The sequence below is a fragment of the Plecotus auritus genome (genome assembly GCF_963455305.1).
Source record: "Plecotus auritus genome assembly, chromosome: 3".
Classification (NCBI taxonomy): Eukaryota; Metazoa; Chordata; class Mammalia; order Chiroptera; family Vespertilionidae; genus Plecotus; species Plecotus auritus.
Window position 1 is genome coordinate 171136305 of NC_137772.1, and position 56354 is coordinate 171192658.

Genomic DNA, 56354 nt, shown 5'->3' on the forward strand with positions numbered 1-56354 from the left:
AAATTTTACCTACTTGATAATTGTTTTTTCTGTCTTATTAACCACTTATACATTAAGTCATGAGGTCTTTGCATCATTTAAACTACTCTATCCAACATCACCACTAGCTTCCCTCTTGTTTCAATCACTAAGCAAACTTTGGACTTGATTTAACACAAGTTCTATTCTGCATATAAACCATGAACTTATGAAAGGCTTTACAGCTTAATTTTTACCATCTCACATGATCCTGAATTTCTTCCTATCATTTTGTCTATTTTTTTTCCCCATTCTCTTTCATAACTCCTTTTCCTTTTCTAATTAGTTGGTGCACCTGAACTATTTTTTCTAGGCAATATCTCTTTTACTCTGCCCTCTCTCTAGGTAGTTCTAATAAGTGAGGTTATTTCAAGTATGCTGGTGATCCCTGCATTAATATCTGCAGGAAAATGTTATTCTGACTTCAACTTATTCTTAGACATCTAGAACAGACTTAGATGGTTTGATCTTACACTTTTCCTTTTTCTATCCGATCGTCCTTGAGCAATTTGATTAATTTCTTTATCTTGTGTCTTTTATTTGTGTGTGTATGTGTGCAAACTTCAGATAAAATAATATGTACATCTTAGGGTTATAATAAAAAATTTAGATAATATAGATAAAATGTGTACAACTGCTTCTGGAATTAGGCGACCATTCATTACTATTCAGCATTGGGCATTCTAATTTATCTTATGATTTCCTATTGAGAGTCCTATAGATGTGCATATTTCAAGATTTTTCATGTCGCACTCATGACTGTGTTCCCTTCCTTGTCAACAATAAGTCTCATTTAAAAACATTGTTTATTGTTCTTTTTTTTGACTCCCATTTTCAGTTGTCGGTATGTCGTGCCATTTCTGTTTGCTTTTTAATTTGTTCCTTTTATTCTCTCACTCACAACACTACTTTTACTCTCGGTGTCTTTATCTCAGAGCTGAAATATTGCAGAAACATGTTAATATATGGTTAACATATATCTTTGCTTTTCCCATTCAGTATTTTAAAAATCAATGTGATCAGAATCATTTTTCTAAGCCCAGATATGATTTACTCTCCCCTATGTGTTGTGGATGATATTTTTGAATAGAAATTTACCCTATACTATGTTTTTCTTTGAAACTCTAGATCTACCTCTCAGTTAAATGGAAGTTAATTAATTTGGCTTTAGGTAAGAGTTGAGAAGAGGAGAAAGAGGAATGCATTAATGGGTTTGTGTTTCAATGCATCAATCATTTAGGTTAATAAACTATTCCAGTCAATAAATATTTTTTTCAGAGTTATGAGTAATAACTAAATTTCTCACCTTTAGAGAACTTATAAAATTTTTTTATCAATAGATAAGAGAGTTGAGGAATACGTTAGATGATGTAGTGGTTCTGAATAAGATCTCTATATTTGGGGACCTTTACTGTCTTCCACTAACATGGAGTGGGGACAGCAGAAAGAGAAAAATGAGATAGATTTCTGCAATTTCTTCTCCTTGTAGAGATCTAAGGAGAACAATAATGAAGTTGCTCCTTTAACTCAGGCAAAAAAGCCTTAGAAAGTCACATAGTCAAAGGGAAACCAAGATGGAGGCATAAGTAAACACCTAAACTGCTGCCTCGCAAAACAATATCAAAACTACAACTAAAAGACAAAACGGACACCATCTGGAACCACAGGAAAGCTGGCTGAGTGGAAATTCTACAACTAGAAGAAAAGAGGAAAGCACATTGAGACTCAGAAGAGCTACAAAAGGCTGAGGGACGAAGACTCGCACGCAGAGAGGACAGCAGCGTGTCCACTGTGGCTGAGTGAGTGGCTGGCTTTCTAAAGTGGGAGGGAGAAGGAAGCTCCCTACTGGACTGAACTCCAGTCCCAGGGTAGACGCTGGGAAACCAGACTCATTCGGGGGGTATCTGGACTGTCAGGAAAAAAGAAGCACACTGAGACTCGGGAGCTGCGGAAGGCAGATGTATGGAGGTGCACACATGCAGAGATGACTGACTGCTGAATGCACAGGAGACTGAGTGTGTGGCTGGCTTTCTAAAGTGGGAGGGAGACAGAAGCTCCTGACTGCGCTGAACTCCAGTTCTGGTCAAGTTTCTGGGAACCCCGACTTATTCGGGGAGAAACTGGACTGTCTGGCTGCAGGTGACACTTGAGGGTGGCTCTCTCTCAGAGGTGCTTGCAGTGATTAATGAAGGACACTGAAACTCAGGGGCCTCATAGGGCAAGGCTGACGGGAAACCAAGGATCTGCTCCTCCCTGAATCTCTGCCCCATCCAAGCTGAGCAAAGAGGCTTTTGCAATTTTGCAAGTGTTGTCTCATAAGGCTGTCTCCAGCACTGAAATTTTCCCAGCATAGACACAGCTGATCCTCACAGCCAATAGGCCTGGAGGTCAATTCCTCCCAGTGATACCAACAACAATCAAGGCTTAACAACAACAACGCTGAGCATGCAGTCCACAAAGGAGTGCACCAAGAGTGTCCACCTCAGGTAATTGGGGAGGCTGAGCCACTGTGCCCTAGAGGTCACCTAGCACACAAAGCTACTCTACCAACTCAGGGAAGCATCGAAAATGCAGAGACAAAGAAACAGATCACAAATGAAAGAAATGGAGGAAAGCAAATGACTGGATATAGAGTTCAAAATCACGGTTATAATGTTTTTCAAGAATTTCCTAGAAAAGGCCAATAAATTTAGCAAGACCTCGAGGATATGAAAAAGGACCAACTGGAAATTAAACATACAGTGACTGAAATAAAAAAATATTATACAGACACTTAACAGCAGACTAGAGGACCACAAGAATCAAGTCAAAGAGTTGAAATACAAAGAAGCAAAAAACACACAGCCGGGAAAGCAAAAAGAAAAAGAATCCAAAAATATGAAGATAGTGTAAGGAGCCTCTGGGACAACCTCAAGCGTACCAACATCTGAATTATGGGGGTGCCAGAAGAAGAGAGAGAGCAAGATATTGAAAACCTATTTGAAGAAATAATGACTGAAAACGTCCCCCACCTGGTGAAAAAAATAGACTTACAAGTCCAGGAAGTGCACAGAACCCCAAACAAAAGGAATCCAGAGAGGACCACACCAAGATACATCATAATTAAAATGCCAAGAGCAAAAGACAAAGAGAATATATTAAAAGCAGCAAGAGAAAAATAGTTAATTACCTATAAGGGAGCACCCATATGATTGTCAGCTAATTTCTCAACAGAAACTATGCAAACCGAAGGTAGTGGCAAGAAATATTCAAAGTGATGAAGAGCAAGAACCTACAACCCAGATTACTCTACCCAGCAAAGCTATCATTCAAAATTGAAGGGCAGATAAAGAGCTTCACAGATAAGGAAAAGCTAAAGGAGTTCATCACCACCAAACCAGTATTATATGAAATGCTGAAAGGTATTCTTTAAGAAGAGGAAGAAGAAGAAAATAGTAAAGATAAAAATTATGAACAACAAATACATATCTATCAACAAGTGAATCTAAAAATCAAGTGAAAAAAAATCTGATGAACAGAATAAACTGATGAATATAATAGAATCAGGGGCATAGAAAGGGAGTGGACTGACAATTCTCGGGGGAAAGGGGTGTGGGAGGTGCTGGAAGAGACTGGACAAAAAGCGTACACCTATGGATGAGGACAGTGGTGGGGAGGTAAGGGCAAAGGTTGGGGTGAGAACCGGGTGGAGGGGAGCTACTGGGACAAAAAAGAGGAACAATTGTAATAATCTGAACAATAAAGATTTTTTAAATTAAAAAAAAATTTGTAAATAAAAAAAAAGTCACATAGTCTTCCCATTGTAAAGATTGGTATAGAATTAGCAAAAGGGTGTTGTCCTGTCTAGTATGACGTGAAACTAAAGGCAAAGCTTAGATACTCGACAAATTTTCCTGCACTGCAATTTGCCACAGTAATACTATTGGTGTCTTATAACTTATATACAGAGGACTACTAGGTCATAAGAGTAATATGGGCAAGGGAAACAAAAGATCCAAGGCTGTGATGCACATGAATAGTTGTTTGAGGACCAGAACAGAGGATGGATACTGATATCTTTACTTTTTATCACATTGAAATGATGTAATTGTTCCAGAACCAAGCTGAACCTGGGTTGAGGGAGGCATGAAGATGATTCACTAGAGTGAGGTGGTGGAGTTTGGTAGGAAGGGAAGACTGATATTATGTTAATAAAAATATTTATTTTTTTAGAGTGAAATGGAGTTTTGTAACTGAAACATTAATTTTAATTCTTTCAATCACTCTTTTTTGCCCTCATTATAAAAATTAAGCTTCTTAGTTAGCATATGAAGAGCTTTCTAATATTTCTGCTATCAGTCCACAAAATTTCCCTCATTTCTTGTTTTTTTCCTACTAGGGTACTTGCATTGGCTCATACCATATACCGGCAAGAGACACTATATCATAGTGATTAAGAGTATGACATATAGAGTCGGGCTGCTGGTGTCATCTCTCCTGATTCAATTTGCTTCCCTAGACTTATCTACTAGCGGTTTCCATTAAAGGTGATGCTTAAAATTGCCTGTGGAGATTCTCAGATGCTGGTCCTTTTGTTTTTAAAGATCTCTATACTGGTAGTCTCTAAGTGCTCTATCCCTATTTTAAGTTTTAGGTTAGGCATTAATTCCACCAAGAATCTATAACTTTTTAAGAAAGATGTATCTTTTCTTCTTACTCTTCCTATTGTAGCCTATGATTATTATTTATTATCTCTGATGACTAAATTGTCAAACTGTATAAACATATCTTATTTTGACATTGTTTTGTCCCAAGCAGCCAGCTTATTTCCAGAGGCAAAATAAGAGTTCCTTAAAAGTTTGTGGAAATAAAGTAAGAATGACTATTATATTTGCTTTTTTTTCTTTAAAATGTGTTTTAAAGGTATTTTAGTCTCTGGAATTAGACTGTGGAGTTCTCATTTCCCTTTTCCTCTTCGGTTTTAGTTTCCTCCATAATATTTAGTTCATGGAATCCATGTGATTGTTGATTGCTATATTCCAGGCAAAGTCCCTGGCAGATAGGAAGTTAAAGCTCTCACTCCTTTGACTTCCTCCTCTGCCTACTTCCCCCCCATAACCTTCTGTAATGCTTATTGTAATGTGTGAGGGCACTAATCAGTGACAGTACACTATTGTTTTTTCTGCATCCTTTTGTTTGTTTGTTAATCCTCACCATAGAATATTTTCCCATTGATTTGTTGAGAGAGTGGAAGTGAGGGAGGGGTGGGAAGTGAGTGAGAGACACATGCATTGGTTGCCTCTGGCCTGTGCTCTGTCTCAGGCCTGGTATGAACCTGCAACCCAGATACCACCCTTCACCAGGATTCAAACCCCAGACTCTTCACTCTAACCGCTGAGCGACAATGACTAGGAGAGTTCCTGCATTCTTTATAAAGCTTGTGAATTTTGGTGCCTCTTATAACCTGTTCAATGTCCTGTGAAGAAATACTAAGGGCAGAGTTTAGAGACTGCAATTTTGAACATGAGCCAATAGGTACTTCACATTTCTTTCTCAACCCCCATTAACACTTAATCACATGGGCAGATATTTCCGTTTGTAAATAGCTGTAAAGAGTCTATGTCTTTGGTTTCTCTGCATTTCAAAGAGAAAGGAATTTTCCATGAGAAATTTAATTAGTTTGGTATATTAATGGCTTCACATATTTCTAGCAATCCTACCCCACATGAAAGCTACAGGTGTGTTTTCCTAATGTCAGTTGAATTGAGGCAAATGGTTTCAATCAAGGCAGTAACAAATAACAGCATTAGAGTGCTGGAGACAGAGAATTACCTATGGTTTACAGGCATCTCTGCAGAAAAGGAGCACTAATCTAGTCTGAGAGGGAGATATAATTAGCTGTTAGTCAGGTATCTTTTTAGATACTGTCATATAGGAATTGCCCTTTTGAACCAAACAGAAAATTCTTAAGCTCTCAATACTTCACTGTGGCATTTTAACTCAGAGCATTGTCCACATTCCAAACTCTTCTCCCTTTCCAATCACCAATACTTACCTCATGTGATAGCAATATTTAAGTGAATGTTCTGGTAGACCACTTTCATTCAGGTGAATTTTCTATTTCTTATATGTAAAGGAATATTTTCAAATATGATGAAATCATTGATCTCTACTAACAACATTTCTAATAATAATGTGTATAATGTTGCTATGAATACTCATGCATTCATTCAGAAGGTATTTATTGAGAATCTATGATATGACAGGTAGTGCTACAGATATTAAAGATAAAGAGTGAGCAGGTACTGACCCCTCTCTAATGATGCATGTAATAAATATTTCAAATAAGTATAATCCCTTCAGATTTCTTTTTTATAATACAAATTAGCATTAGAAATAACTATTTTATTTTTCAGAGATACCCAATATTGCCATCTCTGATTTTTAAGCAGATTAGTCATATTTTCTAGGACTAAGGAACTAGAACTTTGAATGATGAAAGAAACTGAATTGCCAAACAAAAACATACTTACTCTTATGGAAGGTAATCCTGGCTTCCGTTGAATGTGTAACCTGGTAATCCCGAAGGTGAAACTGAAACTATAAGTGGGGTCAGTTAATGTGCCCAAATGCTCCTCTCATGAAGAAATACACATTCACGGATAATTGTTTTCTCATAGAAAGTGCCAAAAGCCTCTTACTAAAGATTCTATTTCCCTTTAAACCTAGAGAACAATTTCTTATATTGGACAGCTGAAACAAAAAGTCATGTATTTTGAATGTCTGAGAAATATAAGGTAATTTTTAAAGAAGATTTTGAAAGAGGTGATTTCTGATTTCTCTGGGAAAGATTTTTACACAGTGAAGAAAGATTAAGATGACTTTTATAATCTCAGACTCTTATGGATGTACAGGGGCCCTCTGTGTGGATAAGTAAAGGGCCCTTCATGACCAAGTTCAAACATGACTAATGATTTTAACATGCACTGAATTTTGGCAAAATAACTAGAGGGAGCAGTGGGAATAATGTCCTTGGAGACAATAAGATGCAACAATTACAAGAGACACATTCCAAGTGCAGAACAATAATTGTATGGTGAAAAGATTTCTGGCTACTCTAACAAAGTGTTAACAAAAGACAACAAAATTGCTCTGTCTGCTTTTTCTATAAAAAAAAATATCTTGCCGAAACCGGTTTCGCTCAGTGGATAGAGCTTCGACCTGCGGACTGAAAGGTCCCGGGTTCGATTCCGGTCAAGGGCATGTACCTTGGTTGCAGGCACATCCCCAGTGGGAGGTGTGCCGGAGGCAGCTGATCGATGTTTCTCTCTCATCGATGTTTCTAGCTCTCTATCCCTCTCCCTTCCTCTCTGTAAAACATCAATAAAATATATGTAAAAAAAATCTTGAAAGTATTATAGACACAATTTCTAGTCCGACAACTGTACACACTTTCCCAGGGTAAAAATATAAGTTTGTATCATAATCTGTATTGTACTCTTTTTATGTGTAAGCCATTATCTAATAAAGCTTCCCAAATTTCATTATTAATATTTATATATTAAAAATCTCATTTTTAATAAACATCATTTTTTTCCTGTTTAAATGATCACAAGAGGAATTTCTGATGTAAAACCCACTTACCTACTAGAATTTTGAAGTGTATTGCCACATTTTGCTTCCAATGTATAATTCCGCATGATATACAACACCATGTTTGGGTCTCTCTGTGTCACTATTGGCACTGTGGGACCTGAAGGAATTTCACACTTCTCCTTGCTTGAGTTTTGAGTCAAGAAGAGAGCAAAAAGTAGACAAGTAAATGGAGATTAAAATACCAATTTTATTATAGCTAGAAATATTTAAAACGTGGCTTTGAACATCCTGATAAGAACCTCCCGAGTTAGCCATTATGTCTCAGATAGACAGTTCTAGAAACCCAACTCTACCCCACCACTGGGGCAGACTCTTGTTTCATGAATTTGAACAGTTAGACATCTGTCTATCTGTAGAAAACCCCCCAATATAAAACAGGAGTGGGAATATTGTAGTTCACAATCCACCTTTCGGGTAAGTCTGTTTTCAACCTCAGGGGAAGGATAGTAGGAGAGTGGCCAGGAGGTTACACAAATAAATTATTGATAAAAGTCTTCCAAATTTTAGAAATAAATCAGAAGAGTGACTTAATGAGTATAATAGCTGTAGAAAATAGCTATAAATAAATTATTTAATTATGCAGGAAAATGCACAGGCATTTGACTTGGCTATGTACTTTTGCCTAAACTCCAGACACTGTGAAGTGAAACAGTAGCTGTAGGTTTGTATTCAGTAGAAAACATACCCTAAAGATCATAGTTTTAGGGCATTATTGGATATTAGTCAGTTCAATATCTATCAGATACTGAATAGCAGTCCTCTTTTTTAAAAAATTTACCTTTATTATTGAAAGTATTATCGATGTCCTCCTCTTTTTCCCCATTGACCCTCTCTACTTCGCCCTGCCCACCCTCCAGACCTTCATCACACTATTGTCTGTGTCCATGGGTTATGCATATATGCATATAAGTTCTTTGGTTTATCACTCCTCTCTTCCCCCCAATAGCCCCTACCTTCTCTCTGAGAATCATCACTCTGTTCCATGCTTCTGTGTCTCTGGATCTATATGGTTCATCAGTTTATTGTGTTCACTAGATTCCACATATGAGTGAGATCATGTGACACTTGTCATTCTCTGACTGGCTTATTTCACTTAGCACAATATTCTCCAGGTCTATTCATGCTGTCTCAAAGTGTAAGAAATCCCTTTTTTCCAGCTGCATAATATTCCATGGTGTAAATGTACACCATTTTTAATCCACTTATCTACTGATGGGCACATGGGCTGTTTCTAGATTTTAGCTATTTTAAGTTGCACTGCTATAAACATAGGGGTGCATATATTCTTTCTGATTGTTGTTTTGGGTTTCTTAGGATATATTCCTAGAAGTGGGATCACTGGCTCAAATGGCAATTGCATTTTTAATTTTTTGAGGAAACTCCATACCATTTTCCATAATGGCTGCACCAGTCTGGATTCCCACCAGCAGTGTACTAGGGTTTGCTTTTCTCCATAACCTTGCCAGCACTTGTTATTTGTTGTCTTGTTGATGGTAGCCATTCTGACAAGTGTGAGGTGATACCTCATTGTTGTTTAAATTTGCATCTATGTGATGATTAGTGATTTGAGCATTTTTTCATATGTTTCCTTGCCATCTGTATGTCAACTTTGGAGAAGTGTCTATTTATGTCCTTTGCTCATTTTTAAATTAGAATGTTTGTCTTCCTGATGTTAAGTTGTATGAGTTCCTTACATACTTTGGAAATTAACCCCTTACCAGATATATCATTGGCAAATATGTTCTCCCATGCAGTGGGCTCCTTTTTCATTTTGTTGTGGTTTCTATTGCTGTGTGGGAGCTTTTTGTTTGGATGTAGTCCTGTTTATTTTTTCCTCTGTTTCTCTTGCCTTGGACATATATCTGGAAACCTATTGCTAGGGGAGATGTCTGAGATTTTGCTGCCTATGGTTTTTTCTAGGATTTTTATGGTTTCATATTAATATTTAAGTCTTTTATCCATTTTGAGTTCATTCTTTTTTATGGTGTAAGTCGCAGGTACCTGTCCAATTTTTCCAACACCATTTATTGAAGAGATTGTCTTTATTTTATGCTCTTTCCTCCTTTGTCAAATATTAGTTGAGCATAATGGCTTGTGTGGACTTCTGGGTTCTCTGCTCTGTTCCAATGATCTATATGCCAGTTTTTGTGCCAGTACCAGGCTATTTTGAGTATCATATTTTTATGGTATAACATGATATTTGTTATTGTGATCCCCCTAACTTTGTTCTTCTCTCTTAAGCAGGCTGCAGCTATTTGGGGTCTTTTTTGGTTCCATATACATATTTGGCGTATTTGTTACAGATCTGTCCAATATGCCATTGATATTTTAATGGGGATTGCACTGAATGTATAGATTGATTAGGGTATTATGGTCATTTTATTAATTAATTTGTTTGTTTAAAATATTACATATGTCTTCTTTTTTTAAAAATCTGTAAATTTTTATTTTATATTATTGATTAAGGTATTACATATGTGTCCTTATCTCCCTATTGCCCCCAATCCATCCACTCATGCCCTCATCCCCCGGTTGTCTGTGTCCATTGGTTAGGCTTATATGCATGCATACAAGTCCTTTGGTTGATCTCTCCCCCTTACTGCCACCCTCCCATACCTTCCCTGTGAGGTTTGATGGTCTAAAGATGCCTCTCTGTCTCTGGATCTGTTTTTGTTCATCAGTTTATGTTGTTCATTATATTACACAAATGAGTGAGATCATGTGATATTAACTTTCTCCAACTGACTTATTTTGCTTAGTATAATGATTTCTAGTTTCCTCCATGCTGTTGCAAATGTCAGGAGTTCCTTCCTTTTTACAGCAGTGTAGTATTCCATTGTGTAGATGTACCACTGTTTTCTAATCCACTCATCTGGGGTGGGCACTTAGGCTGTTTCCAAATCTTAGCTATTGTAAATTGTGCTGCTATGAACATAGGGTTGCATATATCTTTTCTGAGTGGTATTTCTGATTTCTTGGGATATATCCCTAGAAGTGGAAGCACTGGGTCAAATGGGAGTTCCATTTTTAGTTTTTTGAGGAAACTCCATACTGTTCCCACAGTGGCTGCACCAGTCTGCATTTTCACCAGCAGTTCACGAGGGTTCCTTTTTCTCCACATCTTCGCCAACGCTTGTCATTTGTACATTTGTTGATAATAGCCATTCTTACAGGTGTGAGAGGGTACCTCCTTGTTGTTTTGATTTGCAGCTCTCAGATGATTAGTGACTTTGAGCATATTTCATATGTCTCTTGGCCTTCTGTATGTCCTCCTTCTAATCTCTTTGAAAAGCAATGTACACAGAGGGAATTAACAACAATAATAACAACAATTATTTGTCTTAATTTATTAAGGAATTTTAAACAAAATATCACAACACCTTAGTTTTCAGAAGCAAAACATCATTGTATAATTTATGTAGATAATAAACAACAAAGACAATACTAACTCTTCTGACAATCATAGTCTTGATAGTCACTTAATCCCCAAATTCCTCAGGATGACAAAAACTGACCAGAATGTGTCAGTGGAGATAGGTAGGAGCACGGCCAGTCACATATTTTTTTGAAACCTTACTCAACCTCACAGGCAGGATTTCTCTATCTCTAAAATCTTTTACAGACTCTCTCAACAAGATCTTGATCTCACTTTAAATCTGAGCAATATTTTCTTGTACTCCCTTTAAGTAAAATGCTAAACAAAAAAGCAAAAAAAATAGTCCAATTATTAAATGGGCCGAGGACCTGACAGACACTTCTAAGAAGTCATACAAATGGCCAACAGATATATGAAAACATGCTCAACTTCACTAGTTATCAGGGAAATGCAAATCAAAACTACAATGAGATACCAGCTCACATAATAGCCATTTGTTAGATGTTTATTATCATCAAGGCAAGTAATAACAAGTGTTGGTGAGGTTGTGGAGAAAAAGGAACCTTTGCTCATTGCTGAATGTAAACTGGAATAGCCACAATGGAAAAACAGTGCATTTTCTAAAAAAATTAAGGGTAGAGTTACCATATGATCCAGAATTTCTTCTTCTGGATATCTACCCCAAAAACTTGAAAGCATTTGTTTGCAAAGACATATGCATCCCCCTGTTCATTGCAGCATTATTCACGATGGCCAAGACATGGAAACAACCAAAGTATTTTTTGACAGATGATTGGATAAAGATGATGTGGTACATATACACAATGGATTACTACTCAGGCATAGGGAAAGGTAAAATACTGCCATTTGTGACAACATGAATGGATCTTGAGAATATCATGTTAAGTATATTAAGTCAGATAGAGTCAAGTACCAAAATATTTCCCTCATATGTGTGATATAATACTGAAAGCAACAAGTGAACAAACCAGAGAAACAAACAAAAACTCACAGACACAGACAACAGTATGGTGGTTACTAGAGGAAAAGGAGGTGTGCGTGGGGTAGTAAAGGGACAAATATATGGTGATGGAAGATGATTTTGTTTTGGCTGGTGGGCACACAATGCAACATACAGATCACATTTTATAGAAATGTGCACTTGAAACCTATATAATCTTATTAATCACTGTCACCCCAATAAATTTAAATAAAAAATGAAAAGAAAAAAGGGGTAAAAAAGTTAGTGTGTGTAGGACCTCTTTTTGGTTTTTAGAGAATTTGAAGATATGGTGCCTTTGGCACATTGGCACATTTAAAAAAAATGTACTCAGTCCGTAAATAAGTAAATAAATACTCATATCCTTGGTGACTCTGATTGAAAACTCCCCAATAAATCTAATTTCTAAATAACTGTGGGCATAAGAAATGTCTTAAAGGCAGCAGTGGGGACTGTGTTCTTGGGGACAGATGTAGACATGAGCATCAGAAACAGAAGATATGCAATCAATATCACCATAGGTCTTTTAAAATTAATAGTGAGTTATTTTCCTTATTCATTAATTTTTATAAATACTTGGTTCTGATTGTAAAAAAATAAATCTGATAATAAAAAAGAAAACACTTGTAAAATCATACATAGTATAGAGATAGCTCTTGCTAGTATTTTGAATATGTACATCCACACATTTTGTATATCCATGAACATATTCATTAAGCATATTTAAAATCTAGGAGCAATTTATAAAAGTAAAACATAAAATTCTATATTTTAGCTTTATAAACACAGAGAACTAAACATAAGCTTTAGCATAAAAATTCCTGGGTATAGTTCTTAATTTATGAATGCTTCATTACTTTTAAAAATAATTTATGTGTTTGCATATATTAAAAACTCTTCTTTAAAATGGCTGCAAGGTATTTATTTGAAGTTTTGTATTTGAAAGACCTCCACAGAAACACACTTGTTCAGCATAATATGAAAATAGATTATTTATTAGGATGTCACCAAAGAATTAATAGTGAAATATCAATTGTTGGGTGTCAGAAAGCTACTTTTGCTCCACATACTCATTTTCAGATTTATTCCATTTATCCTAGCCTGTAAGAATTCAGATGTATTGGATATGGCGCTATAAAATAGCAAATTTGTGTACATGGGAGCTAAATTTACTCCCTGAGTTAAGCTCATGGAATCTGAAAGAGATTGACAGCAGGAACAATATTTTATGAACAAACCTTTGTGGGGAATCTTCAATATACTTCTTTTGATAAAGTCACATACTTTACTTCTACCAATGTACATAAAAGGTCAAGGAAAACCAAATATTACATAGCCATTCCCCTCCACCACCCCCATAATGTTCTCAAAGTGATAGACTCATCAGAAAGTGAAAAGGGTAATGTAAACACTGGTTATTTTGAACAGTGCTTAAAAAATATTAAATAGCTAGCCCTAGCTGGTTTGGCTCAGTGGATAGAGTATTGACCTGTTGATGGACAATCCCGGGTTTCATTCTGCTTAAGAACACATGCCTGGTTGTGGGCTAGATCCCAGTAGGGGGAGTGTTGGAGGCAGCCTATCAATGATTCTTTCTCATCATTGATGTTTCTATCTCCTCCTCTCTCTTCCTGACTAAAATCAATAAAAATATATTTAAGAAATATTAAATAGGTAAAATTTTGTTTAACTAATTTCTACCTCACAGTGCATATGAGAGGAAGTAACAGAGGAACTTCACTGGAAAGGTTTATAAGACAGGAGATTTGAAGAAGGGTTGGTTGTATTACAAACTTGTGTATATTATTTTTAATACAATTTTTCCTTATATGATTGTCCTGGGCCAGGTTTGAATTTATGGTTGCCTGAGTAGGAGTATGCCAATAGTCAAGATATAATATCTATACCATAAAATTTAACAATATGGCCTGAGTAGTGTGGCTAACGGTTGAGCATTGACCCATGAGCTAGGAGGTTACAGTTTCATTCCTGGTCAGGTCACATGCCAGTATTATGGGCTCCATCCCTAGTGGGAGGCGCGCAAGAGGCACCTGGTCAATGATTCTCTTTCATCATTGACGTTTCTCTCCCTGCATCTCCTTTCAGATATCTGAAATCAGTAATATTAAAAAATAAAAATAAAAGCATATTAAAAATGTTGACAGAATGTATTTCTAACAATACTTGAGGATGGGTCATAATTGTACTAGAACTAATTCTGAGTATTGCTCCTTAGTAAGTGGCAAGGATAGCCCTGTGATACTTTATCTATCAAGTCAGATGACAACTGACTGGAGTTGAAGTAGAGGAGAAGCTTTATCAGACTTGCTGTGATAGCCTGTCCTTTGGGTGAAGACTATACCAGAGATAGAAGATCAAGCTCATTCATTATCAACATGAAGCTTACAATGTCCAGTAGGTGGGGAAAAGGGATGGTGGATCAACTATTGAATATTTGCATAGTGCAAGTCTAGAAACAGTGCACAGCGCTTCCACACCCATCCTGTTACCTTTAATATAGGCTACATAGTCACATCTTACAATGTACAAATATGGCAGAAAAATGTGTTCTACTGTGTTTCAAGGGATAGCAACCAAAATGTTTGGCAAAACAGAAATTTCTGCCAGATAGTAAGCATAAATACTTTAGAATTTAGTTTTAATGGGGAGTAAAAATTTGAATAGTCAGGATTCACAGTAAACAAGTCTAACAACAAAGTGAGAATGCCCATATGACTGGAGAATAAGTCATGCAAAGACACATAATATTAGAAGCTTGGGGTTTTCGGCCTATTTATCTCTCCTTTTAATTGGATTCACTGACTCATTTTTTTCCTCTGCATCTATAAGAGGAATACCATCTTTTTAATTGAGTCATGGAAAGCTTGTTTTACTTGCTTGTTTCTCAGTGTGTAAATAAAGGGGTTCAACATGGGTGAAATGGAAGTAATAAGGAGTGTAACACGTTTATTTATAGCTACCTCATCCTTGGCTGAAGGTTTGACATAAATGAAGATGCAGCTTCCATAAGTAATGGAAACCACAATCATGTGGGAAGAACACGTGGAAAAGGCCTTTTTCCTTTGCTGGGCAGAGGGAAACCTTAGAATAGTCCTGACGATATAAATGTAGGAAAGAACCACACATATGAGGGTCATGATGAATGTCAACACAGCACACACGATTACCATCTGTTCTATCAACCAGGTATCTGAGCAAGAGATCTTCAGGAGAGGAGATGCATCACAGAGAAAATGATCAATGACGTTCGAATCACAGAATTCCACGCCCAAACCCAGACTGTATGGTGGGAGAATGATCATCAGTGCTGCTACCCAACAGGAGAAAATGATGTTCTTGCAGACTCTGCTGTTCATGATGGTGGTGTAATGCAGGGGTTTGCAGATGGCCACGTAGCGATCATAGGACATGGCAGCCAGAAGAAAAAATTCCGTTACTGCAAAGAGGTCTGTAAACAAGAGTTGACTGAAACAAGCATTATAGGTAATGGACTTGTCCCCAGATAATAGGCTATATAGGAATCTGGGAACACAGGCAGTTGTGAAAGAAATTTCTAAGAAGGAGAAATTTTGAAGGAACAGATACATAGGTGTTTTTAGGTGGGAATCAATCAGAGTGAGGGTGATGATGGTTAGGTTTCCAGATATACTCAACATGTAGGAAAGAAATAGAAAGATAGAAAGCAATATTTTCAGTGGAGTGTCATCGGTCAGTCCCAGCAAGATGAAGGTTGTTAGTGTAGTTTTGTTTCTCATCCTTGATTATCTTGCCCATTCTGCTTCAAATAATAAGACTTTATATGAGGAACTCCAGAGTCCTGGTCATCTTCTAACCTCAAAAGAAGTAAATCAGTGAGTGATTCCAAATCAGTGTGGAAATAAGCATATGATACATTCCAATGTTTGATTATCTCTTTGTGTCACATAAACTGACTGTTCATATTTAAATTACATATTTGCACTGTGGCTTGTAATTACAATTTAACTGTAATTGGTGTTGGTTTGACATATTATATTATTAACATCAATGAAAGCAAGTCCTAAAAATGGCTTTTGGATCTACTATTCTTACTTTCCCCTACTTTCTAGAAGTTGCTTTGGATCTACTATTTCACTTTCTCCTACATCCTAACTCCAGAAATGCTTCTAGCAGAAAAGTCCCTAAAAAAACTAACAATGGCTTTTTCTATAAAATCCTTGCACTAAAATTTACATGTGTATTAGCAATTAAACCAACAATGAATGCATATCACATAGTTTATTCTGTTTCAACTCATACATGGAGTTTCTCTGAAGTGTGTTTAAAATAGTTTTATTGGATACATGCTCTTAATGATTCAGTAAAATATGTTACAATCCAATGTTTTTGAGGTTTTCCTCACAGGAAATTTATTTTAAATATATGTATTTTATACTGTTAATATTACCCATGGCTATATTTTACTTCTGCTGTTAGAATACCTTTATTACACATTTTTATCCTATTTAGGATATCCTAGTGCTACAAAGAAAATTTCCTCCAGCTTACAAGCAGAAATCTGGAACTGTATACTCTGGCTAATTAATATCCTTTTAAATTCCTTTCCTGTGACAGTGAAAACCCTAATTCCCTTTAACTATCTGCTTTCTTTCCTCAGAAAATTAAATATGGAACTCCCATTTGACCCAGTAATCCCACTTCCAGAAATATATCCCAAGAAATCAGAAGCACCAACAAGAAACAGCACGACTTACAATAGCTAAGATTTGGAAACAGCCTAAGTGCCCATCAGCAGATGAGAGGATTAAAAAACTGTGGTACACATATAGTTTCATTATTCTCTAGATTTTGAGAGCCCTTTTCCCATCAAAGCATTAGAGTTAAGACCAGAGCTTTGATATTGATTTTTTTCTTATTTATGTTTTTCCATTATTTCTTTCTACACACATTTGACAATGACATATTTTTACTTCTCATTGTATATATTTACTTCAAAATTTGTGACAGACAAATAGGGGAACATTTGAAGAATATTTATAGAGCTGAAGAGCACTATCTTGATTTTTTAATGTTTTGGGTCAGCCTATTTCAGCTGGAAATACACACTACCACCCATTTTAAATATCATTTAGCAATATCAGGTTTAACAAGGTTTAGCAATTTCTCAAACATACTTCAACTTTCTCTCTTAAATTTTACCTACTTAATAATTGTTTTTTCTGTCTTATTAACCACTTATACATCAGGTCATGAGGTCTTTGCATCATTTAAACTACTCTAGCCAACATCACCACTAGCCTCCCTCTTGTTTCAATCATTAAGCAAACTTTGGACTTGATTTAACTCAAGTTCTCTTCTGCATATAAACCGTGAACTTATGAAAGTCTTTACAGCTTCATTTCTACCACCTCACATCCTGAATTTCTTCCTATCATTTTGTCTATTTTTTTCCCATTCTCCTTCATAGCCCCTTTTCCTTTTCTAATTTGTTGGTTCACCTGAACTTTTTTTTCTAGGCAATATCTCTTTTACTCTGCCCTCTCTCTAGGAAGTTCTAGTAAGTGAGGTGATTTCAAGTAGGCTGATGATCCCTGCATTAATATCTGCAGGAAAATGTTATTCTGACTTCAACTTATTCTTAGACATCTAGATCAGACTTAGATGGTTTGATCTTACACTTTTCCTTTTTTCTATCCGATCGTCCTTGAGCAATTTGATTAATTTCTTTATCTTGTGTCTTTTATTTGTGTGTGTATGTGTGCAAACTTCAGATAAAATAATATGTACATCTTAGGGTTATAATGAAAAATTTAGATTACATAGATAAAATGTGTACAACTGCATCTGGAATTAGGGGACCATTCATTACTATTCAGTATTGGGCGTTCTTATTTTATCTTATAATTTCCTATAAAGAGTCCTCTAGATGTGCATATTTCAAGATTTTTCATGTGGCACTCATGACTGTGTTCCCTTCCTTGCCAACAATAAGTCTCATTTAAAAACATTGTTTATTGTTCTTTTTCTTGACTCTCATTTTCAGTTGTTGGCATGTCTTGCCATTTCTGTTTTCTTTTTAATTTCTTCCTTTTATTCTCTCACTCACAACACTACTTTTACTCTCGGTGTCTTTATCTCAGAGCTGAAATATTGCAGAAACATGTTATTATATGGTTAACATATATCTTTGCTTTCCCATTCAGTATTTTAAAATCAATGCAATCAGAATCATTTTTTCTAAGCCCAGATATGATTAACTATCTCCTTTGTGTGTGGACGATATTTTAGAACAGACATTTACCCTATACTATGTATTTCTCTGAAACTCTAGGTCTACCTCTCAGTTAAATGGAAGTTAATTAATGTGGCTTTAGGTAAGAGTTGAGAAGAGGAGAAAGAGGAATGCATTAGTGGGTTTGAGTTTCAATGCATCAATCATTTAGGTTAATGAACTATTCCAGGCAATATATATTTTATTCAGAGTAATGAGTAAGAACAAAATTTCTCACCCTTAGAGAATTTATAAAATTTATTTATCAATGGATAAGAGAGTTGAGGAATAGGTTAGACGATGTAGTGGTTCTGAATAAGATCTCTATATTTGGGGACCTTTACTGTCTTCCACTAACATGGAGTGGGGATAGCAGAAAGAGAAAAATGAGATAGATTTCTGCAATTTCTTCTCCTTGTAGAGATCTAAGGAGAACAATAATGAAGTTGCTCCTTTAACTCAGGCAAAAAAGCCTTAGAATGTCACATAGTCAAAGAGAAACCAAGATGGAGGCATAAGTAAACACCTAAACTGCTGCTTCGCACAACAATATCAAAACTATAACTAAAAGACAAAACGGACACCATCCAGAACCACAGGAAAGCTGGCTGAGTGGAAATTCTACAACTTGAAGAAAAGAGGAAAGCACATTGAGACTCAGAGGAGCTGCAAAAGGCTGAGGTACAAAGTCTCGCACGCAGAGAGGATGGGCGGCTGTGTGCACGTGTGGCTGAGTGAGTGGCTGGCTTTCTAAAGTGGGAGGGAGAAGGAAGCTCCCGACTGGACTGAACTGCAGTACTGGGTTAGACGCTGGGAAACCAGACTCATTCGGGGGGTATCTGGACTGTCAGGAAAAGAGAAAGCACACTGAGACTCAGGAGCTGCGGAAGGCAGAGGTCTGGAGGCGCACACACGCAGAGATGACTGACTGCTGAATGCACAGGAGACTGAGTGTGCGGCTGGCTTTCTAAAGTGGGAGGGAGAAAGAAGCTCCTGACTGGACTGAACTCCAGTCCTGGGTTAGACGCTGGGAAACCAGACTCATTCGGGGGGTATCTGGACTGTTAGGAAAAAATAAAGCACACTGAGACTCGGGAACTGCGGAAGGCAGAGGTCTGGAGGCGCACACACGCAGAGATGACTGACTGCTGAATGCACAGGAGACTGAGTGTGCGCCTGGCTTTCTAAAGTGGGAGGGAGACAGAAGGTCTCCACTGTGCTGAACTCCAGTTCTGGGCAAGTTTCTGGGAACCCCAAATCATTCGGGGAGAAACTGGACTGCCTGGCAGCGGGTGAAACTCGAGGGAGGCTCTCTCTCAGAGGTGCTTGCAGTGATTACGGAAGGACACTGAGACTCAGGGACTTCATAGGGCATGGCTGACGGGAAACCAAGGCTGTCTGCTCCTCCTTGAAACTCCACCCCATCCAAGCTGAGCAAAGAGGCTTTTGCATTTTGTAAGTCTTGTCTCATAAGGCTGTCTCTAGCACAGAAGTTTTCCCAGCGTTGACACAGCTGTTCCTCACAGCCAATTGGCTTGGAGGTCAATTCCTCCCAGTGATACCAACAACAATCAAGACTTAAGTACAACAAGGCTGAGAACACAGTCCACAAAGGGGTGCACCAAGAGTTTCCACCTTAGGTAATTGGGGAGGCTGAGCCACTGTGCCCTAGAGGTCACCTAGCACACAAAGCTACTCTACCAACTCAGGGAAGCAACGAAAATGCAGAGACAAAGAAACAGATCACAAATGAAAGAAATGGAGGAAAGCAAACGACTGGATATAGAGTTCAAAACCACGGTTATAATGTTTTTCAAGAATTTCCTAGAAAAGGCCAATAAATTTAGCAAGACCTCGAGGATATGAAAAAGGACCAACTAGAAATTAAACACACACTGACTGAAATAAAAAACATTATACAGAGCCTTAACAGCAGACTAAAGGACGGCAAGAATCAAATCAAAGAGTTGAAATACAAAGAAGCAAAAAACACTCAGCCGGAAAAGCAAAAAGAAAAAAAATCCAAAAATATAAAGATAGTGTAAGGAGCCTCTGGGACAACTTCAAGCATACCAACATCAGAATTATGGGGGTGCCAGAAGAAGAGAGAGAGCAAGATAATGAAAACCTATTTGAAGAAATAATGACTGAAAACGTCCCCCACCTGGTGAAAGAAATAGACTTACAAGTCCAAGAAGTGCACAGAATCCCAAACAAAAGGAATCCAGAGAGGAGCACACCAAGACACATCATAATTAAAATGCCAAGGGCAAAAGACAAAGAGAGAATATTAAAAGCAGCAAGAGAAAAACAGTTAAATTCCTACAAGGGAGCACCCATACGATTGTCAGCTGATTTCTCAACAGAAACTATGCAGACCCGAAGGTAGTGGCAGGAAATATTCAAAGTGATGAAGAGCAAGAACCTACAACCAAGATTACTCTACCCAGCAAAGCTATCATTCAGAAGTGAAGGTCAGATAAAGAGCTTCACAGATAAGAAAAAGCTAAAGGAGTTCATCACCACCAAACCAGTATTATATGAAATGCTGAAAGGTATTTTTTAAGAAGAGGAAAAAGAAGAAAAAGGTAAAGATAAAAATTATGTACAACGAATACATATCTATCAACAAGTGAATCTAAAAATCAAGTGAATAAAAAAAACCTGATGAACAGAATAAACTGATGAATATAATAGAATCAGGGGCATAGAAAGGGAGTGGACTGACAATTCTTGGGGGGAAAGGGGTGTGGGGGATGCGGGAAGAGACTGGACAAAAAGCGTACACCTATGGATGAGGACAGTGGAGGGGGAGGTAAGGGCAAAGGTTGGGGTGGGAACCGGGTGGAGGGGAGCTACGAGGGCAAAAAAGAGGAACAACTGTAATATTCTGAACAATAAAGATTTATTAAATTAAAAAAATAAAAATTGTAAATAAATAAAAAAAGTGACATAGTCTTCCCATTGTAAAGATTGGTATAGAATTAGCAAAAGCGTGTTGTCCTGTCTAGTGTGACGTGAAACTAAAGGCAAACCTTAGAAACTTGACAAATTTTACTGCACTGCAATTTGCCACAGTAATACTATTGGTGTCTCATAACTTATATACAGAGAACTACTAGGTCTTAAGTGTAACATGGGCAAGGGAAACAAAAGATCCAAGGCTATGATGCACATGAATAGATGTTTGAGGACCAGAACAGAGGATGGATACTGACACCTTTACTTTTTATCACATTGAAAGGATGTAATTGTTCCAGAACCAAGCTTAACCTGGGTTGAGGGAGGCATGAAGATGATTCACTAGAGTGAGGTGGTGGAGTTTGGTAGGAAGGGAAGACTGATATTATGTTAATAAAAATATTTATTTTTTTAGAGTGAAATGGAGTTTTGTAACTGAAACATTAATTTTAATTCTTTCAATCACTTTTTGCCCTTATATAAATTAAGCTTCTTAGTTAGCATATGAAGAACTATCTAATATTTCTGCTATCAATTCACAAAATTTTCCTCATTTCTTGTTTTTTCCTACTAGGGTACTTGCATTCGCTCATACCATATACCAGCAAGAGACACTATGTCATAGTGATTAAGAGCATGACGTATAGAGTCGGGCTGCTGGTGTCATCTCTCCTGATTCAATTTGCTTCCCTAGACTTATCTACTAGCAGTTTCCATTAAAGGTGATGCTTAAAATTGCCTGTGGAGATTCTCAGATGCTGGTCCTTTTGTTTTTAAAGATCTCTCTACTTGTAGTCTCTAAGTGCTCTATCCCTATTTTAAGTTTAGTTTAGGCATTAATTCCACCAAGAATCTATAACTTTTTAAGAAAGATGTATCTTTTCTTCTTACTCTTCCAATTGTAGCCTATGATTATTATTTATTATCCTCTGATGACTAAATTGTCAAACTGTACAAACTAATCTTATTTTGACATTGTTTTGTCCCAAGCAGCCAGCCTATCTCCAGGGGCAAAGTAAGAGTTCCTTAAAAGTTTGTGGAAATAAAGTAAGAATGCCTATCATATTTGCCTTATTTTTAAAAAATTGTGTTTTAAAGGCATTTTAGTCTCTGGAATTAGACTGTGGAGTTCTCATTTCCCTTTTCCTCTTCGGGTTCAGTTTCCTCCATAATATTTAACTCATGGAATCCTTGTGATTGTTGATTGCTATAGTCCAGGCAAAGTCCCTGGCAGATAGGAAGTTAAAGCTCTCTCTCCTTTGACTTCCTCCTCCGCCCCCTCATCTTCCCTCCATAACCTGCTGTAATACTTACTGTAATGTGTGAGGGCACTAATCAGTGACCAGTACACTATTGTTTTTTCTGCATCCTTTGGTTTGTTTGTTAATCCTCACCATAGAATATTTTCCCATTGATTTGTTGAGAGAGTGGAAGTGAGGGAGGGGTGGGAAGTGAGTGAGAGACACATGCATTGGTTGCCTCTGGCATGTGCTCTGTCTCAGGCCTGGGAATAACCTGCAACCCAGATACCACCCTTCACCAGGAATCAAACCCCAGACCCTTCACTCTAACCGCTGAGCGACAATGACTAGGAGAGTTCCTGCATTCTTTATAAAGCTTGTGAATTTTGGTGCCTCTTATAACCTGTTCAATGTCCTGTGAAGAAATACTAAGGGCAGAGTTTAGAGACTGCAATTTTGAACATGAGCCAATAGGCACTTCACATTTCTTTCTCAACCCCCATTAACACTTAATCACATGGGTAGATATTTCCGTTTGTAAATAGCTGTAAAGAGTCTATGTCTTTGGTTTCTCTGCATTTCAAAGAGAAAAGAATTTTCCATGAGAAATTTAATTAGTTTGGTATATTAATGGCTTCACTTATTTCTAGCAATTCTACCCCATATGAAAGCTACAGGTGTGTTTTCCTAAGGTCAGGTGAATTGAGGCAAGTTGTTTCAATCAAGGCAGTAACAAATAACAGCATTAGAGTGCTGGAGACAGAGAATTACCTTGGGCAGTGGTCAGCAAACTGCGGCTCGCCAGCCACATGCGGCTCTTTGGCCCCCTGAGTGTGGCTCTTCCACAAAATACCATGGCCTGGGCGAGTCTATTTTGGAGAAGTGGCGTTAGAAGAAGTTTAAGTTTAAAAAATTTGTCTCTCAAAAGAAATTTCAATCGTTGTACTGTTGATATTTGGCTCTGTTGACTAATGAGTTTGCCAACCATTGACCTAGGGTTTACAGGCAACTCTGCAGAAAAGGAGCACTAATCTAGTCTGAGGGGGGATATAATTAGCTGTTAATCAGGTACCTTTTTAGACAGGGTTATAGAGGAATTGAACTTTTGAACCAAACTGAGAAAATTTTTAAGTTCTCAATACTTCACTGTGGCATTTTAACTCAGAGCATTGTCCACATTCCTAAACTCTTCTCCCTTTCCAATCACCAAAACTTACCTCATATCATACCAATATTTAAGTGAATGTTCTGCTAGACTACTTTCATTCAGGTGAATTTTGTATTTATTATATTTAAAGGAATATTTTCAAATATGATGAAATCATTGATCTCTAATAAGAACATTTCTGGTAATGTGTATAATGTGCTATGAATACTTATGCATTCATTCAGAAGGTATTTATTGGGAATCTATGATATGACAGGTAGTGCTACAGATATCAAACACAAAGAGCGAGCAGGTACTGACCACTCTCTAGTGATGCATGTAATAAATATTTCAAATAAGTATAATCCCTTCAGATTTCTTTTTTATAATACAAATTAACATTAGAAATATCTATTTTATTTTTCAGAGGTACCCAATAATGCCATCTCTGATTTTTAAGCAGATTAATAATATTTTCTAGGACTAAGGAACTAGAACTTTGAATGATGAAAGAAACTGAAATTGCCAAACAAGAAATTACTTACTCTTATGGAAGGTAATCCTGGCTTCAGTTGACTGTGTAATCCTGGTAGTCCCGAAGGTGAAACTGAAAGTATAAGTGGGGTCAGTTAACGTGCCCAAATGCTCCTCTTATGAAGACATACCCATTCACGGATAATTGTTTTCTAGTAGAAAGTGCCAACAGACTCTCACTAAAGATTCTATTTCACTTTAAATCTAGAGAACAATTTCTTATATTGGACGGCTGAAACAAAAAGTCATGTATTTTAAATGTCTGAGAAATATAAGGTATTTTTTTTGAAAGAAATGATTTCTGATTTCTCTGGGAAAGATTTTTACACAGTGAAGGAAGATTGAGATGACTTTTATAATCTCAGACTCTTAGGGATGTACAGGGCCCCTCTTGTGGCTAAGTAAAGGGCCCTTCATGACCAAGTTCAAACATGACTAATGATTTTAACATGCACTGAATTTTGGCAAAATACCTAGAGGGAGCAGTGGGAATAATGTCCTTGGAGACAATAAGATGTAACAATTTCAAGAGACACATTGCAAGTGCAGAACAATAATTGTATGATGGAAAGATTTCTGGCTACTCTTCAACCCATAGATAACAAAGTGTTAACAAAAGACAAAAAAATTGCTTTGTCTGCTTTTTCTATAAAAAAAATCTTGAAAGTAATATAGACACAATTTCTAATCTGACAACTGTACATACTTTCCCAGGGTAAAAATATGTTTGTATCATAATTTTTCTGTATTGTACTCTGTTTATGTGTAAGCCATTATCTAAAAAATTTCATTATTAAAATTTATATGTTAAAAATCTCATTTTTAATAAACATTATTTTTCTGTTTAAATGATCACAAGAGGAATTTCTGATGTAAAACCCACTTACATATTAGAATTTTGAAGTGTATTGCCACATTTTTCTTCCAATGTATATTTCCACATGATATACACACCATTTTTGGGTTTCTCTGTGTCACTTTTGGCACTGTGGGATCTGAAGGAATACCACCCTCATTCCTTGCTTGAGTTTTGAGTCAACAAAGGAGCAAAAAGTAGGCAAGTAAATGGAGATTAAAATACCAATTTTATTATAGATAAAAATATTTAAATGTCGCTTTAAACATCCTGATAAGTACCTCCTGAATTAGCCATATCTGTCAGATAGACAGTTCTAGAAACCCAACTCTACCCCACCTCTTGGGGCAGACCCTTTTGTTTCATGAATTTGAAATGTCTGATATCTATTTGTAGAAAAAAACAATATAAAACAGGAGAGGGAATATTACCTCTCAGGTAAGTCAGTGTTCAACCCCAGGGGAGGGATAATAGGAGAGTGGCCAGGGATAATAGGAGAGTGGAGGATTATTGATAAAAATCCTGCAAATTTTAGAAATAAATCATAAGAATGAATGTCTCTACCATGCCATGATTTAACAGGGCCATTCAATAATTATTTAATTATGCAGGAAAATGCACAAGCATTTGACTTGGCTATGTACTTTTGCCTAAACTCCAGACACTGTGAAGTGAAACTGTAGCTGTAGGTTTGTCTAAAGATCATAGTCTAAAGATCATAGTCTAAAGATCATAGTTTTAGGGCACTATTGGATATTAGCCAATTCAATATCTATTAGATACTGAACAGCACTCTTCTTTGTAAAAAATTTATCTTTATTATTGAAAGTATTATCGATGTCCCTGTTTTTTCCCCCGTTGACCCCCTCTGCCCCAGCCTGCCCACACTCCAGGCCTTCATCACACTATTATCTGTGTTCATGGGTTATGCATATATTCATATAAGTTCTTTGGTTTATCACTCCTACCCTCCCCTCAACATCCCTTACCTTCTCTCTGAGAATCATCACTCTGATCCATGTTTCCATGTCTCTGGATCTATATGGTTCATCAGTTTATTGTGTTCATTATATTCCACATATGAGTGAGATCATATAACACTTGTCTTTCTCTGACTGGCTTATTTCACTTAGCGTAAGTCTCCTGGTCCCTTCATGCTGTCTCAAAGTGTAAGAGATTTTTTTTTTTTTTTACAGCTGCATAATATCTCATGGTGTAAATGTACACCATTTTTAATCCACTTATCAACTGATGGGCACATGGGCTGTTTCTAGATTTTAGCTATTGTAAAATGAATGCTATGAACATAGGGGTGCATATATTATTTCTGATTGTTGTTTTGGGTTTCTTAGGATATATTCCTAGAAGTGGGATCACTGGCTCAAATGGCAATTGCATTTTTAATTTTTTGAGGAAACTCCATACCGTTTTCCATAATGGCTGCACCAGTCTGCATTCCCACCAGCAGTGAACTAGGGTTTACTTTTCCCCATAACCTGCAGCATTTTGTTGACTTGTTGATGGTAGCCATTCTAACAAGTGTGAGGTGATACCTCATTGTTTTAATTTGCATCTATCTGATGATTAGTGATTTGAGCTTTTTTTCATATGTTTCCTTGTCATCTGTATGTCTACTTTGGGGAAGTGTCTATTTATATCCTTTGCCCATTTTTAAATTGGAATGTTTGTCTTCCTGATGTTAAGTTGTATGAGTTCCTTATATATTTTGGAAATTAACCCCTTACCAGATATATCATTGGCAAATATGTTCTCCCATGCAGTGGGCTTCCTTTTCATTTTGTTGTGGTTTCTATTGCTGTGTGGGAGCTTTTTGTTTGGATGTAGTCCTGTTTATGTTTTCCTCTGTTTCTCTTGCCTTGGACATATATCTGGAAACCTATTGCTAGGAGAGATGTCTGAGATTTTGCTGCCTATGGTTTCTTCCAGGATTTTTATGGTTTCATGTATTTCATTTAAGTCTTTTATCCATTTTGAGTTCATTCTTGTTTATGGTGTAAGTCGCATGTACCTGTCCAATTTTTGCAACACCATTTATTGAAGAGATTGTCTTTATTGTATGCTCTTGCCTCCTTTGTCAAATACTAATTGATTATAATGGCTTGTGTGGACTTCTGGGTTCTCTGCTCTGTTCCACTGATTATATGCCAGTTCTTGTGCCAGTACCAGGCTATTTTGAGTATCATATCTTCGTGGTATAACTTGATATTTGGTATTGTGATCCCCCTAACTTTGTTCTTCTCTCATAAGAAGGCTGCAGCTATTTGGGGTCTTTTTTGGTTCCATATACATTTTTGGTGTATTTGTTCCAGATCTGTGAAAATGCCATTGGTAATTTAATGGAGATTGCACTGAATGTATAGATTGATTTGGGTATTATGTTCGTTTTATGAATTAATTAATTAATTAATTAATTAATTAGTTTGTTTAAAATATTACATATGTCTTCTTTTTTAAAAATCTGTAATTTTTATTTTATTTTATTGATTAAGGTATTACATATGTGTCCTTATATCCCTATTGCCCCCAACCCACCCACTCTTGCCCTCCCTCCCCGGTTGCAGTGTCCATTGGTTAGGCTTATATGCATGCATACAAGTCCTTTGGTTGATCTCTCCCCCTTACTGCCACCCTCCCCTACCTTCCCTGTGAGGTTTGATGGTCTAAAGATGCCTCTCTGTCTCTGGATCTGTTTTTGTTCATCAGTTTATGTTGTTCATTATATTCCACAAATGAGTGAGATCATGTGATATTAACTTTCTCCAACTGACTTATTTTGCTTAGTATAATGATTTCTAGTTCCATCCATACTGTTGCAAATGGTAGGAGTTCCTTCCTTTTTACAGCAGCCTAGTATTCCATTGTGTAGATGTACCACAGTTTTCTAATCCACTCATCTGGGGTGGGCACTTAGGCTGTTTCCAAATCTTAGCTATCGTAAATTGTGCTGCTATGAACATAGGGTTGCATATATCTCTTCTGATTGGTGTTTCAGATTTCTTGGCATATATTCCTAGAAGTGGGAGTACTGGGTCAAATGGGAGTTCCATTTTTAGTTTTTTGAGGAAACTCCATACTGTTCCCACAGTGGCTTCACCAGTTTCTATTCCCACCAGCAGTGCACGAGGGTTCCTTTTTCTCCGCATTCTCGCCAGTAATTTTCATTTGTTGATTATAGCCATTCTGACAGGTATGAGATGGTACCACGTTGTTGTTTTGATTTGCATCTTTCAGATGATCAGTGACTTTGAGCATATTTTCATATGTCTCTTGGCCTTCTTTATGTCCTCCTAATCTCTTTGAAAAGCAATGTCCACAGAAGGGAATTAACAACAATAATAACAGTTATTTGTCTTAATTTATTAAGGAATTTTAAACAAAATATCACCTCACCTTAGATTTCAGAAGCAAAACATTATTGTATAATTTATGTAGATAATAATCAACAAAGAAAATACTCTTCTGACAATCATAGTCTCAGATAGTCACTTAATCCCAAAATTCCTCAAGGTGACAAAAACTGACCAGAATGTGTCAGCGGAGATAGGTAGGTGCACTGCCAGTCACATATTTTTTTGAAGCCTTACTCAATCTCACAGGCAGGATTTCTTTATCTCTAAAATCTTTTAGGGACTCTCTCAACAAGATCTTGACCTCACTTTAAATCTAAACAATATTTTCTTGTACTCCCTTTAAGTAAAATGCTAAACAGAAAAGCAAACAAATAATCCAATTATAAAATGGGCAGAGGACCTGACAGACACTTCTCCTAAGAAGTCATACAAATGGCCAACAGATATATGAAAACATGCTCAACTTCACTAGTTATCAGGGAAATGCAAATCAAAACTACAATGAGATACCAGCTCACATAATAGCCATCTGTTATAATGGTTATTATCATCATGGCAAGTAATAACAAGTGTTGGTGAGGTTGTGGAGAAAAAGGAACCTTTGCTTATTGCTAATGTAAACTGGAATAGCCACAATGGAAAAACAGTGCATTTTCCCCAAAAATTAAGGGTAGAGTTACCATATGATCCAGAATTTCTTCTTCTGGATATCTACCCCAAAAACTTGAAAGCATTTGTTTGCAAAGACATATGCACCCCCACGTTCACTGCAGCATTATTCACGATGGCCAAGACATGGAAACAACCAAAGTATTTTTTGACAGATGATTGGATAAAGATGATGTGGTACATATACACAATGGATTACTACTCAGGCATAGGGAAAGATAAAATACTGCCGTTTGTGACAACATTAATGGATCTTGAGAATATCATGCTAAGCAAAATAAGTCAGATAGAGTCAAGTACCAAAAGATTTCACTCATATGTGGGATATAAAACTGAAAGCAACAAGTGAACAAACCAGAGAAACAAACAAAAACTCATAGACACAGACAACAGTATGGTGGTTACCAGAGGAAAAGGAGGTGCGGGTGGGGTAGTAAAGGGACAAATATATGGTGATGGAAGATGATTTGGTTTTGGGTGGTGGGCACACAATGCAACATACAGATCACATTTTATAGAAATGTGCACTTGAAACCTATACAATCTTATTAATCACTGTCACCCCAATAAATTTAAATAAAAAATGAAAAGAAAAAAGGGGTAAAAAAGCTAGTGTGTGTAGGACCTCTTTTTGGTTTTTAGAGAATTTGAAGATATGGTGCCATTGGCACACTACAACATTTAAAAAAATGTACTCAGTCTGTAAATAAGTAAATAAATACTTATATCTTTGGTGACTCTGATTCAAAAGTCACCAAAAATCTAGTTTGTAAATAACTGTGGGCATAAGAAATGTTCTAAAGGCAGCAGTGGAAAGTGTGTTCTTGGGACAGATGTAGACTTGAGCATCAGAAACAGAAGATATGCAAATCACATCACCATAGGTTTTCAAAATTAATACTGAGTTATTTTCCTTATTTATCAGTTCTTATAAATACATATTTTTAATTGTTAAAAATAAATCTGATAATAAAATAGAAAATACATGTAAAATCATACATAGTGTAGAGCAGCGGTCGGCGATCCACATGCTGCTCTTTGGCCCCTTGAGTGTGACTCTTCCACAAAATATCACATGCGGGTGCGCACGTACAGTGCGATTGAAACTTTGTGGCCCATGAGCAGAAGTCGGTTTTCGGCTCTCAAAAGAAACTTCAATCGTTTTACTGTTGATATTTGGCTCTGTTGAATAATGAGTTTGTCGACCACTGGTATAGAGATAGCTCTTGCTAGTATTTTTAAAAAATAAATCTTTATTGTTCAGATTATTACAGTTGTTCCTCTTCCCCCCCCCCCCCCCCATAGATCCTCTCTATAGATCCTCTCTACCCGGTTCCCACCCTACCCTCTGTCCTTACACTCCCTCCCACACCTCACTGTCCTCATCCATAGGTGTATGATTTTTGTCCAGTCTTTTCCTGCACCCCCCACATCCCTTTCTCCCGAGAATTGTCAGTCCACTTCCTTTCTATGCCCCTGATTCTATTATATTCACCAGTTTATTCTGTCCATCATATTTTTTATTCACTCGATTTTTAGATTCACTTATTGATAGATACGTATTTGTTGTCACTTTGTTGTTCATAATTTTTATCTTTACCTTTTTCTTCTTTTTCCTCTTCTTAAAGAATACCCTTCAGCATTTCGTATAATACTGGTTTGGCGTGATGAACTCCTTTAACTTTTTCTTATCTGTGAAGCTCTTTATCTGACCTTCAATTCTAAATGATAGCTTTTCTGGGTAGAGTAATCTTGGTTGTAGGTTCTTGCTATTCATCACTTTGAATATTTCTTGCCACTCACATCTGGCCTGCATAGATTCTGTTGAGAAATCAGCTGACAGTCATATGGGTACTCCCTTATAGGCAGCTAACTGTTTTTCTCTTGCTGCTTTTAATATTCTCTCTTTGTCTTTTGCCCTTGGATTTTAATTATGATGTGTCTTGGTGTGGTCCTCATTGGATTCCTCTTGTTTTGTGTTCTCTGCGCTTTCTGGACTTGTAAGTCTATTTCTTTCACCAGGTGGGGGAAGTTTTCAGTCATTATTTCTTCAAATAGGTTTCCAGTATCTTGCTCTCTCTCTTCTTCTGGCACCCCCATAATTCGGATATTGGTACACTTGAAGTTGTCCCAGAGGCTCCTTACACTCTCTTCATATTTTTGGATTCTTTTTTCTTTTTGCTTTTCTGCTTGGGTGTTTTTTGCTTCTTCATATTTCAAATCTTTGACTTGATTCTTGTGATCCTCTAGTCTGCTGTTGGATCTCTGTATATTATTCTTTATTTCAGTCAGTGTATGCTTAATTTCTAGTTGGTCCTTTTTCATATCCTCGAGGGTCTCACTAAATTTATCAGCTGTTTCTAGAATATTCTTGAAAAACCTTATAGCCGTGGTTTTGAACTCTATATCCAGTCATTTGCTTTCCTCCATTTCTGTCATTTGTGACCTGTTTCTTTGTCTCCACATTTTGGCTGCTTCCCTGTGTTGATAGGGTGGCTTTGTGTGCTAGGTGTCCTCTAGGGCACAGTGGCTCAGCCTCCCCAATTACCTGAGGTGGACACTCTTGGTGCACCCCTTTGCAGGCTGTGTGCACAGTCTTGTTGTAGTTAAGCCTTGATTGCTGTTGGTATCACTGGGAGGAATTGACCTCCAGGCCTATTGGCTGTGAGGATCAGCTGTGTCTACAATGGGAGAACTTCTGTGCTGGAGACACCTTTATGGGGCAAGACTTGCTTCAGTGGGGCTTTGGTGCTCACTGAATATGCCCCTTGACTGTGTCCCCATGGATCTGAGGATTTGTAATCTGCATGGTCCAACTCTGACCCCTGGTTACACTGGCTCTTGGATCTCCAAGGAGGTGCAAATTTAGCCTCTGCCTGAGGCCACCCAGCAGGAGCTATGGAGAAATCTGCAGATTCCTCTTCTTTGTTTGCGGTTTGCAGATGCCCTGATGAGGCCCAGCTGTGAAGCAGTGCAAGCTGCTGTGAGGCCTTGGGCCTTCTTTTGGAAGTTCTGGCGCTCTATGACCCAGCTGCAGTTTGTTAGGTAATTTTAGATTGCAAAGGCTAGGCCAGGGGTCAGCAAACCGCGGCTTGTGGGCCACATGGGGCTCTTTGGTCCCTTGAGTGTTCTAATGTCACTTCTTCAAAATAGACTCACCCAGGCCGAATACTGACTTCTGCGCATGGGCCACGGAATTTCAATCACACTGTATGTGTGCACCTGCACATGATATTTTGTGGAAGAGCCACACTCAAGGGGCCAAAGAGCCATACGTGGCTCGAGAGCTGCAGTTTGCTGACCACTGGGCTAGGCCATTCATATGCAAAAGCCTCTGTGCACAGCTTGGGTGTGGCGGGGTCTCAGGGAATCAACAGGGCAGAGCAAACAGCTATGGCTGATCCTCAGCACTGCCCTAAGTGGCCCCAGGGTCTCAGTAATCGCTGCAAGCACCTCTGAGAGAACGCCACCCTCAAGTTCCACCCAAAGCCAGACAGTCCAGTTTCTCCCTGTATGAGTCTGGGTCCTCAGAGTCTCGCCTGGAACTGTAGTTCAGAGCAGTCAGGAGCTTGTGTCTCCCTCCCAATTGACAAAGACAACCGTGTACTCAGTTGCTAGCCCTTGCTGGTGCACCCGCCACTGTACCTCTGCACTTTATTTCTGCACATCCTCTGAGTCTCAGTGTGCTTTTCTCTTTCCTTCTAGTTGTAGACTTTCCACTCAGCCAACCTTCCTGTGGTTCTGGATGATGTCTGTTTTGGCTTTTAGTTGTAGTTTTGAAGTGGTTGTGCAAGGCAGCAAGTTTAGGTGTTTACCTATGCTGCCATCTTGGTTTCTCTCTTCTCTTGCTAGCATTTTGAATATGTACATCCACACATTTTGTATATCCATGAGCATATTCATTAAGCATATTTAAAATCTAGGATCAATTTAAAAAAGTAAAACATAAAATTCTATATTTTAGCTTTATAAACACAGGGAACACAAGCTTTAGCATAAAAATTCCTGGGTATAGTTCTTAATTTATGAATGCTTCTTTACTTTTTAAAATAATTTATGTGTTTGCATATTTTAAAAACTCTTTATTAAAAAGGCTGCAAAGTATTTACTTGAAGTTTTGTATTTGAAGGACTTCCACAGAAACACACTTGTTCAGAATAATATGAAAATAGATTATTTATTAGGATGTCACCAAAGATTTAATAGTGAAATATCAATTGTTGGGTGTGAGAAAGCTACTTTTGCTCCACATACACATTTTCAGATTTATTCCATTTATCCCAGTCTATAAGCATTCAGATGTATTGGTTATTGTGCTATAAAATAGCAAATATTTGTACATGGGAGCTAAATTTACTCCCTGAGTTAAGCTCATGGAATCTGAAAGAGATTGACAGTGGGAACAATATTTTATGAACAAACCTTTGTGGGGTATCTTCAATATACTTCTTCTGATAAAGTCACATCCTTTACTTCTACCAATGTACATAAAAGGTCAAGAAAAACAAAATATTACATAGCCATTCCCCTCCACCACCCCCATAATGTTCTCAAAGTGATAGACTCATCAGAAAGTGAAAAGGGTAATGTAAACACTGGTTATTTTAAACAGTGCTTGAAAAATATTAAATAGCTAGCCCTAGCTGGTTTGGCTCAGTGGATAGAACATTGGCCTGCTGACTGAAGGATTCCAGTTTCAATTCTGCTCAAGGGTACTTGCACGGTTTGGGCTCGATCCCCAGTAGGGGGAGTGTTGGAGGCAGCCTATCAATGATGCTTTCTCATCATTGATGTTTTTATCTCTCTTTCCCTCTCCCTTCCTCTCTGAAATCAATAAAAATATATTTAAGAAATATTAAATAGCTAAAATTTTATTTAGCTAATTTCTACCTCAGTGAATATGAGAGGAAGTAACAGAGGAACTTCACTGGAAAGGTTTATAAGACAGGAGATTTGAAGAAGGGTGGGTGGTATTACAAACTTGTGTATATTATTTCTAATACAATTTTTCCTTATATGATTGTCCTGGGCCAGGTTTGAATTTATGTCTGTCTGAGTAGGAGTATGCCATTAATCAAGATATAATGTGTATACCATAAAATTTAACAATATGGCCTGGGCAGTGTGCTAAGTGGTTGAGCATTGACCCATGAGCCAGGAGGTTACAGTTTCATTCCTGGTCAGATCACATGCCAGGGTTATGGGCTCCATCCCTAGTGAGGGCGCGCAAGAGGCACCTGGTCAATGATTCTCTCTCATCATTGACATTTCTCTCTCTGCGTCTCCTTTCAGATCTCTGAAATCAGTAATATTAAAAAATAAAAATAAAAGCATATTAAAAAATGTTAACAGAATGTATTTCTAACATTATTTGAGGATGGGTCATTATTGTACTCATGTAGCCAAATGAGAACTAACTCTGAGTATTGCTCCCTTAGTAAGTGGCAAGGATAGCTCTGTGATACTTTACCTGTCAAGTCAGATGAAAACTGACTAGAGTTGAACTAGAGGAGAAGCTTTATCAAACTTGCTGTGATAGCCTGTCCTTTGGGTGAAGACTATACCAGAGATAGAAGATCAAGCTCATTCATTATCAACATGAAGCTTACAACGGTATTGAAATAGGAACATCTGACCAGTAGGTGGGGAAAATAGGTGGTGGATCACCTATAGAATATTTGCATAGTGCAGGTCTAGAAACAGTGCACAGTGCTTCCACACCCATCCTGTTAGCTTTAATATAGGCTACATAGTCACATCTTACAATGTACAAATATGGCAGAAAATGTGTTCTACTGTGTTTCAAGGGATAGCAACCAAAATGTTTGGCAAAAACAGAAATTTCTGACAGATAGTAAGCATAAATACCTTAGAATTTAATTTTAATGGGGAGTAAAAATTTGAATAGTCAGAATTCACAGTAAACAAGTCTAACAACAAAGTGAGAATGCCCATATGACTAGAGAATAAGTCGTGCAGAGGGAAATAATATTAGAAGCTTGGGGTTTTCTGCCTATTTATCTCTCCTTTTAATTGGATTCACTGACTCCTTTTTCCTCTGCATCTTTAAGAGGAATACCATCTTTTTAATTGAGTCATGGAAAGCTTGTTTTACTTGCTTGTTTCTCAGTGTGTAAATAAAGGGGTTCAACATGGGTGAAATGGAAGTAATAAGGAGTGAAACACCTTTATTTATAGCTACCTCATTTTTGGCTGAAGGTTTGACATAAATGAAGATGCAGCTTCCGTAAGTAATGGAAACCACAATCATGTGGGAAGAACATGTGGAAAAGGCCTTTTTCCTTTGCTGGGCAGAGGGAAACCTTAGAATAGTCCTGATGATATAAATGTAGGAAAGAACCACACATATGAGGGTCATGATGAATGTCAACACGGCACACACGATAACCATCTGTTCTATCAACCAGGTGTCTGAGCAAGAGATCTTCAGGAGAGGAGATGCATCACAGCAAAAATGATCAATGACGTTCGAATCACAGAATTCCAGGCCCAAACCCAGACTGATTGGTGGGAGAATGATCATCAGTGCTGCTACCCAACAGGAGAAAATGATGTTCCTGCAGACTCTGCTGTTCATGATGGTGGTGTAATGCAGGGGTTTGCAGATGGCCACGTAGCGATCATAGGACATGGCAGCCAGAAGAAAAAATTCCGTTACTGCAAAGAGGTCTATAAACAAGAGTTGACTGGCACAAGCATTATAGGTAATGGACTTGTCCCCAGATAATAGGCTATATAGGAATCTGGGAACACAGGCAGTTGTGAATGAAATTTCTAAGAAGGAGAAATTTTGAAGGAACAGATACATAGGTGTTTTTAGGTGGGAATCAATCAGAGTGAGGGTGATGATGGTTAGGTTTCCAGATACACTCAACATGTAGGAAAGAAATAGAAAAATAGAAAACAATATTTTCAGTGGCGTGTCATAGTTCAGTCCCAGCAAGATGAAAGTTGTTAGTGTAGTTTGGTTTTTCATCCTTGATTATTTTGCCCATTCTGCTTCAAATAATAAGACTTTATATGAGGAACTCCAGAGTCCTGGTCATCTTCTAACCTCAAGAGAAGTAAATCAGTGAGTAATTCCAAATCAGTGTGGAAGTTAGCATATGATACATATCAATGTTTGATTATCTCCTTGTGTCACATAAACTGACTGTTCATAATTAAATCACATATTTGCACTGCTGCTTGTAATTACAATTTAACTGTAGTTGGTGTCGCTTTGACATATCCTATCTAATCTATATATATAAAAGCCTATGCGACCGTTATGACCGGAACAACTGGCACAACCAGTCAACCAGTCTGTATGACGTGCACTGAACATCAGGGGGCAGATGCTTAATGTAGGAGCTGTCCTCTAATGGTCAGTGCACTCCCCCTGCTCGTCTCCCTGGTTGGTTCCAATAGAGGGGGCCGGCCGGCCAGCCTCCCATGGCTCCACCCCCAGTCTGGCCAACCCCCTCCCATGGTCCTTCCACCCAGCTGGCTCCCTCTCACGCAGCCCCTTCCCCTACTGGCCAGCCAACCTCCACGGCCCCTTCCTGTGGCCTTCCAATACCCCGGGGTTCCTTTCTCCTGCCCGCCGGCCCCCCACCCCCCATAGGCCTTGATCAGTGGCCAGGCCAAGACACCCCACTTGTGCACGTGCACTGGGCCTCTAGTATCTAATAAAGAGGGAATATGCAAATTGATCATCACACTGATGGGAGCGCCCATAGCCTCAAGATGGCAACTCCCAGTCCCCTCAGCTCCACTGGAGTTCCACAGTCCTTTCAGCCCAATCGGGGGGGCGGCAGGTGCAAGGTGTGGCCAGACTTGCCGTAAGCCCCCCAGCCACATAGGGCTGGCAGGAGGTGTTGGCAAGCCTTGGATGGCGGCTTCCCAGTCACCTAGGGCCAGCCTGAATGCAGGCAAGCCTCTGATATTGGCTGTTCAGCTGCCCCGGGCAGGTCTGAGGTGCAGGCAAGTGTCGGATGGCGGCTGCCCAGGCGCCCAGGGCCGCCCGAGGCTCAGGTAACCAGGGCTGGCCGAGGCTTGCACAGCCGGCAGTGGTAGAAGCAGAGGTGTGATGGGGGCATCGCCTTCCCCTGACCGCCAGGTCACTTCCTGCCCCCGAGGGCTCCTGGATTGTGAGAGGGGCAGGCCAGGCTGAGGGACTCCCCCCCCCCCACTGCCAGTGCATTAATTTTTATGCACTGGGCCTCTAGTCCTATCTAATAAAAGAGTAATATGCAAATTGACCATCACTCCAACACACAAGATGTCTGCCCCCATGTGGTCAAAGATGGCTGCCCCCATGTGGACACAAGATGGATACCACAAGATGGCCAGCAGGGGAGGGCAGTTGGGTGGGACCAGGCCTGCAAGGGAGGGCTGTTAGGGGTGACCAGGCTGGCAGAGAAGGGCAGTTAGGAGCAAACAGGCTGGCAGGGGAGCAGTTAGGCATCAATTAGGCTGGCAGGGGAGTGGTTAGGGGGTGATCAGGCTGGCAGGCAGAAGCGGTTAGGGGCAATCAGGAAGGCAGGCAGGCGAGCAGTTGGGAGCCAGCAGTCCTGGATTGTGATAGGGATGTCCGACTGCCCATTTAGGCTCGATTCTGGTTGGGCCTAAACAGGCAGTTGGACATCCCTAGAGGGGTCCCAGATTGGAGAGGGTGCAGGCTGGGCTGAGGGACACACCCCCCTGTGCACAAATTTCGTACACTGGGCCTCTAGTTATATTATAAACATCAATGAAAGCAAGTCCTGAAAATGGCTTTTGGATCTACTATTCTTACTTCCCCCTACTTTCTAGAAGTTGCTTTGGATCTACTATTCTGACTTTCCTCTACTTCTGAACTCCAGAAATGCTTCTAGCAGAAAAGTCCCTAAAAAAACCTAACAATGGCCTTTGCTAAGAAAATCCTTGCATTAAAATTTACATGTGTATTAGCAATTAAACTAAGAATGAATGCTTATCACATAGTTTATTCTGTTGCAACTTATCCAGTGGAGTTTCTCTGAGGTGTGTTTAAAATATTTTTATTGGATACATGCTCTCAAAGATTCATTAAATATATTACAATCCAAACTTTTGGGGTTATCCTCACAGGAAATTTATTTCAAATATATGTATTTTATATCATTAATATTACCCCTGGCTATATTTTACTTCTACTGTTAGAATACCCGTGTTATACATTTAAATGCTTTTTAAGTTATCCTAGTGCTACAAAGAAATTTTCCCCAGCTTGCAAGCAGAAATCTGGAACTGTATACTCTGGTTAATTAATTTCCTTTTAAATTCCTTTCCTTTGACAGTGAAAACCCTAATTCCCTTTAACTATCTGCTTTCTTTCCTCATAAAATTAAATATGGAACTCCCATTTGACTCAGTAATCTCACTTCTAGGAATATACCCCAAGAAATCAGAAGCACCAATAAGAAAGAATATATGCACCCCTATGTTCATAGCAGCACAATTTACAATAGCTAAGATTTGGAAACAGCCTAAGTGCCCATCAGCAGATGAGGGCATTAAAAACTGTGGTACATCTATAGTTTCATTATTCTCTAGATTTTGAGAGCCCTTTTCCCATCAAAGCATTAGAGTTAAGACCAGAGCTTTGATATTGATTTTTTTCTTATTTATGTTTTTCTATTATTTCTTTCTAAACACTTTTGACAATGACATATTTTCATTCTTTGTTGTATATATTTACTTCAAAATTTGTGACAGACAAATAAGGGAACATTTGAAGTATATTTATAGAGCTGAAGAGCAATATCTTGATTTTTTAATGTTTTGGGTCAGCCTATTTCAGCTGGAAATACACACTACCACCCATTTTAAATATCATTTAGCAATAGCAGGTTTAACAAGGTTTAGCAATTTCTCAAACATACTTCAACTTTCTCTCTTAAATTTTACCTGCTTGATAATTGTTTTCTCTGTCTTATTAACAACTTATACATCAGGTTGAGGTCTTTGCATCATTTAAACTACTCTAGCCAATATCACCACTAGCCTCCCTCTTGTTTCAATCATTAAGCAAACTTTAGACTTGATTTAACTCAAGTTCTCTTCTGCATAAAAACCGTGAACTTATGAAAGTCTTTACAGCTTAATAACTACCATCTCACATGATCCTGAATTTCTTCCTCTCATTTTGTCTATTTTTTTCCCCCAATCTCCTTCATAGCTCCTTTTCCTTTTCTAATTTGTTGGTGCACCTGAACTATTTTTTCTAGGCAATATCTCTTTTACTCTGCCCTCTCTCTAGGAAGTTCTAGTAAGTGAGGTGATTTCAAGTAGGCTGATGATCTCTGCATTTATATCTGCAGGAAAATGTTACACTATTCTGACTTCAACTTATTGTTAGACATCTAGATCACTTAGATGCATTTTTCTTACACTTTTCCTTTTTTCTATTTGAGAGTCCTTGAGCAATTTGATTAATTTCTTTATCTTGTGTCTTTTATTTGTGTGTGTATGTGCGCAAACTTCAGATAAAATAATATGTACATCTTAGGGTTATAATGAAAAATTTAGATTACATAGATAAAATGTGTACAACTGCATCTGGAATTAGGCGACCATTCATTACTATTCAGCATTGAGCGTTCTTATTTTATCTTATGATTTCCTATTGAGAGTCCTCTAGTTGTGCATCTTTCAAGATTTTTCATGTGGCACTCATGACTGTGTTCCCTTCCTTGCCAACAATAAATCTCATTTAAATACATTGTTTATTGTTCTATTTTCTTGACTCCCATTTTCAGTTGTCGGCATGTCTTGCCATTTCTGTTTGCTTTTTAATTTGTTCCCTTTATTCTCTCACTCACAACACTACTTTTACTCTCAGTGTCTTTATCTCATAGCTGAAATATTGCAGAGACATGCTAACATATGGTTAACATATATCTTTTTCTTTTCCTATTCAGTATTTTAAAATCAATGCAATCAGAATCATTTTTCTAAAGCCCAGATGTGATTAACTCTCCCCTATGTGTTGTGGACAATATTTTTGAACTGACATTTACCCTATACTATGTATTTCTCTGAAACTCTAGATCTACCTCTCAGTTAAATGGAAGTTAATTAATTTGGCTTTAGGTAAGAGTTGAGAAGCGGAGAAAGAGGAATGCATTAATGGGTTTGAGTTTCAAATGCAGCAACCATTTAGGTTAATGAACTATTCCAGGCAATAAATATTTTTCCAGAGTAATGAGTAAGAACAAAATTTCTCATCCTTAGAGAATTTATAAAAATTCTGTATCAGGGGATAAGAGAGTTGAGGAATAGGTTAGAGGATTTAGTGGTTCTGAATAGGATCTCTATGTTTGGGGACCTTTACTGTCATCCACTAACATGGAGTGGGAATAGCAGAAAGAGAAAAACGAGATAGATTTCTGCAATTTCTTCTCCTTGTAGAGATCTAAGGGGAACGATAATTAAGTTGCTCCTTTAACTCAGGCAAAAAAGCCTTAGAAAGTCACACAGTCTTCCCCTTGAAAAGATTCGTATAGAATTAGCAAAAGGGTGTTCTCCTTTCTAGTGTGACGTGAAACTAAAGACAAACCTTAGAAACCTGACAAATTTTCCTGCACGGCAATTTGCCACAGTAACACTATCGGTGTTTTATAACTTATACAGAGAACTACTAGGTCTTAAGAGTAATATGGGCAAGGGAAACAAAGATCCAAGGCTGTGATGTACATGAATAGATGTTTGAGGACCAGAACAGAGGATGGATACTGACATCATTACTTCTTATCACATTGAAATGATGTAATTGCTCCAGAACCAAGCTGAACCTGGGTTTAGGGAGGCAGCACAAATACATGAAGATGATTCACTAGAGTGAGGTGGTGGAGTTTGGTAGGAGGGGAAGACTGATATTATGTTAATAAAAATATTTATTTTTTTACAGTGAAATGGAGTTTTGCAACTGAAACATTAATTTTAATTCTTTCAATCACTTTATGCCCTCATAAAAATTAAGCTTCTTAGTTAGCATATGAAGAGCTTTCTAATATTTCTGCTATCAATCCACAAAATTTCCCTCATTTCCTGTTTTTTCCTACTAGGGTACTTGCATTGGCTCATACCATATACCAGCAAGAGACACTATGTCATAGTGATTAAGAGTATGACCAATAGAGTCGGGCTGCTGGTGTCATCTCTCCTGATTCAATCTGCTTCCCTAGACTTATCTACTAGCAGTTTCCATTAAAGGTGATGCTTAAAATTGCCTGTGGAGATTCTCAGATGTTGGTCCCTGTGTTTTTACAGATCTCTATACTGGTAGTCTCTAAGAGCTCTTTCCCTATTTTAAGTTTTGGTTTAGGCATTAATTCCACCAAGAATCTATAACTTTTTAAAAAAGATGTACCTTTTCTTCCTACTCTTCCCATTGTAGCCTATGATTATTATTTATTATCCTCTGATGACTAAATTGTCAAACTGTACAAACTAATCTTATTTTGACATTGTTTTGTCCCAAGCAGCCAGCCTATCTCCAGGGGCAAAGTAAGAGTTCCTTAAAAGTTTTTGGAAATAAAGAAAGAATGACTATCACATTTGCCTTATTTTTTAAAAAATGTGTTTTAAAGGTATTTTAGTCTCTGGAATTAGACTGTGGAGTTCTCATTTCACTTTTCCTCTTTGGGTTCAGTTTCCTCCATAATATTTAGTTCATGGAATCCTTGTGATTGTTGATTGCTATAGTCCAGGCAAAGTCCCTGGCAGATAGGAAGTTAAAGCTCTCACTCCTTTGACTTCCTCCTCCGCCCCTCAGCCCCCCACCCCCCATAACCTGCTGTAATACTTATTGTAATGTGTGAGGGCACTAATCAGTGACCAGTACACTATTGTTTTTTCTGCATCCTTTGGTTTGTTTGTTAACCCTCACCATAGAATATTTTCCCATTGATTTGTTGAGAGAGTGGAAGTGAGGGAGGGGTGGGAAGTGAGTGAGAGACACATGCATTGGTTGCCTCTGGCATGTGCTCTGTCTCAGGCCTGGGATGAACCTGCAGCCCAGATACCACCCTTCACCAGGAATCAAACCCCAGACCCTTCACTCTAACCGCTGAGCGACAATGACTAGGAGAGTTCCTGCATTCTTTATAAAGCTTGTGAATTTTGGTGCCTCTTATAACCTGTTCAATGTCCTGTGAAGAAATACTAAGGGCAGAGTTTAGAGACTGCAATTTTGAACATGAGCCAATAGGCACTTCACATTTCTTTCTCAACCCCCATTAACACTTAATCACATGGGCAGATATTTCCATTTGTAAATAGCTGTAAAGAGTCTATGTCTTTGGTTTTCTCTGCATTTCAAAGAGGAAAGAATTTTCCATGAGAAATTTAATTAGTTTGGTATATTAATGGCTTCACTTATTTCTAGTAATCTCTACCCCACATGAAAGCACAGGTGTGTTTTCCTAAGGTCAGGTAAATTGAGGCAAATTGTTTCAATCAAGGCAGTAACAAATAACAGCATTAGAGTGCTGGAGACAGAGAATTACCTTGGGCAGTGGTCGGCAAACTGCAGTTCGCCAGCCACATTCGGCTCTTTGGCCCCTTGAGTGTGGCTCTTCCACAAAATACCATGGCCTGGGCGAGTCTATTTTGGAGAAGTGGCATTAGAAGAAGTTTAAGTTTAAAAAATTTGTCTCTCAAAAGAAATTTCAATCGCTGTACTGTTGATATTTGGCTCTGTTGACTAATGAGTTTGCCAACCATTGACCTAGGGTTTACAGGCAACTCTTCAGAAAAGGAGCACTAATCTAGTCTGAGGGGAAGATATAATTAGCTGTTAATCAGGTACCTTTTTAGATAGGGTTATAGAGGAATTGAACTTTTGAACCAAACTGAGAAAATTCTTCAGTTCTCAATACTTCACTGTGGCATTTTAACTCAGAGCATTGTCCACATTCCTAAACTCTTCTCCCTTTCCAAAACTTACCTCATATCATACCAATATTTAAGTGAATGTTCTGCTAGACTACTTTCATTCAGGTGAATTTTGTATTTATTATAATTAAAGGAATATTTTCAAATATGATGAAATCATTGATCTCTAATAAGAACATTTCTGGTAATGTGTATAATGTTGCTATGAATACTTATGCATTCATTCAGAAGGTATTTATTGAGAATCTATGATATGACAGGTAGTGCTACAGATATCAAACACAAAGGGCGAGCAGGTACTGACCACTCTCTAGTGATGCATGTAATAAATATTTCAAATGAGTACAACCCCTTCAGATTTCTTTTTTATAATACAAATTAACATTAGAAATATCTATTTTATTTTTCAGAGGTACCCAATATTGCCATCTCTGATTTTTAAGCAGATTAATCATATTTTCTAGGACTAAAGAACTAGAACTTTGAATGACGAAAGAAACTGAAATTGCCAAACAAGAACATACTTACTATTATAGAAGGTAATCCTGGCTTCAGTTGACTGTGTAATCCTGATAGTCCCGAAGGTGAAACTGAAAGTATAAGTGGGGTCAGTTAACGTGCCCAAATGCTCCTCTTATGAAGACATACCCATTCACGGATAATTGTTTTCTAGTAGAAAGTGCCAAAAGATTCTCACTAAAGATTCCATTTCATTTTAAACCTAGAGAACTATTTCTTATATTGGAAAGCTGAAACAAAAAGTCATGTATTTTAAATGTCTGAGAAATATAAGGTATTTTTTTTGAAAGAGATGATTTCTGATTTCTCTGGGAAAGATTTTTACACAGTGAAGGAAGATTGAGATGACTTTTATAATCTCAGACTCTTAGGGATGTACAGGGCCCCTCTTGTGGCTAAGTAAAGGGCCCTTCATGACCAAGTTCAAACATGACTAATGATTTTAATATGCACTGAATTTTGGCAAAATACCTAGAGGGAGCAGTGGGAATAATGTCCTTGGAGACAATAAGATGTAACAATTTCAAGAGACACATTGCAAGTGCAGAACAATAATTGTATGATGGAAAGATCTGGCTACTCTTCAACCCATAGATAACAAAGTGTTAACAAAAGACAAAAAAATTGCTTTGTCTGCTTTTTCTATAAAAAAAATCTTGAAAGTAATATAGACACAATTTTTAATCTGACAACTGTACATACTTTCCCAGGGTAAAAATATGTTTGTATCATAATTTTTCTGTATTGTACTCTCTTTATGTGTAAGCCATTATCTAAAAATTTTCATTATTAAAATTTATATATTAAAAATCTCATTTTTAATAAACATTATTTTTCTGTTTAAATGATCACAAGAGGAATTTCTGATGTAAAACCCACTTACATATTAGAATTTTGAAGTGTATTGCCACATTTTTCTTCCAATGTATATTTCTGCATGATTTACACACCATATTTGGGTTTCTCTGTGTCACTTTTGGCACTGTGGGATCTGAAGGAATACCACCCTCATTCCTTGCTTGAGTTTTGAGTCAACAAAGGAGCAAAAAGTAGGCAAGTAAATGGAGATTAAAATACCAATTTTATTATAGATAGAAATATTTAAAACGTGGCTTTGGACATCCTGATAAGAACCTCCTGAATTAGCCATATCTGTCAGATAGACAGTTGTAGAAACCCAACTCTACCCCACCACTTGGGGCAGAGCCTTTTGTTTCATGAATTTGAACTGTCTGATATCTATTTGTAGAAAAAACAATATAAAACAGGAGAGGGAATATTACCTCTCAGGTAAGTCTGTGTTCAACCCCAGGGGAGGGATAACAGGAGAGTGGCCAGGGATAATAGGAGAGTGGAGGATTATTGATAAAAATCCTGCAAATTTTAGAAATAAATCAGAAGAATGAATGTCTCTACAATGCCATGATTTAACAGGGCCAATCAATAATTATTTAATTATGCAGGAAAATGCACAAGCATTTGACTTGGCTATGTACTTTTGCCTAATCTCCAGACACTGTGAAGTGAAACAGTAGCTGTAGGTTTGTGTTCAGTAGAAAACATAGTCTAAAGATCATAGTTTTAGGGCACTATTGGATATTAGCCAATTCAATATCTATCAGATACTGAACAGCAGTCTTCTTTTGTAAAAAATTTATCTTTATTATTGAAAGTATTATCGATGTCCGCGTTTTTTCCCCCATTGACCCCCTCTGCCCCAGCCTGCCCACACTCCAGGCCTTCATCACACTATTATCTGTGTTCATGGGTTATGCATATATTCATATAAGTTCTTTGGTTTATCACTCCTACCCTCCCCTCAACATCCCTTACCTTCTCTCTGAGAATCATCACTCTGATCCATGTTTCCATGTCTCTGGATCTATATGGTTCATCAGTTTATTGTGTTCATTATATTCCACATATGAGTGAGATCATATAACACTTGTCTTTCTCTGACTGGCTTATTTCACTTAGCGTAAGTCTCCTGGTCCCTTCATGCTGTCTCAAAGTGTAAGAGATTTTTTTTTTTTACAGCTGCATAATATCTCATGGTGTAAATGTACACCATTTTTAATGCACTTATCTACTGATGGGCACATGGGCTGTTTCTAGATTTTAGCTATTGTAAAATGCACTGCTATGAACATAGGGGTGCATATATTCTTTCTGATTAGTGTTTTGGGTTTCTTTTTTTTTTTTTTTTAAATAAATCTTTATTCAGATTATTACAATTATTTCTCCTTTTTCCCCGCATAGCTCCCCTCCACCCAGTTCCCACCCCACCTTCTGCCCTTACCTCCCCCCCCACTGTCCTCATCCATAGGTGTATGATTTTTGTCCATTCTCTTCATGAACCCCCCATATCCCTTTCCCCCTGAGAATTATCAGTCCACTCCCTTTCTATGCCCCTGATTCTATTATATTCACCAGATTATTCTGTTCCTCAGGTTTTTAATTCACTTGATTTTTAGGTTCGCTTGTTGATAGATATGTATTTGTTGTTCATAATTTTTCTCTTTACTTTTTTCTTCTTCCTCTTCTTTAAGAATACCTTTCAGCATTTCATATAATACTGGTTTGGTGGTGATGAACTCCTTCAGCTTTTTCTTATCTGTGAAGCTCTTTATCTGACCTTCACTTCTGAATGATAGCTTTGCTGGGTAGAGTAATCTTGGTTGTAGGTTCTTGCTCTTCATCACTTTGAATATTTCCTGCCACTACCTTCGGGTCTGCATAGTTTCTGTTGAGAAATCAGCTGACAATCGTATGGGTGCTCCCTTGTAGGAATTTAACTGTTTTTCTCTTGCTGCTTTTAATATTCTCTCTTTGTCTTTTGCCCTTGGCATTTTAATTATGATGTGTCTTGGTGTGCTCCTCTCTGGATTCCTTTTGTTTGGGATTCTGTGCACTTCTTGGACTTGTAAGTCTATTTCTTTCACCAGGTGGGGGAAGTTTCCGGTCATTATTTCTTCAAATAGGTTTTCAGTATCTTGCTCTCTCTCTTCTTCTGGCACCCCCATAATTCTGATGTTGGTATGCTTAAAGTTGTCCCAGAGTCTTCTTACATTATCTTCAACTTTTTGGATTTTTTTTTTTGCTTTTTGCTTTATCGGTTGAGTGTTTTTTGCTTCTTTGTATTTCAATTCTTTGACTTGATTCTTGTGTTCCTCTATTCTGTTTCTGGGTCTCTGTATAATATTTTTTATTTCAGTCAGTGTATGTTTAATTTCTAGTTGGTCCTTTTTCATATCTTCGAGGGTCTCGTTATATTTATCGGCCTTTTCTAGGATATTCTTAAAAAGTCTTATAACCGTGGTTTTGAATTCTATATCCAGTCGTTTGTTTTCCTCCATTTCTTTCGTTTGTGATCTGATTCTTTGACCCCGCATTTTCACTGATTCCCTGAGTTGGTAAGGTAGATATTTGTGCTAGGTTTCCAATATGGCCCAGTGGGTCTGCTTCCCCAGTTAACCTGAGGTGGACACTCTTGATGCACCCCTTTGTGGACTGTGTGTATAGCCTTGTTGTAATTAAGTCTTTATTGTTGTTGGTATCACTGGGAAGAATTGACCTCCGGGCCAGTTGGCTGTAAGGATCAGCTGTGTCTATGCTGGGAGAAGTTCGGTGCTGGAGACAGCCTTATAGGATTAGACTTGCCAAATTGCAATAGCCTCTGTGCTCAGCTTGGATGGGGTGGAGTCTCAGTCTTGGCTTCCTGTCAGCCTTGCCCTTGCGCGCATGTGTGCTTTCAGTCCTCCGCCTTCCCCAGCTCGAGTCTCCGCCTGAGAGTCCAGACTCCCCCCACAAGAGCGTGGGTCCCCAGGGGCTTGCCTGGAACCGGGGTTCACTGCAGTCAGAACTGGGGCTCAGTGCAGTCAGGATCCTCTGACTCCCTTCCACTAGGGAAAGCCTGTGGCAACCTCCGCAGCCTTTGTGCGCACTGGCCCGCGTGCGCCTTCAGACTTCTGCCTTTCCCAGCTCGAGTCTCCGCCCGAGAGTCCAGACTCCCCCCGTAAGAGCGTGGGTCCCCAGGGGTTCGCCCGGAACTGGGGTTCACTTCAGTCAGAACTGGGGTTCAGTGCGGTCGGAGGCTTCCTTCCCCCTTCCGCCAGAGAAAGTCAGCCAGGCTCTCAGCCGCCCTTCCTCTCTGCGTGCACAAAGCCCCTTTGCCGTACCTCCAATTCTCTGTGTGCTTTTCTTTCCTTCTAGTTGTAGAATTTTCACTCAGCCAGCTTTCCTGTGGTTCTGGATGGTGTCCATTCTGTCTTTTAGTTGTAGTTTTGAAATTGTTGTGAGAGGCAGCAGTTTAGGTGTTTACCTATGCCGCCATCTTGGTTTCTCCTCAGTGTATTAGGTTTCTTAGGATATATTCCTAGAAGTGGGATCACTGACTCAAATGGCAATTGCATTTTTAATTTTTTGAGGAAACTCCATACCATTTTCCATAATGGCTGCACCAGTCTGCATTCCCACCAGTAGTGAACTAGGGTTTACTTTTCCCCATAACCTGCAGCATTTTGTTGACTTGTTGATGGTAGCCATTCTGACAAGTGTGAGGTGATACCTCATTGTTGTTTTAATTTGCATCTATCTGATGATTAATGATTTGAGCTTTTTTCCATGTTTCCTTGCCATCTGTATGTCTACTTTGGGGAAGTGTCTATTTATGTCCTTTGCCCATTTTTAAATTGGAATGTTTGTCTTCCTGATGTTAAGTTGTATGAGTTCCTTATACATTTTGGAAATTAACCCCTTACCATATATATCATTGGCAAATATTTTCTCCCATGCAGTGGGTTCCCTTTTCATTTTGTTGTGGTTTCTATTGCTGTGTGGGAGCTTTTTGTTTGGATGTAGTCCTGTTTATTTTTTCCTCTGTTTCTCTTGCCTTGGAGATATATCTGGAAACCTATTGCTAGGAGAGATGTCTGAGATTTTGCTGCCTATGGTTTCTTCCAGGATTTTTATGGTTTCATGTATTTCATTTAAGTCTTTTATCCATTTTGAGTTCATTCTTGTTTATGGTGGAAGTCGCATGTACCTGTCCAATTTTTCCAACACCATTTATTGAAGAGATTGTCTTTATTGTATGTTCTTGCCTCCTTTGTCAAATATTAATTGAGCATAGTGGCTTGTGTGGACTTCTGGGTTCTCTTCTGTTCCATTGATCTATATGCCAGTTCTTGTGCCAGTACCAGGCTATTTTGAGTATCACATCTTTGTGGTATAACATGATATTTGGTATTGTGATCCCCATAACTTTGTTCTTCTCTCTTAAGCAGGCTGCAGCTATTTGGGGTCTTTTTTGGTTCCATATACATTTTTGGAGTATTTGTTCCAGATCTGTGAAATATGCCATTGATATTTTAATGGGGATTGCACTGAATGTATAGATTGATTTGGGTATTATGGTCCTTTAATTAATTAATTAATTAGTTAATTAATTTGTTTAAAATATTACATATGTCTTCTTTTTTAAAAAATCTGTAAATTTTTATTTTATTTTATTGATTAAGGTATTACATATGTGTCCTTATCTCCCTATTGCCCCCAATCCACCCACTCATGCCCTCACCTCCCGGTTGTCTGTTTCCATTGGTTAGGCTTATATGCATGCATACAAGTCCTTTGGTTGATCTCTCCCTCTTACTGCCACCCTCCCTTAACTTCCCTTTGAGGTTTGATGGTCTGAAAGATGCTTTTCTGTTTCTGGATCTGTTTTTGTTCATCAGTTTATATTGTTCATTATATTCCACAAATGAGTGAGATCATGTGATATTTATCTTTCTCTGACTGGCTTATTTCACTTAGCACAATGTTCCCCAGTTCCATCAATGCTGTTGCAAATGGTAAGAAGTCCTTCTTTTTTATAGCAGCGTAGTATTCCATTGTGTAGATGTACCACAGTTTTTTAGTTTACTCATCTGCTGATGGGCACTTAGGCTGTTTCCAAACCTTAGCTATTGTAAATTGTGCTGCTATGAACATAGGGGTGCATATATCTTTTCTGATTGGTGTTTCTGATTTCTTGGGATATATTCCTAGAAGTGGGAGCACTGGGTCAAATGGGAGTTACATTTTTAGTTTTTTGAGGAAACTCCATAATGTTCTCCATAGTGGCTGCACCAGTCTGCATTCCCACCAGCAGTGCAAAAGAGTTCCTTTTTCTCCGCATCTTCGCCAACGCTTGTCATTTGTTCATTTGTTGATTATAGCCATTCTGACAGGTGTGAGATGGTACCTCATTGTTGTTTGATATGCATCTCTCAGATGATCAGTGACTTTGAGCATATTTTCATATGTCTCTTGGCCTTCTTTATGTCCTCCTAATCTCTTTGAAAAGCAATGGGAATTAACAACAGAGGGGAATTAACAACAATAATAACAACAATTATTTGTCTTAATTTATTAAGGAATTTTAAACAAAATATCACCTCACTTTAGATTTCAGAAGCAAAACATCATTGTATAATTTATGTAGATAATAAACAACAAAGAAAATACTTACTTTTCTGACAATCATAGTCTCAGATAGTCACTTAATCCCAAAATCCCTCAGGGTGACAAAAACTGAGCTGAATGTGTCAGCAGAGTTAGGTAGGTGCATGGCCAGTCACATATTTTTTTGAAGCCTTACTCAACCTCACAGGCAGGATTTCTCTATCTCTAAAATCTTTTAGAGACTCTCTCAACAAAATCTTGATCTCACTTTAAATCTAAGCAATATTTTCTTGTACTCCTTTAAGTAAAATGCTAAACAAAAAAGCAAACAAATAGTCTAATTATAAAATGAGCAGAGGTCCTGACAGACACGTCTCCTAAGAAGACATACAAATGGCCAACAGATATATGAAAAGATGCTCAACTTCACTAGTTATCAGGGAAATGCAAATCAAAACTACAATGAGATACCATCTCAAATAACAGCCATCTGTTAGAAAGGTTATTATCAACAAGGCAAGTAATAACAATGTTGGTGAGGTTGTGGAGAAAAAGGAACCTTTGCTCATTGCTAAATGTAAACTGGAATAGCCACAATGGAAAAACAGTGCGTTTTCTCAAAAAATTAAGGGTAGAGTTACCATATGATCCAGAATTTCTTCTTCTGGATATCTACCCCAAAAACTTGAAAGCATTTGTTTGCAAAGACATATGCACCCCCATGTTCATTGCAGCATTATTCACGATGGCCAAGACATGGAAACAACCAAAGTATTTTTTGACAGATGATTGGATAAAGATGATGTGGTACATATACACAATGGATTACTACTCAGGCATAGGGAAAGATAAAATACTGCCATTTATGACAACATGAATGGATCTTAAGAATATCTTGCTAAGCAAAATAAGTCAGATAGAGTGAAGTACCAAAATATTTCACTCATATGTGGGATATAAAACTGAAAGCAACATATGAACAAACCAGAGAAACAAACAAAAACTCATAGACACAGACAGCAGTATGGTGGTTACCAGGGGAAAGGAGGTGCGGGTGGGGTAGTACAGGGACAAATATATGGTGATGGAAGATAATTTGGTTTTGGGTGGTGGGCACACAATGCAACATACAGATCACATTTTATAGAAATGTGCACTTGAAACCTATACAACCTTATTAATCACTGTCACCCCAATAAATTTAAATAAAAAATGAAAAGAAAAAAGGGGTAAAAAAGCTAGTGGGTGTAGGACCTCTTTTTGGTTTTTAGAGAATTTGAAGATATGGTGCCTTTGGCACACTAGAACATTTAAAAAAGATGTACGCAGTCTGTAAATAAGTAAATAAATACTCATATGCTTGCTGACTCTGATTCAAAAGTCACCAATACATCTAATTTCTAAATAACTGTGGGCGTAAGAAATGTCCTAAAGGTAGCAGTGGGGACTGTATTCTTGGGGACAGATGTAGACTTGAGCATCAGAAACAGAAGATATGCAATCAATATCACCATAGGTCTTTTAAAATTAATAGTGAGTGATTTTCCTTATGTATCAAGTTTTATAAATACATATTTTTAATTGTTAAAAATAAATCTGATAATAAAATAGAAAATACATGTAAAATCATACATAGTATAGAGCAGTGGTCGGCGATCCACATGCTGCTCTTTGGCCCCTTGAGTGTGACTCTTCCACAAAATATCACGTGCGGGTGCGCACGTACAGTGCGATTGAAACTTTGTGGCCCATGAGCAGAAGTCGGTATTCAGCTCTCAAAAGAAATTTCAATCGTTTTACTGTTGATATTTGGCTCTGTTGAATAATGAGTTTGCCAACCACTGGTATAGTGATAGCTCTTGCTAGTATTTTTAAAAAATAAATCTTTATTGTTCAGATTATTACAGTTATTCCTCTTCCCCCCTCCCATAGATCCCCTCCACCCGGTTCCCACCCCACCCTCTGTCCTACCCCTCCCCCACTGTCCTCATCCATAGGTGTATGATTTTTGTCCAGTCTCTACCTGCACCCCCCACATCCCTTTCTCCCGAGAATTGTCAGTCCACTTCCTTTCTATGCCCCTGATTCTATTATATTCACCAGTTTATTCTGTCCATCATATTTTTTATTCACTCGATTTTTAGATTCACTTATTGATAGATACGTATTTGTTGTCACTTTGTTGTTTATAATTTTTATCTTTACCTTTTTCTTCTTCTTCCTCTTCTTAAAGAATACCCTTCAGCATTTCGTTTAATACTGGTTTGGCGTGATGAAATCCTTTAACTTTTTCTTATCTGTGAAGCTCTTTATCTGACCTTCAATTCTAAATGATAGCTTTTCTGGGTAGAGTAATCTGGGTTGTAGGTTCTTGCTATTCATCACTTTGAATATTTCTTGCCACTCACATCTGGCGTGCATAGATTCTGTTGAGATACCAGCTGACAGTCATATGGGTACTCCCTTATAGGCAGCTAACTGTTTTTCTCTTGCTGCTTTTAATATTCTCTCTTTGTCTTTTGCCCTTGGATTTTAATTATGATGTGTCTTGGTGTGGTCCTCATTGGATTCCTCTTGTTTTGTGTTCTCTGCGCTTTCTGGACTTGTAAGTCTATTTCTTTCACCAGGTGGGGGAAGTTTTCAGTCATTATTTCTTCAAATAGGTTTCCAGTATCTTGCTCTCTCTCTTCTTCTGGCACCCCCATAATTCGGATATTGGTACACTTGAAGTTGTCCCAGAGGCTCCTTACACTCTCTTCATATTTTTGGATTCTTTTTTCTTTTTGCTTTTCTGCTTGGGTGTTTTTTGCTTCTTCATATTTCAAATCTTTGACTTGATTCTTGTGATCCTCTAGTCTGCTGTTGGATCTCTGTATATTATTCTTTATTTCAGTCAGTGTATGCTTAATTTCTAGTTGGTCCTTTTTCATATCCTCGAGTGTCTCACTAAATTTATCAGCTGTTTCTAGAATATTCTTGAAAAACCTTATAGCCGTGGTTTTGAACTCTATATCCAGTCATTTGCTTTCCTCCATTTCTGTCATTTGTGACCTGTTTCTTTGTCTCTGCATTTTGGCTGCTTCCCTGTGTTGATAGAGTGGCTTTGTATGCTAGGTGTCCTATAGGGCACATTGGCTCAGCCTTCCCAATTACCTGAGGTGGACACTCTTGGTGCACCCCTTTGTGGGCTGTGTGCACAGTCTTGTTGTAGTTAAGCCTTGATTGCTATTGGTATCACTGGGAGGAATTGACCTCCAGGCCAATTGGCTTGTGAGGATCTGTTGTTTGTGCTGGGAGAACTTCTGTGGTGGAGACACCTTTATGGGGCAAACTTGCTTCAGTGGGGCTTTGGCGCTCACTGAATATGCCCCTTGACTGTGTCCCCATGGATCTGAGGAGTTGTAATCTGGATGGTCCTACTTTGACCCCTGGGTACACTGGCTCTTGGATCTCCAAGGAGGTGCAAATTTAGCCTCTGCCTGAGGCCACCCAGCAGGAGCTACATTGAGATCGGCAGATTCTTCTTCTTTGTTTGGGGTTTGAGATGCCCAGATGAGGCCCAGCTGTGAAGCAGTGCAAGCTGCTGTGGGGCCTTGGACCTTCTTTTGGAAGTTCTGGCGCTCTCTGACCCAGCTGCAATTTGTTAGGTAATTTTAGATTGCAAAGGCTAGGCCAGTGGTCAGAAAATCGTGACTCGTGAGCCACATGCGGCTCTTTGGCCCCTTGAGTGTTCTAACATCACTTCTCCAAAATAGACTTGCCCGGGCCGAATACCGACTTCTTCGCATGGGCCACGAAGTTTCAATCACACTGTACGTGCAGGCTCGCATGTGGTATTTTGTGGAAGAGCCACACTCAAGGGGCCAAAAAACCGCATTTGGCTTGAGAGCTGCAGTTTGCTGACCACTGGGCTAGGCCATTCATATGCAAAAGCCTCTGTGCACAGCTTGGGTGGGGCGGGGTCTCAGTGCAGAGCAAACAGCTATGGCTGATCCTCAGCACTGCCCTAAGAGGCCCCCGGGTCTCAATGTCCCTCAGTAATCGCTGCAAGCACCTCTGAGAGAACGCCACCCTCAAGTTTTGCCCGAAGCCAGACAGTCCAGTTTCTCCCCGTATGAGTCTGGGTCCCCAGAGTCTCGCCCGGAACTGTAGTTCAGAGCAGTCGGGAGCTTGTGTCTCCCTCCCGATTGAAAAATACAACCGTGTACTCAGTTGCCAGCCCTTTCTGGTGCGCCCGCCTCTTTACCTCTGCACTCTACTTCTGCACCTCCTCTGAGTCTCAGTGTGCTTTTCTCTTTCCTTCTAGTTGTAGACTTTCCACTCAGCCAGCCTTCCTGTGGTTCTGGATGATGTCCGTTTTGGCTTTTAGTTGTAGTTTTGAAGTGGTTGTGCAAGGCAGCAAGTTTAGGTGTTTACCTATGCTGCCATCTTGGTTTCTCTCTTCTCTTGCTAGTATTTTGAATATGTACATCCACACATTTTGTATATCCATGAGCATATTCATTAAGCATATTTAATATCTAGGATCAATTTAAAAAAGTAAAACATAAAATTCTATATTTTAGCTTTATAAACACAAGGAACTAAACATAAGCTTTAGCATAAAATTCCTGGGTATAGTTCTTAATTTATGAATGCTTCATTACTTTTTAAAATAATTTATGTTTTTGCACATTTTAAAAACTCTTCATTAAAATTGCTGCAAAGTATTTATTTGAAGTTTTGTATTTGAAGGACTTCCACAGAAACACACTTGTTAAGAATAATATGAAAATAGATTATTTATTAGGATGTCACCAAAGATTTAATAGTGAAATATCAATTGTTGGGTGTGAGAAAGCTACTTTTGCTCCACATACACATTTTCAGATTTATTCCATTTATCCCAGTCTATAAGCATTCAGATGTATTGGTTATTGTGCTATAAAATAGGAAATATTTGTACATGGGAGCTAAATTTACTCCCTGAGTTAAGCTCATGGAATCTGAAAGAGATTGACAGTGGGAACAATATTTTATGAACAAACCTTTGTGGGGTATCTTCAATATACTTCTTCTGATAAAGTCACATCCTTTACTTCTACCAATGTACATAAAAGGTCAAGAAAAACAAAATATTACATAGCCATTCCCCCCCACCCCCATAATGTTCTCAAAGTGATAGACTCATCAGAAAGTGAAAAGGGTAATGTAAACACTGGTTATTTTAAACAGTGCTTGAAAAATATTAAATAGCTAGCCCTAGCTGGTTTGGCTCAGTGGATAGAACATTGGCCTGCTGACTGAAGAATCCCAGTTTCAATTCTGCTCAAGGGTACTTGCCTGGTTTGGACTCGATCCCCAGTAGGGGGAGTGTAGGAGGCAGCCTATCAATGATGCTTTCTCATCATTGATGTTTCTATCTCTCTTTCCCTCTACCTTCCTCTCTGAAATCAGTAAAAATATATTTAAGAAATATTAAATAGCTAAAATATTATTTAGCTAAATTCTACATCACAATGAATATGAGAGGAAGTAACAGGGGAACTTCACTGGAAAGGTTTATAAGACAGGAGATTTGAAGAAGGGTGGGTGGTATTACAAACTTGTGTATATTATTTTTAATACAATTTTTCCTTATATGATTGTCCTGGGCCATGTTTGAATTTATGTCTGTCTGAGTAGGAGTATGCCAATAGTCAAGATGTAATGTCTATACCATAAAATTTAACAGTATGGCTTGGGCAGTGTGGCTAAGTGGTTGAGCATTGACCCCTGAGCCAGGAGGTCACAGTTTCATTCCTGGTCAGGTCACATGCCAGGGTTATGGGATCCATCCATGGGGGGGGGGGGGGGCGCGCAAGAGGCACCTGGTCAATGATTCTCTCTCATCATTGACATTTCTCTCTCTGCGTCTCCTTTCAGATCTCTGAAATCAATAATATTAAAAAATAAAAATAAAAGCATATTAAAGATGTTAACAGAATGTATTTCTAATAATATTTGAGGATGGGTCATAATTGTACTAGAACTAATTCTGAGTATTGCTCCTTAGTAAGTGGCAAGGATAGCCCTGTGATACTTTATCTATCAATTCAGATGACAACTGACTGGAGTTGAAGTAGAGGAGAAGCTTTATCAAACTTGCTGTGATAGCCTGTCCTTTGAGTGAAGACTATACCAGAGATAGAAGATCAAGCTCATTCATTATCAACATGAAGCTTACAATGTCCAGTAGGTGGGGAAAAGGGATGGTGGATCAACTATAGAATATTTGCATAGTGCAGGTCTAGAAACTGTGCACATCGCTTCCACACCCAACCTGTTAGCTATAATATAGGCTACATAGTCACATCTTACAATGTACAAATATGGCAGAAAAATGTGTTCTACTGTGTATCCAGGGATAG

General features: G+C 38.2%; 2 protein-coding genes across 2 annotated transcripts; both read right to left on the bottom strand.

The window, feature by feature from the left end:
* Positions 1–14872: 14872 nt before the first annotated feature.
* LOC308245152 (olfactory receptor 6C2-like) lies at positions 14873–15805 on the bottom strand (the record flags this gene model as incomplete). Its single annotated transcript, XM_080661956.1, has 1 exon — positions 14873–15805. One exon carries the CDS (start codon positions 15803–15805, stop codon positions 14873–14875), a length of 933 nt encoding a protein of 310 aa, XP_080518082.1.
* Positions 15806–35092: 19287 nt separating this feature from the next.
* Positions 35093–36076, bottom strand: LOC308244233 (olfactory receptor 6C2-like; the record flags this gene model as incomplete). Its single annotated transcript, XM_080660205.1, has 1 exon — positions 35093–36076. The coding sequence occupies one exon, from the start codon at positions 36074–36076 to the stop codon at positions 35093–35095; it is 984 nt and encodes a 327-aa protein (XP_080516331.1).
* Between the last annotated feature and the right edge of the window lie 20278 nt (positions 36077–56354).